The 72,089-nt window shown below is 46.0% G+C and overlaps 1 protein-coding gene across 1 annotated transcript; it reads left to right on the top strand.

The window, feature by feature from the left end:
• The first annotated feature begins 33,942 nt into the window (after positions 1-33,942).
• LOC123075110 (root-specific lectin) lies at positions 33,943-34,776 on the top strand. Its single transcript, XM_044497786.1, has one exon. The coding sequence runs from the start codon at positions 34,027-34,029 to the stop codon at positions 34,525-34,527; it is 501 nt and encodes a 166-aa protein (XP_044353721.1). The 5' UTR covers positions 33,943-34,026; the 3' UTR covers positions 34,528-34,776.
• The last annotated feature ends 37,313 nt before the right edge of the window (positions 34,777-72,089 follow it).

The following is a 72,089-nucleotide window of genomic DNA, read 5'->3' as shown; positions in this document are numbered from 1 at the left end:
CGCCGGCGTCGAACCACGGTGAGTTAGGAGAAACGGAGGGTACCAAGAGCTTCAGTGTCTTCTTCCGCGTCGGTGGGTGGTGGACTCGTCCAACGGGGAGCACCACGTCGACGGCGACACTATCTCCGGCGGACGGCGGTTCGGGTGAGGTTGGGGAACTCCGGTGGAGGGCTGCAAGCTTCAAATTGAAGTGCGGGTCAGAACGAGGGATGCAAGGTGAAGCTACTGGCAAGAGAATGGAGGCGGAGGAGCACACACGGGGTGAATCGGGCTGGATCCCGTGGCGGGTCGCGGCGGCCGGAGTCGAGGAAGGAGACCTCCTCGGGGCTCTTCCAGTGGCTAGGCGTGCTCTAGAGGAAGTGCAGGGCTGGTGGGTGCTCGAGTTGAAGCTCGGGACCTCTATTTATAGGCAGATCGACGGGGTGGCCGTGAACGGAGAATCTCCGGCCAGCGATTACGGCGGAGCAGTGGGTTGGCAGAGGGTTTGAGCGGTCGGGCAGCATCGGTGGATGTTACGGGACTCGTTTTGCAGCTAAACGGAGCTGGCCCTGGCGTAATGGCGTCTGCCCATGGTGAGGTGACCGCACGGGCTCAACGGCGGCAGAGAGCGCGCTCCGCGCCCTGCGGTTCACGACGAGAGCGGCAGCGCATTCGGGGGAGTGGACGGCCACGCGGCGGTCTCCGGTGGTTTGGGCGGTGCTGGGTGGAGTCGGCGGCGCCGTGTCTCCCGCTGGCGCCCGCAAAGCCGCCGCCGGCGTCGGTCACGGGGCGGCGCACCTTCTGCTGCTCGTCGCCGACGCCCGCAAGATGCCAGGCACTCGTGCGGTGCAGGAACAAGTGGGCGAGGACGAGGAGCAAGGCGACGCGATGGCACTGGCGAGATCGATGCCCGTTTCTGAAGAAAACGACAGCCGCCACTTGACTGAATATCTGAACTTACTGAATTTGACAAAGACCATGCACTGCAGGTGTTCGACAGTAGGTTTTGGTAAAGAGATGAATTTTGCTGGAGCTGTAACTTGGTGAGCTGGTCACTCAATGCACCCAGAGGCTGCATGAATTTACTTGGAATTTTTGGAGAAGGTTTTGAATGAATTTCACCAAATTTGGCAAATCTGGTCCAAACTTGCAGTTGATGTAGTTTGAAATTTTTGAACTGGAGACCAGTGGATCTTCATGGTTCTAGGTTGAGGGTTCAAAGGACTAGAAGGGGAAAGAAGTTTGGGGCCAAAAATCAAAACAGACAATGGGGTTCCTTTGTAAATCTCCAAGTGGTAGAATAGAAGACAGAAAATATTTGAATAGAATTTGAATGGAAGATAAATACATGGGGGGGTTCAACTTGCTGGATTTGATGCAAATCATGATCCAGAGGTGAGGGAAAGGTTAGGAGAGAGGATTTGCACTTATGCCATGGCAAGAAGGAATAGTTGAAAGTGGCAAAGGACTTTCCAAAAGCCATAGTGCATTCTCAAAAATATTTCAAAGGTTATTTTCTCAAATGAAAAACATTTTGTCTTGAGTCCAAATGAAGAGCAAGAACTCCCAAGGTCAAAGGCAGATCTTGGGTGAATCCAAATAAAATTTTTGCCATAAAGAAAATATATGAGAGGGAGAGTTCTCTTGAAGAAAAATTTTAAATCACTCCCCTCAAGTCAAATAAAATCTTTTCAAAAAAATCCAAATAAAAACTTGGGTGCCACAACACCTACCCCCTTAGGAAAAATCTCGTCCTCGAGATTTCTGCTGATCCTCAAATAGATATGGATACTCTACTCGAAGGAAATCCTCCCTTTCCCATGTAGCTTCATCCTCAGTGTGGTTGCTCCACTGAACCCTGAAAAACTTTGTCGTTTTCTGACGGGTCCTCCGTTCAGACTCTTCTAAAATCTTTACTGGCCTTTCTCTGTAGGTGAGATCTGGTTGTATATCAGTGTCCTCATGAGGTACATGTTTTTCTGGGTTGCTCACACATTTCCTCAACTGCGAGACGTGGAATACGTCATGGACGTCTGACAGCTCCTTGGGTAGGTCTAGCTGGTAGGCTACCGTGCCTCTTCGTGCCTTCACACAAAATGGTCCAATAAATCTTGGGGCTAGTTTCCCCTTTATTTTGAACCGTTGCAGACCCCTCATAGGTGATACTCGGAGGTATACGGAATCACCAGGTTCAAAGCTGACCTCACGATGCTTCTGATCATAGTAGCTCTTTTGTCGGCTCTGTGCTGTCTTGAGTCTGTCCCTGATTTGTTTAACTTTTTCCTCGGCCTCCTTAAGCATATCTGGGCCGAAGATACGGCTGTCACCGGTTTCTGACCAATTCAATGGGGTATGACACCTCCGTCCGTACAATGCTTCAAAGGGTGCCATTTGCAAGCTGGCTTGGTAACTGTTGTTGTACGCAAATTCGCCATAGGGCAAACTCTCTTCCCAACTGGATCCATAGGTGAGTACACAGGCTCTTAGCATATCCTCTAGGATTTGGTTTACACGCTCTGTTTTTCCATCTGTCTGAGGGTGGTATGCTGTACTGAAAGCCAGTTGTGTGCCCAGAGCTTGTTGTAGGTGTTCCCAAAATTTGGAGACGAATTGGGTGCCTTGGTCAGATATTATAGTCTTTGGGACTCCGTGCAAGCAAACTATACGGGAGAGATAGAGTTTTGCCAGTCTTTGTGTGGAGTTGGTAGTCTTCACGGGAATGAAGTGTGCAACCTTGGTTAGTCGGTCTGTGATGACCCATATGGCGTCATTTCCGCGTTGCGATCGGGGTAATCCGACAATGAAGTCCATTCCGATTTCATCCCATTTCCACTCCGGTATCCTGTTAGGCTGGAGTAGCCCTACTGGCTTTTGGTGCTCGGCCTTGATGCGCTGACATGAATCGCAACAAGCAATGAATGTGGCTATATCTCTTTTCATACCGTGCCACCAAAATCTTTCCTGGATGTCCTTGTACATTTTGGTTCCTCCAGGATGGATCGAGTATGGGGCGGTGTGGCTTTCCGTCAAGATCTGTTGCTTGAGTTCCTCAATGTTGGGTACGCAAAGCCTGTCCCGGTACCATAATGTTCCTTCACTGTCCGTGACGAATTCTGAAGTCTTACTACGGTTCATTTTCTTCTTTATGCCTTCGATACTGGGGTGTCCCTGTTGGGCCTTCTTGATTTGTTCCACTAGGGTGGGTTGTATCTCCAGGTTCGATATGGTGCCCTCAGAGACTAACATCATGTTGAGCCGAGTGAACTCTCGCTGAAACTCAGGCCTCAAACTTTGCTGACCGTCACTGTCCGGGCTGGGGTTTCGACTAAGGGCATCGGCCACTACATTTGCCTTCCCTGGGTGGTAGTGAATACCGACGTCATAGTCCTTGACCAGTTCCAACCAGCGTCGTTGGCGTAAATTCAGCTCTGGCTGTGTGAAAATATATTTGAGGCTCTTATGGTCTGTATATATTTCACAGCGATTTCCCAACAGAAAGTGCCTCCACTCCTTGAGTGCATGTATAACTGCTGCTAGTTCCAGGTCATGTGTTGGGTAATTTTCCTCATGTTTTCGCAGCTGTCTGGAGGCATATGCGACAACTTTGCCATCCTGCATTAGCACACATCCGAGACCTTTTCGGGACGCGTCACAATACACCTCAAAGCTCTTGTGTATGTCTGGTACGGTTAAGACTGGTGCGGTTGTTAGCTTCTTCTTGAGTTCTTGGAAGCTCTGCTCACATGCTTCCGTCCATACGAATTTCTTGTCCTTCTTGAGTAACTGTGTTATAGGTTTTGCCACAGTGGAGAATCCTTCAATAAATCTCCTGTAATATCCGGCCATTCCTAGGAAACTCCGCACATCTGTAACATTCGCGGGTGGCTTCCAGTCCAGTATGGCCTTGACCTTTTCTGGGTCTACGGCCACGCCCTTTTGGTTCAATATATGGCCCAAGAAACCAACTTTTCTTAGCCAAAATTCGCATTTGCTAAATTTGGCGTACAACTGATGTTTCCTCAATTCTCCCAAAACAATTCTGAGGTGCTCAGCATGTTCTTCTGGTGTCCTTGAGTAAACCAGAATGTCGTCAATGAATACCACCACAAATTTGTCCATGAATTTCATGAATACTTTGTTCATGAGGTGGACGAAATATGCGGGGGCGTTTGTTAGTCCAAACGGCATCACCGTAAACTCGTATAACCCATATCTGGAAGTGAAAGCTGTCTTGGGAATATCTTCCGTCCGTACCTTCAATTGGTGATATCCCGATCGCAAATCAATTTTCGAGAATACCTTGGCCTGTGCGAGCTGGTCAAACAAATCATTTATTCGTGGCATCGGATATTTGTTTTTGATGGTGACCATATTGAGGGCTCGATAGTCTATGCACAGCCTTAAAGTCCCATCCTTTTTTTTGGCGAACAACACAGGCGAACCCCAAGGTGAGGAGCTGGCTCGAATAAATCCTTTGTCCAATAATTCCTTTATCTGCTTCTTCAACTCCACCAATTCGGAGGGTGCCATTCTATACGGCTTCTTATAAATGGGAGCGGTGCCAGGTGCTAGTTCGATGCTGAATTCGATCTCTCGGTCTGGTGGCATGCCTGGTAGTTCTTCCGGGAACACATCAGGGAACTCGCATACCACTGGCACTTTTCTTGATTCTGCGATGTCCATTTTGTTTAGTTTTGGCTTCTGTGATCGTGGCCTTTCTTGGGCGGAAACTCTTATAGTCTTGCCGTGATGGTGAGTGAGAATTACTGTCCGATTGAAACAGTCGATGAATCCTTTGTTGGTGGTTAACCAGTCCATTCCTAAAATGACATCCAGTCCTTTACTTTCCAACACGATGAGATTTGCGTGGAATGGTAGTCCTTCGAACTCAATGACCACTCCTTGGCAGTAACCCTGAGCAATTTGCTTATTTCCGGGGGACTTGATGATCATAGATTTTTCCAAGGGGAGTATCGGAAAACCATGTTGCGAAACAAAACTCTTCGAAACGAACGAATGGGAAGCTCCAGAATCAAACAAAACCGTGGCAGGTACTGTGTTGACAGGGAACGTACCGAGCACGATGTCTGGGGCATTCTGCGCTTCTTCCCTGGTCACGTGGTTCAAGTGACCCTTCCTGTGGTTGTTGCTGGGATTGAAGTTGTTGCGCTTGGGGGCTGGATTGTTTCCACCATTGTTCGGCTTGGGTGCCGAGTCTCTTGGCTTCGGGCACTGTTTAGCATAATGCCCTTGTTGACCACAAGCATAGCAGGTGACTCCTGGACGGTATGTGAACTCCTTGTCTCTGGCATGAAATTGTCCGACGGGTCTTGGCTCAGTAGTCGTGGATCTCCTCGTGTCTGTCCTTGGGACCTCAGTCTTGCCTCGGTTGCTGCGGGCAAGAGTCGTCTTGTCCCTCTTCCGCTTGCGGATATCTTCCAGACTACGGCGCTCATTCTCCAGGGTGATGGCCTTGTCCACCAGCGTCTTAAAATCCGGAAAGGTGTGTACAATCAGTTGGCATCTTAATGCTGGTGCCAGGCCGTCCAGGAATTTTTCCATCTTCTTGTTTTCTGTCATTTGCTCGTCGTAGGCATAACGAGACAGTTGGGTAAACTGGCCGTTGTATTCTGTGACGGTCATGCCTCTTTGCTTCAGGTCATCAAACTCTCTCTTCTTGATCTTTAGGATGCTCCTGGGAATGTGTGCCCCACGGAAGCCTTCCTTGAATTCTTCCCAGGTGATGTTGTGTTCCCTGGGGTGCATGTGTAGGAAGTTTTCCCACCATGCTGCGGCTGCTCCAGTAAGGTAGTGTGGTGCATAAAGCACCTTCTCATGATCTGAGCATTGAGCGATAATCAGTTTCCTTTCAATCTCGCGAAGCCAATCATCGGCTTCCAGTGGCCTGTCGGTGTGAGCAAAAGTTGAGGGGCAAGTCTTCTGTAGCTCAGATAACTTGGAATGTGGTTGATAGGGTTCACGGTGGTTTCCCATATTGATGACATGGTTCATCATCTCCTCGTGCTGTTGCTGGCTTTGCTCGAAGAGACGGCATACTTGAGATAGTGCCGCTTCGCTGTCCTGTTGGTTGGACTGACCCTGAGTGAAATTGTTGCTGGTCTGTGTTCCGTAAACCTCTTCTGGCTGATTGGGCATAGAGCGAGTCCAAGGGCGAGACATTTTTCCAGTCTGGGGTATCATTTGCAAAACCCATGAGAAAAGTTGTGTAGCGCAGGAAAACCCTTGCAAAGGCAATAATCAAAAAGGCTTCAAGGTTTTCAAGAAACACAAATGATTTTCACGGAGAAGAAGTGCTTAACACAAATCTTACATGCGAAAGCAAACACAAGATACAGCACTCAGGTTGTGCGTACACAATCCTGACATGTTATTAAAAACTAGCGTACTACTCCGGAAGGCAGCAAACACACCAACACAAACTAGCGTACAGATAAAAACAACACATCAAACAAGCAGGCATAACACGCGGCTACTCGGTGCTCTCAGTCGGAGATGGTGAAGATCTCCTTCCCCTTGCTGAGGGCAAGGCTCAGCGGTCCAGGAGAATCAACCTCCTCCTCTCTAGCTGGCTCCTGGCGTGGACGCTGCGCTGCGGTGATGGTGCGGGGGCGACTGGCGGTAGAGCGCGTGCGGCAGGCGGTGTGGCTCTGACTGGAGTAGGAGCGATGACTCAGTCGAACTCCTCAGTGGTAGGCAGACGGCGAGCAGTGGCCAAAACGGCCGGTGCATACGAGGCTGAAGACGAGACGAATGTCAGAGGCGGCGCCGTGTGGAGAAGCTCCTTCCTGCTGGCAGGACCGCCCCAGACTAAGTCCATGCGGGCAGCCACAAGATCATCTACGAGGTTGTCGAAAGACTCCTCCAGAGCCTTGAGATACTCCACAACCATCTCGATGGCTTCATCTCGCTCTCCCCGATGGCAGGCGGACGCATAGTGGCTGGTGTAAGGCACATGGCATGGGAGGTAGCGGTAGCGACGAGTCTTCATCGTAGGAAGGATGTCCCGAAGGCGAGCTATCGCCTCCCGGGCAGCCATCTGCATGGCATGCCTCTCCGTAGGCATGGCCCTTCCCACAAAACGGAAGTGGCGTGCAGCTGAACGTCCTCCCTTGAACTGCACCACAGCCTGGTGCATAGACACGTCGTCACTGAGCTTGTGCTGATAGAGGGTGAACTCCGGGCGAGCTGCTGGCCTGATCGCGAGCTTGGTGATGGAGACGAGGAGCTTGACAAACCCCTCGGGCACGTTGGTGAACACTTGATTCTCACAGCTGCTGCCAGCCATCTACAAAAGTAGGCAAAAATTCTGAGTAGTCATGTCATAAATTTTATGATGACCAACAGAAAATAGCTACAATTGCAAAATGCTGAAGAAGCACAACAGACGCTAATAACCGATTAGCGGTCGCACCTAGTGGCTTCCTACAGTCAGCCTGGCTCTGATACCAAGCTTGTCACGACCGGTTTTTCAATAAAATAATTATTCAGAAACCAATCCCTGTTACGGACCAGCGAGGAAGAATTCCTTCTCACTGATAGACAATACATTGGTCACAGACGAAAAAATACCAGGAGTACTAAATATAATACAAAGTTGAGCAGAGACTGCCCAACAATTTATTACATGCACGCCGATAAAACAATACGGCGGATAGGGTGGCAAACTACTAACTCACGATAATAACGGTGGTGGAAATATCATCGCGAAGCGAGTGATATAATTCCAGACTACTACAACTCTTCGAGCGTCGGAGCGAGGCTCGAGAAGACTTATTGCGGGTGGCGGAAGCGCAAACGATACAAGTGACCAATATCCGGGATCGCGCAGGACTGACTTGGACTCCTCTAGGCGTCGGACGCGCTATCAAACTCTTCATCCAAGAGATCGCCTTCGTCAACATCTGGCCAAATCAACAAGCCAGGTGAGTACTATGAAAGTACTCGCAAGACAGTTCGGACATAAGGTATAACAAATGCAAACATGAAACACATGAATAAGTTAACCAGTGCGATCAGACATAGAGATAATAAATACTGGGTGCCAAGCGAGGGTCTGAATGACGCCTCGAGCGGAAACTGCCGAATAGTAATACGGGTGCCAAACGAGTGTCTGAAAGACTCCTCGAGCGGAAAATGCGGAATAATAATACAGGTGCCAAACGAGTGTCTGAAAGACTCCTCGAGCGGAAAATGCGGAATAATAATGCAGGTGCCAAACGAGTGTCTGAAAGACTCCTCGAGCGGAAAATACGGAATAATAATACAGGTGCCAAACGAGTGTCTGAAAGACTCCTCGAGCGGAAAATGCGGAATAATAATGCCACAGTCGGGCGTCGGGGCGACACCACATAAAGGGCTTATAACAGAAAGTAAAGACAGTGCATGCCGCAGTCGGACGTCTGAGCGACATCACATAAAGGGCTTATATCGAAAGTGAGAAACGAGTACACGCCACAGTCGGACGTCTGCGCGACGTCACCTAAAGGGCTTATATCACATTTCATTATTACAACAGCTCGGAGACATAAATTATCACAAGCATGAGACACAAAATAAAGCTTGTCCATCCACTGGAATAGCAATAAAACCTGAGATTTTACCACTTGAGCTTGTTCACCGGGGACAAGTTTTTCACATGGATAGATATGGATATAATGTTTACACTATTGATCATGGATACGATGATTTGGAAAGAATTGACTCTGCAGAGTTTGTACTTAACCACAGCCAACGGATTTCAGTAGTCACGGGGACTAGTTCCGTCTACGGTGTTCTGGAAGGAACACGTCTAACCAGTACACACCCAATTCAACCATCCGAAGCCAGGGATCACCCTCGGCAACATTCAAGAAAAACCTTGAGTCGGGGAGGCTACAACCTCGCGTAGCATGGGATCAAATTTCTATACGCGCGCTATAAGGGGGTGCCCCCCCTCTCGGTCCCAACCGGAAACACCCATGCCCCCTGACCGAATGACTGGCTTTAATCCTGGGCCAAGGTACCATCATCCCGGCCTCTCTGTTTGGTGTGTACACGGAAAGAGGTTACCAACTTACTAAACCGTATCCTGGCAATGAGACATGTGGTAGCACGGAAAGGGGAAGGGACGATAACACGGCTCCAACCATGTTAGCGTCGGAAAAGTCGGATGACACAAGGCAGGCATGCTACAACAGTACCACCTTGCTGCCCTTCATGTCACCACATGATTAGGCCACCTCTCATCAGAGGTCATCGCAACTTTGGAACATGCGGGAAAAGATCGATAACGTGGCTCCAACCACGTTAACATCGAAGAAAGTCGGATGACGCAAGGCTGGCATGCTACAACAGTACCACCTTGCTGCCCTTCATGTCACTACATGATCAGGCCACCTCTCATCAGAGGTCATCGCAACTTCGGAACAACCGGGTCGTTGCCTTACGAGCAACGAGATATTTACCGACACTCATATGCCACACACAAACTTTCACATGAACATGCAAAACTTCTGCCATATCAAATGTTCAAACATGCTTGCCTGGTTCGGAGAAGTCGGAATCTAGCTCGGCGAAGTTCGCGGCTCCGTCACCTCTCCCGGAACCTACGGCAATCACGAAACGGGTACTAACGTGAAAACCAACACACACTTAGAAACTTTGCCAAATATTTTCCAAATAAATCCCATAAAAAACTAGACAAAATTTTAAGAATGTCAGAAAAAGAATCACTCAAAAATACCTTTTTTATTAAAAAGTTATAAAGGTTTCTGTCCAGGGACCTTTTTGTAATGAAACAGAAAAGTTCCAGGGTTTTAACTGAGAAAACAGAAAACGGTTCGTTTGGAAATGCGCAAGCGCAAGAGAGAAGACGTATTTTGCCCGAAGGCGTCAACAGAAAACGGTTCGGGGAAATAGAACAGAGGCTGACACGCGGGGCCCGCATGCAGGTTTGAAAGCTCGCCGGCGCCCGAAGACGGCGATGGACGCCGGCGTCGAACCACGGTGAGTTAGGAGAAACGGAGGGTACCAAGAGCTTCAGTGTCTTCTTCCGCGTCGGTGGGTGGTGGACTCGTCCAACGGGGAGCACCACGTCGACGGCGACACTATCTCCGGCGGACGGCGGTTCGGGTGAAGTTGGGGAACTCCGGTGGAGGGCTGCAAGCTTCAAATTGAAGTGCGGGTCAGAACGAGGGATGCAAGGTGAAGCTACTGGCAAGAGAATGGAGGCGGAGGAGCACACACGGGGTGAATCGGGCTGGATCCCGTGGCGGGTCGCGGCGGCCGGAGTCGAGGAAGGAGACCTCCTCGGGGCTCTTCCAGTGGCTAGGCGTGCTCTAGAGGAAGTGCAGGGCTGGTGGGTGCTCGAGTTGAAGCTCGGGACCTCTATTTATAGGCAGATCGACGGGGTGGCCGTGAACGGAGAATCTCCGGCGAGCGATTACGGCGGAGCAGTGGGTTGGCAGAGGGTTTGAGCGGTCGGGCAGCATCGGTGGATGTTACGGGACTCGTTTTGCAGCTAAACGGAGCTGGCCCTGGCGTAATGGCGTCTGCCCATGGTGAGGTGACCGCACGGGCTCAACGGCGGCAGAGAGCGTGCTCCGCGCCCTGCGGTTCGCGACGAGAGCGGCAGCACATTCGGGGGAGTGGACGGCCACGCGGCGGTCTCCGGTGGTTTGGGCGGTGCTGGGTGGAGTCGGCGGCGCCGTGTCTCCCGCTGGCGCCCGCAAAGCCGCCGCCGGCGTCGGTCACGGGGCGGCGCACCTTCTGCTGCTCGTCGCCGACACCCGCAAGATGCCAGGCACTCGTGCGGTGCAGGAACAAGTGGGCGAGGACGAGGAGCAAGGCGACGCGATGGCACTGGCGAGATCGATGCCCGTTTCTGAAGAAAACGACAGCCGCCACTTGACTGAATATCTGAACTTACTGAATTTGACAAAGACCATGCACTGCAGGTGTTCGACAGTAGGTTTTGGTAAAGAGATGAATTTTGCTGGAGCTGTAACTTGGTGAGCTGGTCACTCAACGCACCCAGAGGCTGCATGAATTTACTTGGAATTTTTGGAGAAGGTTTTGAATGAATTTCACCAAATTTGGCAAATCTGGTCCAAACTTGCAGTTGATGTAGTTTGAAATTTTTGAACTGGAGACCAGTGGATCTTCATGGTTCTAGGTTGAGGGTTCAAAGGACTAGAAGGGGAAAGAAGTTTGGGGCCAAAAATCAAAACAGACAATGGGGTTCCTTTGTAAATCTCCAAGTGGTAGAATAGAAGACAGAAAATATTTGAATAGAATTTGAATGGAAGATAAATACATGGGGGGGTTCAACTTGCTGGATTTGATGCAAATCATGATCCAGAGGTGAGGGAAAGGTTAGGAGAGAGGATTTGCACTTATGCCATGGCAAGAAGGAATAGTTGAAAGTGGCAAAGGACTTTCCAAAAGCCATAGTGCATTCTCAAAAATATTTCAAAGGTTATTTTCTCAAATGAAAAACATTTTGTCTTGAGTCCAAATGAAGAGCAAGAACTCCCAAGGTCAAAGGCAGATCTTGGGTGAATCCAAATAAAATTTTTGCCATAAAGAAAATATATGAGAGGGAGAGTTCTCTTGAAGAAAATTTTTAAATCACTCCCCTCAAGTCAAATAAAATCTTTTCAAAAAAAAATCCAAATAAAAACTTGGGTGCCACATCTACTTTCCTCCTACTTACTTCTTTCGAGAGAAACTCCTTCTCTAGAATGGATCCATTCTTAGCAACAAAGATCTTGCCTTCGGATATATGATAGAAGGTGTACCCAACATTTTCTTTTTGGTATCCTATAAAGACGCACTTCTCCGATTTTTGTTCGAGCTTATCAGGTTGGAAATTTTTCACATAAGCATCGCAACCCGAAACTTTAAGAAACGACAGCTTAGGTTTCTTGCCAAAGCATAGTTCATACGGTGTCGTCTCAACGGATTTAGACGGTGCCCAATTTAACGTGAATGTAGCTGTCTCTAATGCATAACCCCAAAACGATAGTGGTAAATCGGTAAGAGACATCATAGATTGCACTATATCCAATAAAGTACGGTTATGACGTTTGGACACACCATTATGCTGTGGTGTTCCAGGTGGCATGAGTTTGTGAAACTATTCCACATTGTTTTAATTGAAGGCCAAACTCGTAACTCAAATATTTTCCTCTGCGATCAGATCGTAGAAACTTTATTTTCTTGTTACGATGATTCTCTGCTTCACTCTGAAATTCTTTGAACTTTTCAAATATTTCAGACTTGTGTTTCATCAAGTAGATATACCCATATCTGCTCAAATCATCTGTGAAGGTCAGAAAACAATGATACCTGTCGTGAGCCTCAACACTCATAGGACCGCATACATCGGTATGTATTATTTCCAATAAGTCAGTGGCTCGCTCCATTGTTCCGGAGAACGGAGTCTTAGTCATCTTAACCATGAGGCATGGTTCGCAAGCATCAAATGATTCATAATCAAGTGATTCCAAAAGTCCATCCACATGGAGTTTCTTCATGCGCTTTACACCAATATGACCTAAACGGCAGTGCCACAAGTATGTTGCACTATCATTATCAACTTTGCATCTTTTGACATCAATATTATGTGTATCACTACGATCGAGATTGAATAAACCATTTATATTAAGTGTATGACCATAGAAGGTTTTATTCATGTAAACAGAACAACAATTATTATTTGACTTAAATGAATAATTGTATTGCAATAAGCATGATCCAATCATATTCATGCTCAACGCAAACACCAAATAACATTTATTTTAGGTTCAACACTAATCCCGAAGGTAAAAGGAGTGTGCGATGGTGATCTTAGCAACCTTGGAATTATTTCCAACACACATCGTCACCTTGTCCTTAACTAGTCTCTGTTCATTTTGCAACTCCTGTTTCGAGTTACTACTCTTAGTAACTGAACCAGTATCAAATACCGAGGGGTTGCTATATACACTAGTAAAGTACACATCAATAACATGTATATCAATTATACCTTTGTTCATTTTGCCATCCTTCTTATCCGCCAAGTATCTAGGGTAGTTCCACTTCCAGTTATCGTTCCCTTTGAAGTAGAAGCACTCAGTTTCAGGCTTAGGTCTAGCTTTGGGCTTCTTCACGGGAGTGGCAACTTGCTTGCCATTCTTATTGAAGTTCCCTTTCTTTCCCTTGCCCTTTTACTTGAGACTAGTGGTCTTGTCAACCATCAACACTTGATGCTTTTTCTTGATTTCCACCTTCGCCGATTTCAGCCTCGCGAAGAGCTTGGGAATCGTTTCCGTTATCCCTTGCATATTATAGTTCATCACGAAGTTCTAGTAACTTGGTGATAGTGACTAGAGAACTATGTCAATCACTATCTTATCTGGAAGATTATCTCGCACTTGATTCAAGTGATTGTAGTACTCAGACATTCTGAGCACATGCTCACTGGTTGAGCTATTCTCCTCCATCTTGTAGGCAAAATACTTGTCAGAGGTCTCATACCTCTCTACTCGGGCATGAGTCCGAAATACCAATTTTAGCTCTTGGAACATCTTATACACTCTGTGTCATTAAAAATGTTTATGAAGTCCCGATTCTAAGCCGTAAAGCATGGCGCACTAAACTATCAAGTAGTCATCATAAAAGCTTGTCGAACGTTCATAACGTCTGCATCTGCTCTTGCAATAGGTCTATCACCTAGCGGTGCATCAAGGACATAATTCTTCTGTGCAGCAATGAGGATAATCCTCAGATCACTGACCTAGTCTGCATCATTGCTACTATCATCTTTCAACTTAGTTTTTGATACGCCTCCGTCGTATCTATAATTTTTGATTGTTCCATGCCAATGTTATTCAACTTTCATATACTTTTGGCAACTTTTTATACTATTTTTGGGACTAACATATTGATCCAGTGCCTAGTGCCAGTTCCTGTTTGTTGCATGTTTTATGTTTCGCAGAAACCCCATATCAAACGGAGTCCAAACGGGATAAAAACGGACAGAGAATTATTTTGGAATATTTGTGATTTTTGGGAAGTAAAATCAACGCGAGACGGTGCCCGAGGTGGCCACGAGGGTGGGGCCCACGCCCCCCACCCTCGTGGGCCCCTCGTAAGGCGGTTGATGCTCTACTTTGGCCGCAAGAAAGCTAATTTTTGGAAAAAGATCTGGGCGAAGGTTTCAATCCAATCGGAGTTACGGATCTCCATATATACACGAAACGGTGAAAGGGCAGCAGAGCAGAACGCAGAAGCAGAGAGAGACAGAGAGACAGATCCAATCTCGGAGGGGCTCTCGCCCCTCCCATGCCATGGAGACAAGGACCAGAGGGGAAACCCTTCTCCCATCTAGGGAGGAGGTCAAGGAAGAAGAAGAAGAAGAGGGGGGGACCTCTCCCCCTCTCTTCCGGAGGCGCCGGAACACCACCGGGGCCATCACCATCACCGCAATCTTCACCAACAACTTCACCGCCATCATCACCAACTCTTCCCCCCTCTATGCAGCGGTGTAACCTCTCTCTAACCCACTGTAATCTCTACTTAAACATGGTGCTCAACGCTATATATTATTTCCCAATGATGTATGGCTATCCTATGATGTTTGAGTAGATCCGTTTTGTCCGATGGGCTATTTTATGATCAAGATTGGTTTGAGTTGCATGTTTTATTGTTGGTGTTGTCCTATGGTGCTCTCCATGTCGCGCAAGCGTGAGGGATTCCCGGTGTAGGGTTTGCAATATGTTCATGATTTGCTTATGGTGGGTGGCGTGAGTGACAGAAGCACAGACCCGAGTAAGTAGGTTGTTTGCGTATGGGATAAAGAGGACTTGATACTTTAATGCTATGGTTGGGTTTTACCTTAATGATCTTTAGTAGTTGCGGATGCTTGCTAGAGTTCCAATCATAAGTGCATATGATCCAAGTAAAGAAAGTATGTTAGCTTATGCCTCTCCCTCAAATAAAATTGCAATAATGATTACCGGTCTAGTTATCGATTGCCTAGGGACAAATAACTTTCTCGTAACAAAAAGCTCTCTACTAAAACTAATTTAGTTGTGTTTTCATCTAAACAGACCCTAGATTTTATTTACTCGCTCTTTATTATCTTGCAAACCTATCCAAAAACACCTACAAAGTACTTCTAGTTTCATACTTGTTTCCGGTAAAGCGAACGTTAAGCGTGCGTAGAGTTGTATCGGTGGTCGATAGAACTTGAGGGAATATCTGTTCTACCTTTAGCTCCTCGTTGGGTTCGACACTCTTACTTATCGAAAGAGGCTACAATTGATCCCCTATACTTGTGGGTTATCAAGACCTTTTTCTGGCGCTGTTGCCGGGGAGCAATAGCGTGGGGTGAATATTCTCGTGTGTGCTTGTTTGCTTTATCACTAAGTAATTTTTATTTGCTGTTCTTAGTTGTTCTTTATCTTTAGTTATGGATATGGAACACGAAATACCAAAAAAAAAGGTGTACTTGCTGCTCATGGAGATGGGGAACCTCCTAAAACCCTCGATGCTCGTTATGTGACAGATATTATGTACTACTTTGACAATCCTGAGAAAACCTCATTCAACTTTATAATGAGAGTAACGTTGGATCAACGTGAATAATTTAAGGATTATCGCTTGACTCAAAAAGGGAAACTATTATGGGATCAAATTTATATGTTATATTGGTATGCTAGGCAACTATGCTTAAGATATGATTCTACTTGTTGCTCTAGGATGAAGGCTCCACACCTTCCCTTTTTCATGCAAATTTAATGATAATAAAACTTCAGCTTCTTATGCTAATGGTATATATGATTACTATGATGTGGAACAAATAGAAGAATTTGTTGCTTTTATGGGTGCTTATGAAATTGAATCTATGTTTAAAAAGTTTGAAGACTTTGATGATTCGGTTTATAGACCTGAAAATTTAGCTATCCTTAAATATTGTTATGAGAATTATGAATATAATTACGATATTAATGCACTTATTGAGAAAGTCTCCGCTGTCCAAGAAGAGACTAATATTTTGCAGGAATCTATGGAAGAAGAAGTTGATGAAACTATGAGCTCATTGGATGAAAAAATGAGGAGGAGAGCGAAGAACAAAAGGAGGAAGAGCGGATTGATCACCCATGCCCACCTTCTAATGAGAGTAACTCTTCAACTCATACATTGTTTAATTTCACTTCATGCTTACCGAAGGATGATTGCTATGATGACTGTTATGATCCCGTTGATTCTCTTGAAATATCCCTTTTTGATGATGCTTCCTATGCTTGTGGCCAAGATGCCAATATGAATTATGCTTATGGAGATGAACTTGCTATAGTTCCTTATGTTAAACATGAAATTTTCGCTATTGCACCCACGCATGATAGTCCTATTATCTTTTTGAATTCTCCCGACTACACTATATCGGAGAAGTTTGCACTTATTAAGGATTACATTGATGGGTTGCGTTTTACCATTGCACATGATGATTTTGAAAGATATAATATGCATGTGCTTTCTGCTCCTACTTGCAATTATTATGAGAGAGGAACTATATCTCCACCTCTCTATGTTTCCAATATGATAAAATTGCAAGAAACTGTTTATACTATGCATTGGCCTTTACTGTGTGTGCATGAATTGTTCTTTTATGACATGCCGATGCATAGGAAGAGAGTTAGACTTTGTCATTACTTGATATATGTTGCTTTGTGCTCACTACTAAATTACAAATCATTGCTAATTAAAATTGGCTTTGATATACCTTGGGATCCGGGTGGATTCACTACTTGAGCACTATATGCCTAGCTTAATGGCTTTAAAGAAAGCGCTGCTAGGGAGACAACCCGGACGTTTTAGAGAGTCATTTATTTCTGTTGAGTGCTTTTATATAGTTTAAAAACAAAAAAATAAAGAGGGGAACCCAAAACTTTTCAAAAAGAAAAGCGAAAGTGAGAAAGACGAGCATTGTTGAAGTGGGAGCTAGCCTTGAACTTTGTTCATGCTCACGGAAACTTTGTGAATCCTGATTACAGAAACTTTTCACCAAAAATAATTATCCCCTTATACAATTCCATTGTATTATAAAAATAATGTGCTAAGGTTTGCCTTTAGGATGTTTACAATGCTTGTTGGTTTGTGCGGTGCAGGACAGAAACTTTGGCTGTAGTGCACGATTTTTAATTTTTTACTGGAACGTCAAATGGTTCTGATGCTTTTTTCACTGTCTTTCTATACAAATTTTTTATTTTTCCTAATCTTGGAAGAAATTTTCAAGTATCATAAGTATGGTGAATGTTCAGATTATTACAGACTGTTCTGTTTTAGACAGATTCTGTTTTTGATGCATAGTTTGCTTGTTTTGATGAATCTATCAATTTATATCAGTGGATTAAGCCATGAAAAAGTTATATTACAGTAGACATAATGCAAAAACAAAATATGAATTGGTTTTCAACAGTACTTAGAGTAGTGATTTGCTTTATTATACTAACGGATCTTACCGAGTTTTCTGTCGAAGTTTTGTGTGGATGAAGTGTTCGATGATCGAGAAGGTTTCGATGTGAGAAGAAGGAAGAGAGGCAAGAGCTCAAGCTTGGGGATGCCCAAGGCACCCCAAGTAAATATTCAAGGAACTCAAGCGTCTAAGCTTGGGGATGCCCCGGAAGGCATCCCCTCTTTCTTCAACAAGTATCGGTATGTTTTCGGATTCGTTTCGTTCATGCAATATGTGCAAGTCTTGGAGCGTCTTTTGCATTTAGTTTCCACTTTTCTTTTATGCACCATGCTGGTATGAGATAGTCCTTGGTTGATTTATATAATTCTCTTTGCACTTCACTTATATCTTTTGAGTATGGCTTTATAGAATGCTTCATGTGCTTCACTTATATCATTTGAAGTTTGGATTGCCTGTTTCTCTTCACATAGAAAAGCGCCATTTGTAGAATGCTCTTTTGCTTCACTTATATTTGTTAGAGCGTGGGCATATATTTTGTAGAAAGAATTAAACTCTCTTGCTTCACTTATATCTATTTAGAGAGATGACAGGAACTGGTCATTCACATGGTTAGTCATAAAATCCTACATAAAACTTGTAGATCACTGAATATGATATGTTTGATTCCTTGCAATAGTTTTGCGATATAAAGATGGTGATATTAGAGTCATGCTAGTGGGTAGTTGTGGATTGTAGAAATACTTGTGTTGAAGTTTGTGATTCCCGTAGCATGCACGTATGGTGAACCGTTATGTGATGAAGTCGGAGCATGATTTATTCATTGATTGTCTTCCTTATGAGTGGCGGTCGGGGACGAGCGATGGTCTTTTCCTACCAATCTATACCCCTAGGAGCATGCGCGTAGTACTTTGTTTCGATGACTAATAGATTTTTGCAATAAGTATGTGAGTTCTTTATGACTAATGTTGAGTCCATGGATTATACGCACTCTCACCCTTCCATCATTGCTAGCCTCTTCGGTACCGTGCATTGCCCTTTCTCGCCTTGAGAGTTGGTGCAAACTTCGCCGGTGCATCCAAACCCCGTGATATGATACGCTCTGTCACACATAAGCCTTATTATATCTTCCTCAAAACAGCCACCATACCTACCTATCATGGCATTTCCATAGCCATTCCGAGATATATTGCCATGCAACTTCCATCATCATCATATACATGACTTGAGCATTCATTGTCATATTGCTTTGCATGATCGTAAGATAGCTAGCATGATGTTTTCATGGCTTGTCCGTTTTTTGATGTCATTGCTATGCTAGATCATTGGACATCCTGGTACACCGCCAGAGGCATTCATATAGAGTCATATCTTTGTCCTAGATATCGAGTTGTAATATTGAGTTGTAAGTAAATAAAAGTGTGATGATCATTATTATTAGAGCATTGCCCCAGTGAGGAAAGGATGATGGAGACTATGATTCCCCCACAAGTCGGGATGAGACTCCGGGCTTTATCAAAAAAATAAAAGAGGCCAAAGAAGCCCAAATATAAAAAAAGAGGCCAAAGAAGCCCACCAATTTAAAAAAAATAAAATAAGAAAATAAAAAAATGAGAGAAAAAGAGAGAAGGGGCAATGTTACTATCCTTTTACCACACTTGTGCTTCAGAGTAGCACCATGTTCTTCATATAGAGAGTCTCTTGAGTTATCACTTTCATATACTGTAGCGACCCGACCTCAGACGGTCAAGTCTCTGTGCTTAAGTGTCATCCCTGGATCAGTACGCTGACTCACACAGTACTCGAGGATTTATAACAGAGGTAAATCACATGTATAAAATAACGTAAATACTATTACCTCAATCCAAATCGCGGAAGTAACAACAAGGTTGTGGATTCCCATCAACACCAACGACAAAGTTGAGTGTAGAAATCGTAACCCTAACATATCACTTACTCGTCGTAGGAATCCTGCAACATGAGACGTTGCAGCCCGAAATGGGTCAGTACATTGAATGTACTGGCAAGATAACACAGTAGAGCAATGAGTAAAATAAATGCTATCACTACATGCATATATGGCTGGTGGAAAGCTCTACGGTTATAATGTTTTTGCGAAAAGCCAATTTTTCCCTACTTCAAAGGAATATATTTATTTAACTACAAAGTTGGTTGAAAATATTGAGAAGGTTCCTCCAACTCAATCCCAAATTAACATCAATAACCCAACAAATTATTTAAGTAACGTGATGAGATCAATATGAATATCCAAAGACCAGAGACTCAAAATTGTCCATAACCGGGGACACGGCTAACCATGATTAGTTTGTACACTCTGCAGAGGTTTGCGCACTTTTCCCCACAAGACTCGATCTCCTCCGTTTGATTTCTCGCACTACATGGTGTTTGAGAAACGGATGAGCAAGACACAGTCTTTCAGAAACAATAACTCTTTACTCCGGGTGGACAGTTACACCTACTTTCCCCTACATCTGCTAGCCCACCTCTTCAAGAGGTCATGTAACCTACTCAACTATGCTAGAGCCCATAATAGCTAGTGGCTGCACACAGAAGTTTCTAGCATGAATAATCTTATGATCCCTTTGCGCCTGGGTGGCATTCCATAGGGTGATCACACGGGTCCTCCGGGATCCCCTTGGGCAAGCACTGGGTTCTCCAGGTGCCCGGGCAAACCACTGGGTACTCCAGGGTGCCCCAACCAATCCACCCAGATGTGTATTAAAGTTGCCACCTTAAGTTAACCATTAATGATAACTCTCACATCTTTCATGAATACACTCAACCAATCCACGTCTACGAGCATAGCATAGCAGTATAAGCATAACGTAGTAACTCCCAGGGTTTGAATTCAGGGCAATAGGTTCCTACCTCATCAACTACTTCCCAATACCCACATGTTACCAATCCTACTCATGCAATGTTTTGAGGATGGAAACTAATGCATAAAAACTGGGTAATAATGGGGTATGATCAAAGTGTTACTTGCCTGCAATGTTGATGAAGATGTTTCGCACTCATAACTCTTGATAGTTCTACTCGTCACACTCCGTTCAATCTATCGCAAGCAAGCAATAGTAACCACACATAAGCAATCACTCAAAAGATCGGAGAAAACATCTCGGGAAACTTTGAAAACAAGCAAACAACTCTTGCAACATAAAACAATTTCTAACAGTACCAAAATTATGTCAATTTGGCCTTATCAGAAAGTTTAGGTCAAGATCTTTAATTTGCAAAAAGAATAAATTAAATCGGAGTTATAAAACTCAAGTTACGCTCAAACGAAGTTCAAATACAAATCTGTTTGAATTCAAATTTTAAAACTTTCAAAAATAAGTTTGAGTTGGATTACTGGATAGAGGGGATCATAAAGAAGAAGTGGGCGTTGGTTTCATTGGATTTCGATAAGCGAGTAAAAGGTAGTGATCGTTTGAAAATCAGGGACTAATCTATAAATAAAATCATCACAGATAGGTCCCTGGCCGAAATTAAAAGGAAAAAGAAAAATCCTATCGAACGAACGTTCGCTAAGGAGAACTAAAGAACGAACTCGTTCACTGCAGAAGCTAACATAGCGAACGTTTACTAATTAACTAGGTTAAAAGAAAAACCGGGTTTAAATTAAAAACTGAAACCCTAAAGAGAGAACCGGCGAACCGGGGACGGTTTATTGCCGGTCTGGATGAACCGGCGGTTCGACGGTGGCGGCAGCTTGGATCGGGGCGGCGGCTCCGGCGACGAGATGCGGCAGCGGCGGCGGCGCTCGGCGACGACGGCAGCAGAAGCTAGCGGCGCGGGCGGTGGCTACGCGGGTCGGCGGAGGCGGCGGCTAGGCGCGAGGGCAGCGCGGCGGCAAGGAGCAGCGCGGCGAGGGCGGCAACAGATGGCGGCGGCGGTGGATCGGGCGAGGCGAGGCGAGGCGAGGAAAGAGAGAGGGGGGGCCCGGGGCTGCGGCTTAAATAGGCGGGGAGGGGAGTCGTGAGACGTGGAGGAGGGGCAATGGAGAGGCGGCGGCGGAGTCCTGGTACAGGACGGCGGCGGCGGCGCCGTGCGGGTGCGGGAGTCCGCCCGAGCTCGGGGACGAGCGGGGCGTGGCGCAGGGCTGGGCCGGCTGGCTAGGCTTCGGCCCAGTTGGCCCGCGGGGAAAGAAGTTTTTTTAAAACATTTTCTCAGACAAACAAAAATAGGTAAATAAAAATAAACAAAAATATTATATAGGCATATAATATATCAAAATTTTCAGCAAAAGATTTCCTACAGGCTGAACATTTTTCTAGAGTCAAATAAAATCCACACAAATTTAAATAAAGCCAAGAGTGCTACTGCTCTAATAAAATCCAATATAAATCATTTTAAAAATACCAAAATGAATTCAAATTTATTTCTCTCCAATTTTCTATTGTAGGGAATCATGTTACCCTATTTTCCATGTATTTTATTTTTGGAGAGAAATAATTTGAATAAAATCCAAATAACTCCAAATTGAAAATAATAATTCCAAAAGGACTTTGAATTTGATCCTTTGAAACTCCCAACTCATATTTCATATGTTTTGAAGAAGTCGTTTTATCTTCTCTCATGAAAATCATTGAGTTGCTTAAAGTTTCTAAATTTGAAATATTTTCAAGTGAAATTCAAATATTTTAAGAAACCCTTTTCATTTAAATAAATGGAAGAAGCCATGTCATCTTCTCTCAAGGGTTTTGTGGTGAAAGAATTTGAATTCACGGAGATCATAAAATGAAAAATGAAAGTTTGGGAAAGTCCTTTTATTCCCTCTCATTTAACTTTCAAAAAGTTTATAATTTCACTCAATCAATCACACAACAATCAAACAATCAATCAAATCTATCTATTTATTATAACATTCCAAAATTTAGAATTTTGGGATGTTACATATACTAGTGGGAATTTTCATTATAAAACTTGGCTTGTATATTCCGATGATGGGCTTCCTCAAACGCCCGAGGTCTTCATGAGCAAGCAAGTTGGATGCACACCCACTTAGTTTTCAGTCTGAGCTTTCATATACTTATAGCTCTAGTGCATCCGTTGCATGGCAATCCCTACTCACTCACATTGATATCTATTGATGGGCATCTCCATAGCCCGTTGATACGCCTAGTTGATGTGAGACTATCTTCTCCTTTTTGTCTTCTCCACAACCACCATTCTATTCCACCTATAGTGCTATGTCCATGGCTAACGCTCATGTATTGCGTGAAAGTTGAAAATGTTTGAGAACATCAAAAGTATGAAACAATTGCTTGGCTTGTCATCGGGGTTGTGCATGATTTGAATATTTTGTGTGGTGAAGATGGAGCATAGCCAGACTATATGATTTTGTAGGGATAACTTTCTTTGGCCATGTTATTTTGAAAAGACATGATTGCTTTATTAGTAGGCTGGAAGTATTATTGCTTTTATGTCAAATGATAGACTATTGCTTTGAATCACTCGTGTCTTAATATTCATGCCATGATTAGATACATGATCAAGATTATGCTAGGTAGCATTCCACATCAAAAATTATCTTTTTTATCATTTACCTACTCGAGGACGAGCAGGAATTAAGCTTGGGGATGCTGATACGTCTCCGTCGTATCTATAATTTTTTATTGTTCCATGCCAATGTTATTCAACTTTCATATACTTTTGGCAACTTTTTATACTATTTTTGGGACTAACATATTGATCAGTGCCCAGTGCCAGTTCCTGTTTGTTGCATGTTTTATGTTTCGCAGAAACCCCATATCAGACGGAGTCCAAACTGGATAAAAATGGACGGAGAATTATTTTGGAATATTTGTAATTTTTGGGAAGTAAAATCAACGCGAGACGTTGCCCAAGGTCGCCACGAGGGTGGGGCCCACGCCCACTCCAGGTGGGCGCGCCCCCACCCTCGTGGGCCCCTCGTAAGGCGGTTGATATTCTACTTTGGCCGCAAGAAAGCTAATTTTTGGAAAAAGATCTGGGCGAAGGTTTCAATCCAATCGGAGTTACGGATCACCATATATACACGAAACGATGAAAGGGCAGCAGAGCAGAACGCAGAAGCAGAGAGAGACAAAGAGACAGATCCAATCTCGGAGGGGCTCTCGCCCCTCCCATGCCATGGAGACCAAGGACCAGAGGGGAAACCCTTCTCCCATCTAGGGAGGAGGTCAAGGAAGAAGAAGAAGAAGGGGGGCCCTCTCCCCCTCTCTTCCGGAGGCGCCGGAACACCGCCGGGGCCATCATCATCACCGCAATCTTCACCAACAACTTCACCGCCATCATCACCAACTCTTCCCCCCTCTATGCAGCGGTTGAAGGAAATATGCCCTAGAGGCAATATTAAAGTTATTATTTATTTCCTTATATCATCATAAATGTTTATTATTCATGCTAGAATTGTATTAACCGGAAACATAATACATGTGTGAATACATAGACAAACAGAGTGTCACTAGTATGCCTCTACTTGACTAGCTCGTTGATCAAAGATGGTTATGTTTCCTAGCCATAGACATGAGTTGTCATTTGATTAACGGGATCACATCATTAGGAGAATGATGTGATTGACTTGACCCATTCCGTTAGCTTAGCACTCGATCGTTTAGTATGTTGCTATTACTTTCTTCATGACTTATACATGTTCCTATGAGTATGAGATTATGCAACTCCCGTTTACCGGAGGAACACTTTGTGTGCTACCAAACGTCACAACGTAACTGGGTGATTATAAAGGTGCTCTACAGGTGTCTCCAAAGGTACTTGTTGGGTTGGCGTATTTCGAGATTAGGATTTGTCACTCCGATTGTCGGAGAGGTATCTCTGGGCCCACTCAGTAATACACATCACTATAAGCCTTGCAAGCATTGTGACTAATGAGTTAGTCGCAGGATGATGTATTACGGAACGAGTAAAGAGACTTACCGGTAACGAGATTGAACTAGGTATCGAGATACCGACGATCGAATCTCGGGCAAGTAACATACCGATGACAAAGGGAACAACGTATGTTGTTATGCGGTCTGACCGATAAAGATCTTCATAGAATATGTGGGAACCAATATGAGCATCCAGGTTCCGCTATTGGTTATTGACCGGAGAGGTGTCTCGGTCATGTCTACATAGTTCTCGAACCCGTAGGGTCCGCACGCTTAACGTTACGATGACAGTTATATTATGAGTTTATATATTTTGATGTACCGAAGGTTGTTCGGAGTCCCGGATGTGATCACGGACAAGATGAGGAGTCTAGAAATGGTCGAGACATAAAGATTGATATATTGGAAGCCTATGTTTGGACATCGGAAGTGTTCCGGGTGAAATCGGGATTTTTTCGGAGTACCGGGAGGTTACCGGAACCCCCCGGTAACTTAATGGGCCTTAGTGGGCCTAGGTGGAAGAGAGGAGAGGAGGCCAGGGCAGAGCCGCACGCCCCTCCCCCCCAATCCGAATAGGACAAGGAGAGGGGGGCCCCCCCTTTCCTTCCTCCCCTCCACCTCTTCCCCCTCTCTCTCCTAGTCCAACATGGAAAAGGGGGGAGTCCTACTCCCGGTAGGAGTAGGACTCCTCCTGGCGCGCCTCTCCCCTTGGCCGACCGAACCCCCCCCCCCTTGCTCCTTTATATACGGGGGCAAGGGGGCACCTCTAGACACACAATTGATCATTGATCTCTTAGCCGTGTGCGTTGCCCCCCTCCACCATATTACACCTCGATAATATCATAGCAGTGCTTAGGCGAAGCCCTGCGTCGGTAGAACATCAACATTGTCACCACGCCGTCGTGCTAACGAAACTCTCCCTCAACACTCGGCTGGATCGGAGTTCGAGGGACGTCATCGAGCTGAACGTGTGCTGAACTCGGAGGTGCCGTACGTTCGGTACTTGATCGGTCGGATCGTGAAGACGTACGACTACATCAACCGCGTTGTGTTAACGCTTCCGCTTACGGTCTACGAGGGTACGTGGACAACTCTCTCCCCTCTCGTTGCTATGCATCACCATGATCTTGCGTGTGCGTAGGAATTTTTTTGAAATTACTACGTTCCCCAACAGCGGTGTAACCTCTCTCTTACCCGCTGTAATCTCTACTTAAACATGGTGCTCAACGCTATATATTATTTCCCAATGATGTATGGCTATCCTATGATGTTTGAGTAGATCCGTTTTGTCCTATGGGCTATTTTATGATCAAGATTGGTTTGAGTTGCATGTTTTATTATTGGTGATGTCCTATGGTGCTCTCCGTGTCGCGCAAGCGTGAGGGATTCCCGCTGTAGGGTTTGCAATATGTTCATGATTTGCTTATGGTGGGTGGCGTGAGTGACAGAAGCACAGACCCGAGTAAGTAGGTTGTTTGCATATGGGATAAAGGGGACTTGATACATTAAAGCTATGGTTGGGTTTTACCTTAATGATTTTTAGTAGTTGCGGATGCTTGCTAGAGTTCCAATCATAAGTGCATATGATCCAAGTAGAGAAAGTATGTTAGCTTATGCTTCTCCCTCAAATAAAATTGCAATAATGATTACCGGTCTAGTTATCGATTGCCTAGGGACAAATAACTTTCTCGTAACAAAAAGCTCTCTACTAAAACTAATTTAGTTGTGTTTTCATCTAAACAGCCCCTAGATTTTATTTACTCGCTTTTTATTATCTTGCAAACCTATCCAAAAACACCTACAAAGTACTTCTAGTTTCATACTTGTTTCCGGTAAAGCGAACGTTAAGCGTGCGTAGAGTTGTATCGGTGGTCGATAGAACTTGAGGGAATATTTGTTCTACCTTTAGCTCCTCGTTGGGTTCGACACTCTTACTTATCGAAAGAGGCTACAATTGATCCCCTATACTTGTGGGTTATCACTTTTCTCTAGGAACATATCAAAAAATAAATGGGGAGCTACGTCGCAAGCTATTGATCTACAACATAGTTTGCAAATACTATCAAGACTAAGCTCGTGATAAATTAAAGTTCAATTAATCATATTACTTAAGAACTCTCACTTAGATAGACATCCCTCGAGTCATCTAAATGATCACGTGATCCAAATCAACTAAACCATGTCCGATCATCACATGAGATGGAGTAGTTTTCAATGGTGAACATCTCTATGTTGATCATATCTTCTATATGATTCACGCTCGACCTTTCGGTCTCCAGTCCTCCGAGGCCATATCTGCATATGCTAGGCTCGTCAAGTTAAACCCGAGTATTCTGCGTGTGCAAAACTGGCTTGCACCCGTTGTATGTGAACGTAGAGCTTATCACACCCAATCATCACGTGGTGTCTCGGCACGACGAACTGTAGCAACAGTGCATACTCAGGGAGAACACTTATACCTTGAAATTTAACGAGGGATCATTTTATAATGCTACCGCCGTACTAAGCTAAATAAGATACATGAAGGATACACATCATATGCAATCAAAATATGTGACGTGAAATGGCCATCATCATCTTGTGCCTTTGATCTCCATCTCCAAAGCACCGTCATGATCTCCATCGTCACCGGCTTGACACCTTGATCTCCATCATAGCATCATTGTCGTCTTGCCAACTATTGCTTCTACGACTATCGCTATCGCTTAGTGATAAAGTAAAGCAATTACATGGCGATTGCATTTCATACAATAAAGCGACAACCATAAGGCTCCTGCCAGTTGCCGATAACGGTTACAAAACATGATCATCTCATACAACAATTTATATCTCATCACGTCTTGACCATATCACATCACAACATGCCCTGCAAAAACAAGTTAGACGCCCTCTACTTTGTTGTTGCAACTTTTACGTGGCTGCTACGGGCTTCTAACAAGAACCGTTCTTACCTATGCATCAAAACCACAACGATTTTGTCTCAAGTGTGCTGTTTTACCCTTCAACGAGGACCGGGCGTAGTCAAACTCGATTCAACTAAAGTTGGAGAAACTGACACCCGCTAGGCACCTGTGTGCGAAGCACGTCGGTAGAACCAGTCTCATGAACGCGGCCATGTAATGTCGGTCCGGGCCGCTTCATCCAACAATACCACCGAATCAAAGTAAGACGTTGCAGGTAAGCAGTATGACTATAATCGCCCACAACTCTTTGTGTTCTACTCGTGCATATAACATCTATGTATAGACCTGGCTCTGATACCACTGTTGGGGAACGTAGTATTTAAATTTTTTCCTACGATCACGCAAGATCTATCTAGGATAAGTACAGCAACGAGTGGGGGGAGTGTGTCTACGTACCGTTGTAGACCGAAAGCGGAAGCGTTTAGTAACGTGGTTGATGTAGTCGAATGTCTTCACGATCCAACCGATCCAAGCACCGAATGTGTGGCACCTTCATGTTCAGCACACATTCAGCTCGATGACGTCCCTCGAGCTCTTGATCCAGCAGAGGGTCAAGGGAGAGTTCCGTCAGCACGACGGCGTGGTGATAGTGTTGGTGATGTGACCCGTGCAGGGCTTCGCCTAAGCACTACGACAATATGACCGGAGGAGCAAACTGTGGAGGGGGCACCGCACACAGCTAGGAACAATTGATGTGTGTTCTATGGGTGCCCTCCCCATGTATATAAAGGTGGTAGAGGGAGGGAGGTAGCCTAGGGCGCACCCAAGTAGGAGGAATCCTACTTGGGCCCCTAGTCCAATTCGGCCCCCCTTACCATATTTGGACAAAGGGGGAAAGGAAGGAGGGGGGAGGGGAAGGATGTAGGAGTCCTACTTCATACTTTCATTTTCCTCCTCTCCTTTCCCTTTCTCCCCACGTGGCTGGCCCTATAGGGGGCGCACCAGCCCCTTGTGGGCTGGAGTGTTCCCTTACTTGGCCATTAAGCCATATCTTTGCCGGGGGTTGCCCGAAACCACTTCCGGTGACCCGGTATCACCCGGAACACTTCCGGTGTCCAAATACCATCGTCCTATATATGAGTCTTTACCTCTCGACCATTTCGAGACTCCTCGTCATGTCCGTGATCTCATCAGGGACTCCGAACAAACTCCGGTCACCAAAAACACATAACTCATAATACAAATCGCCATCGAACGTTAATCGTGCGGACCCTACGGGTTCGAGAACTATGTAGACATGACTGAGACACATATCCGGTCAATAACCAATAGCGGAACCTGGATGCTCATATTGGCTCCTACATATTCTACGAAGATCTTTATCGGTCAAACCGCATAACAACATACGTTGTTCCCTTTCTCACCGGTATGTTACTTGCCCGAGATTCGATCGTCGATATCATCATACCTAGTTCAATCTCGTTACCGGCAAGTCTCTTTACTCGTTCCGTAATGCATCATCCCGCAACTAACTCATTAGTCACAATGCTTGCAAGGCTTATAGTGATGTGCATTACCGAGAGGGCCCAGAGATACCTCTCCGATACACGAAGTGAGAAATCCTAATCTCGATCTATGCCAACTAAACAAACACCTTCAGAGACACCTGTAGAGCATCTTTATAGTCACCCAGTTATATTGTGACGTTTGATAGCACACAAGGTGTTCCTGCGGTATTCGGGAGTTGCATAATCTCATAGTCAGAGGAACATGTATAAGTCATGAAGAAAGCAATAGCAATAAAAACTGAACGATCAACATGCTAAGCTAACGGATGGGTCTTGTTCATCACATCATTCTCCTAATGATGTGATCCCGTTCATCAAATGACAACACATGTCTATGGTTAGGAAACTTAACCATCTTTGATTAACGAGCTAGTCAAGTACAGGCATACTAGGGACACTTTGTTTTGTCTATGTATTCACACATGTATCAAGTTTCCAGTTAATGCAATTCTAGCATGAATAATAAACATTTATCATGACATAAGGAAATAAAATAAAAACTTTATTATTGCCTCTAGGGCATATTTCCTTCAAAAGATACCACATTGAGTTAGTGCGTAGGTTTGGCAAAGTGATCATCCGTGTCTTTGGTCCTGAATATCTTCGGGCACCCAACGAGGATGACAAAAAAATTGATGGCATCTAATGACAGGAGAGGTTGGCCTAGCATGCTAGGCAGCATTGACTGGATGCATTGGAATTGGAAAAATTGCCCGAAGGCATGGCAGGGAATGTATTGCGGGAAGTCTCGTGATGCAAATTGTACCAGAGGCCGTAGCATCCGAGGATTTATGAATTTGGCATTGCTTTTTTGGTATGCCGGGCACTCTCAATGATATCAATGTGTTGCAACGGTCTCATTTGTTTGCTAGGCTTACTAGTGGTGATGCTCCTGCTTGAAACTACACTATCAATGGGCATGAATACACAAAGGGGTACTATCTTGCAGATGGTATATGCCCTCCTTGGTGCACATTTGTCAAGAGCATCAAAGAACCGAAAACTAGAAAACAATGTGAATTTGCAAGGGTGCAAGAGGCAGCCCAAAAATACATTGAAAGAGCATTCGGTGTTTTGCAATCTAGGTTTGCCATTGTTCGTGGTCCTGCTCATTTTTGGGACAAGCGGACCTTGAAAAACATCATGACATGTTGTGTTATCCTTCACAATATGATTCTCGAAAATGAGAGAGGCATGAACTTGGAGTTCTTCTACGACAATGTGGGTAGCCGTGTCAAACCAGCTAGAGACCCTAACTGAATTTGAGCTTTTTTCAGACATACAAGGAGATTGAAATGCAAACACCTACTTTCAGCTTCAGGAGAATCTCATTGAACAACATTGGCAAAGGGCTGGACAGTAACAAAACTCATTTTTCTATTCATTTTTATTTATTTCATGTGTTATTTATATTTGGGACAAGTTTTATATTGCATTATTTAGTTTGCTTCGGCGATTTAAATAATTATTTGTAACGTGGATGATTGTTGTATTGTGCTGTGGTATTGATATTTTTTAATAATTATTTTGTAGTGTAGATGATCGTTGTATTTTGTGGTGTGGTATTGATACTTGCGGACCGACGGCAGCGGCGCAAGAGCAGGCCCACAAAGCCGACCCGTAAAAGAGTATATTCCTCGAATATCCTTTTATATAGGTCCGTTTTGCGGGATCTGCCTCTGCAGCCGTCCGCGCCGGCTCGCAATGTCGTTTTTTCGCAAACTGCAAATACGTTTTGTGGCTCGACGTTATGCAAGGTCTGTTAGAGATGCTCTAATCACTTATGCACAAGCATTCCCCATTATACAAGGCCTAAGCGGCATTTCTTTAAGGGCCATCCGTTTACCGCATACTCCACGAGTGTTTTTTTTTTTCGTCTTCGCTAGCAACATGCTCCCACAAGCACAACGCTCTAATACCATCGTGGCCGTGATACCCGATGCACGCGAGATGCCACTGCTCCAGTGATCACTCCTCCCAACTAGTTTTAAAAAAACTTCTGATCTATTCATCTCTAATCATGATAATACAATAAATAATAAGAAATAATAAAAATTACATCCAGATTCGTTGATCATCTAAGATGATTATAAGAACTGAAACGGGAAGAAGGCGTGCGGCTGTCATCGTTCTCGTTGGAGCTGGACAAAATTTGTTGTAGTAAATAGTCAGAGAGTCGTCGTGTAAGACATCATAGAATCACCTCACCAAAACAACAACCGTCACTGATAAAGAGTAACGTAGATCCAAGAATCCAACCTAAAAACACACAACATAAACGAACGAGGAATAGATCCTAACTAGCGTTACATGCATGCCTGCCACGCACACGCAAAAATAAACCGGTCACAAGTCTCAAAACTACATCTGGCATAATAGTACGCGCTCTCAGAAAAACAAAAGAGAAGATCTCCCGATCGTATCGTACGTACATTGACGCAAAGCACAACGTGCTCAGAATTCGGATCGATCACATGCCATGCATGCGACTGCGCGCCAGCTCTGTGGATGAGAACGATCAACCGACGTGGTCGATGGACACGTATACGTTATCGCACGCAGATGCGTTTATCAGCAGTACAGTACTGCCACATCTATCAAGAACGGAATTTTTTGGAATCACAGAAAAAACAAGTGCGTGCGCATCCATCCATGCATGCATTAACAATCTTTTTTTTTCAGGTTAACATACGCATGGCAATATTTTTAGAATGAAATAATAAAAGGAATCGATAAAAAGGGAAACGATTCAATAATTCTTCCCTGTCAATTTCGAATGAAAATATTAGTCCATGTGGTTTTTAAAATTCCTAACTCGGAATGAAGAGAGAAATTTAGGATGGAAACAATTCAAGAATTAGGAAGATATGTGTTACACGAGGAAGAACTTGGGACGCGGAATATCTACTCGTGAGCTTATATGCTCATGGATGAACAGTAGATTCAAATTTTTTATTTTTACAAACTTTAAGGAATGTTTGGGGTGCATGCAAAATTTCATCACGGAATCACACTAGCGTAAGGCGTGGCAAAAAAACATAACCGATGCTCTGAACTTTCAAACACATTTCGGAGCTCTGAATTATTATTTTTACCACGACTTCTACCAATATGATTTTTTGGATGAAACTTTGCACGAATTTCAAACATTCCTTCAAAATTTCCACAAAAAATTCAGATTTTTTAATTTCTTTCTAATTTTTCCGATTTTACTGTTCAGCAGGAGCATTTGAACTCGTCCCTACAATACACTCTTCGCTAGGATGGGCAAGCACACACCGCGCCCATCATCCCACATTTGTGTATATATGTGCTTATTTTTTTCAACTTAACCTCTAAGATCATATGGAAAATGTGTGTATCAGTATATTTTGCCTCTTGTTAATTGTTATCAATAGTTTGCCTCATTGTCACCTCAACCGATCTAAGATTCATGGCTCCACCACTGTGAGGGGCGAGCAGTGGCGGAGCTAGAAGGTGGCGGACCACCCTGTTTTTTCCCATAGCCTTTATATCATATAAAAGAGTTTTAAAACTATAAATAATTTAAATTTGTATGAACATTTTCATTGTTGGCCTACCCTCACCCATTGTGGTGAATTCGCTACTAGCGCTGAGGGACAACAATGAGAATATGAAGTGCTGAGAGCTCGGACCGGGACGCTTCCTGTGTGTCCTATCCAAACTGGAAACCCTGAGTTTTGTTTAGTTGGTGATAGAACCCATCATAAGGAATGGCTAAAGTTGAGGGGTTGTATTACGAACACACGAATCTTAGGTTGTTTGGTTACGTAGATTATAGAGAACTAGTTTCCTTTAAACTCGATTTCAGTTGTAACAACCAAAAATCTTGTTTGGATTGTCTAACAGAATCGTGGATATGCAAAACTAAGTTTTACAAAAGCCCAAAAACCGAATTTATGGAAAAACGACTAATCGACGTTTTTCTATATACTCGTTTTGGCTGAACACGGAGTCGGCCACGAACACTGCAACGTTCTGCCAGGTACAACCATGGCGACGCTGAAAGTCCACTGGAGGGTGAAACGAGCTATGCCAGGACATCAATGAAGCGCTCGCACCACTGGCGAGCTCGCCGCTAGGGGTCCGGACGTGGCCGCCGTCGTGTTGGGACGGCGAGATGGGAGCGGCCGCCGAGGGCAGGGTGAGCATGGCCGACAAACTCCTCTCCTGTACACCGGCGACAGCTACAACCTGATCTCTCCCGTCGCTACACTCCAGGCGGAGGTTCATGGGAACTAAGTACTGAGTATAAGTTAATCAACCAGCAAGGAAGTAATTCAACAAGCACTTGAACAACACGGAGATGTAGTTGAAGGCCCATTCCAATCCTTCTTTTTGTGAAATTTGTAGCAACAACAGAGCTCAGTAGAGCAGCGAATGCAGCAACGTCACACCAACTGCACTGCTCTCTGCCCTGACATAGCAGGGCGTGCATCCCGTCGCCGGGCGGTAGTGCCTCTGCACCCTAGACCCTAGTTCCTCTCCGGCTGCGGTTGAGGCGGGGTCGCGCGGCAAGCCGCCTGTTGCACGCCCTGCGTAGCCGACTAGCCCGCAGGAACTGGTCCTCGACAACGCCGTTGTCACGTGGTTCGCTTTGTCCATGGCGACGCCGTCCTCGAGGAACTGGCCCAAGAAGAGAGATTAATCGTGTTTTCTTTTTGTTTTCTATTCAAACAAAGAATTGTATACACTTACCTAACAGAAAAACTAACTAAAACTGGTTTTCCTAAAAATCCTCTGAAAACTGGTTTTCAAAACTCACGTCTAATTCTTGGCATCCAAACAACCAAAGCCACATGGAGAGCTAGGGAAGCAGGTTTGGACTTGCATTTTTTTCCGGTCATGTTAACTGGTTGATGTTCAGTGGGATGAGATCCAAATCCAAAGGATGACAGTTATTGACGAAAATTGCACCAAAAATAAAGAACTGCCATGCTTTTTTCTGAAAACTGCCATCACCCCTAATAATACCATACGTGTTCGCAAATGCCAAGCTAGGCAGCGAACGTTCGCTGGTGATTAGTATCTTTTTTTGCAAGAGGTGCTTCTCCTACATTAATAAACTGAACTGAACCAGAACGCCTATATAAAGAGAGGAGAGCACCACCAGTTTACACACACACACAACACACACACACACACACACACACACACACACACACAACCAGTACTAGATCCACAAGCCAGCAGAAAGGAAGAAGATGATGAGCACCAAGGCCCTCACACTCGGCGCGGCCGTCGTCCTCGCCATCGCCGTGGCGGGCGCGCACGCCGAGCAGTGCGGCCACGCGGCCGACGGCATGGAGTGCCCCAACAACCTCTGCTGCAGCGCGTGGGGGTACTGCGGCATGGACGCCAACTACTGCGGCGACGGCTGCCAGAGCGGCGCCTGCTACGAGCCCAAACGCTGCGGCGCCCAGGCCGGGGGCAACGCCGTGACGTGCCCCAACAACCACTGCTGCAGCGGCCACGGGTTCTGCGGCTACGGCCAGGAGTACTGCGGCGCCGGCTGCCAGAACGGGCCTTGCCGCGCCAACATCAAGTGCAGCGCCGACAAGCCGTGCCTGAGCAACTTCTGCTGCAGCCAGTACGGATACTGCGGGCTCGGCGTCGAGTTCTGCGGCCAGGGCTGCCAGAGCGGCGCCTGCCATGACGCCGTTGGCGCCGCCGCCCTGCCGCTCAGCTCCATAGTGCAGGGGTGATCTTGAACTGCACATGGCTACTAGTATTGCGACGGGATCAGGTGAGGAGATGAGTTGTGGCAATGTCGATCGTTGCCACGTCTTCTTCACTGGCTAGTTTGCGTTTTCTTCGTCTTTACAATCGTTCCCATCATGCATGCACGCATGCATGATTAGCGTTCGGGAACCTCAAATAATGCGTGTCGCGCCATGCATGCCCCGTCCTTGTAATCTTTGTAATCCAATAAATCTGAATCTCGTTGCAATTAACGGAGGGCGTACTGTAGTGTTATCTTTAGGCTAATCTCTGTTCGAGAGGCGGAGGTTAACCAAAGCACCTCACAACCTCAAAGTCTCGGCCATTTTTTTAGCCTCAGCCAACGAAGCATGAGCTCAATCACTAAGTGGTTTTCCTTAAGGTGTCCCGGAGCATAAATCCACACCTTTTAAGGTCCTTGATAAGGGCATGGGTGTCCCAATCTTACAATGAGAAATATTTTGTCGATTTGGATGGAGAACGGCTTTGACGCCAGTCTCATGAATATTACCGTCAATGTTGGATGCATGGTTAGCATGACCAAGAAGGTCTACCTGCAAGTAATAAAAGACAATCAAGAATGTGGTGGAAACAATCTGGATATTGCGAGTATAGATGAAATGTTGATTATCTCAAACGGAGTACACAAAGGTGCAACAACGACTAACTTTTTGGCTAAATAAAATCAAAAGAAAACACTATGAGGTTGATCTATCTATATAGGACTAAGGGGTGGCGGCCAATGGGGTTGATGCCCATCCAATGACAGCAAACAACCCTAAGTTATACAAGGCCCATAGGGTTCGATTGTTATTTGTGTGCATATTAAATTCCCTCTTAAGTAATGAAATTCGGGCACTTCTGCCATATTTTCAGAAAACATGGAAAATAAAAAAAATTCTCAAGCAAACGCACAGTAGTTAGGCGTTTTCATATGTTAGAGCAACTCTAGCAGACCCCGCAAAACACGCAGACCCGCAAAATTCCGGCGAGTATGCGGGCTCGGCCCAATTTTCCGGCCAGAACAGAGCCCGCATACTCGCCCGGCCCGCAAAATTTTTTGCCGCGGCCCGCAAACCGCACGCCCTGACCGCTATAACTGCGGTTTCGCGACTCGTTTGCGGGTTCAAACCCTATCCCTCGCCGTCGCCGAGCCACGCGATTCCCCTTCCCCCTCTCCACATTTCTCGCCGTCGGTGACCACCTGCCCCGCCTCCAGCCGCCATGTGGGGCCGAATGTGGAGCTCCGGACGCGGCTCCGGCAGCAGATCCGGCGGCGGAAGGGACCCGGAGCGCGAGCGGCGCGTACGGTCCGACGGCGCGAGGAAGCGCAGGGCCCGGAAGTGGACCAACCGCGGCCTGTCGACGCCGGCGAGCTTCCAGCGGAGTGAGACAGAGGAGTACGACCGCCGGCGCGCGTCCTTCTCCTCCGCGAGGTCCTTGTACGCCGGGAGCTCCTCCTCCTCCGGCGCGGGCCTTCTCCCCATGAAGAGGGAGTGGTCGGAGGACGAGGAGGAGCCGGACGCGTTCGCCTTCGTCCCCGTGAAGGAGGAGCCCGAGGAGCCCGCTCCGCTCGGCCGTCGCGTGGTCATCGGGCCAGAAGACTACGTCGACACCGTTGCGGCCGCCATCGCCGAGCGGAGCGTGCGCGAGGAGGCGGAGCGCCGGCGCCACGTCGAGGAGCTCGAAGACCTCAAGTGGCGACAGGCGGTCGCCGACAACCTCACCGCCAAGGAGAAGGCCGAGGAGTGGCGCCGCATCCGCGAGGAGCAGGCGGCAAAGTACGTCGACCTGTGCAGCTCCGGCGAGGAGGATTGAGCGTTCTACTCCTCCACGACGTCGTCCATATGCCGCGACCTCTCCGCCGTTAGATCCGACGCCCCTCTAGTACTAGTTTAACATAGTATGTAGTATAACTATGCTTGTAGCTTGTTGATCATGTGATGAACTATGTAGTATGTGATGAACTATGTTTGTGCAATTTCTTCCGCGAAAGTGGTTTTTCAAATTATGCAGGTTTAGATACGGTTTCTGTTCGGCCGCGCTAGTTTTCGACCCGCAAACGCGTTTTGCGGGTCAAATTTTTGCGGGGTCTGCTAGAATTGCTCTTAGGCAACTATTATTAGGTAGATTGTTGTTTAAGAAGAATTGAAGTTCACTCATAAAATCAGCAAAACCGATCATGCTGGAAATTTACCTTGGCTCCAGAATAAAGTTCACTCTGTTCAGTAAGAAAATACGCTGCGCCATCGTGTCCTTCACTTGACTATTCTTGACTGTTGTAGCCCCAGAAACGTGGACTGAAGACACCCCGTAAAAACGAAAAGGACATCATCACTAGTAGAAAAAGGCCCATTTGTCCCGGTTCATAAGGCCCATCTGTCCCGGTTGGGGAACCGGGACTAAAGGGTCGTTACTAATTGTGACGCCCGGATAATCAAGCTACAGTAAAACTCTGCTAACGATGCCATGTCACCATGATCACTTTAGTTAACCTCGGGTTAGTTCAAATTCAAATTCAAGCAAACAATAAAACTTTTCAAATGTCAAAACTAAAATGTTCTAAAAGTGACAAATAAATCATATGTAATATTGGTGGAGGAACCAAGTCTTTATAAAATGTTTAAATGCACCAAACTAATTAAATCAGTAGCTAAAACCATTAATTAAATGCCTTTTGTATTTTGTAAAATATTAAACTATATTATTTTGGGATGAAACTTTTTGTGGTTGTGACATAATTGGTAACAACAAATTAGGTGCCATTTTGGTATTTTGCTAAAACAAAATAAAAGAGAAACTAGAAATAAAACAGAAAAGAAAAATAAATAAAAGGTAAAAAGAAAGCAAAAGGAAAGAAAACCCCCCCGGCTCCCCAAGGGCCTTGGCCCACTGGCCCAGCCGGCCGAATCGGTCCAGCGGCCCAGCACCTCCCCCCTCCCCTTGTCGTCTTCCCCCCTCCTCGTCTGTTCAACCGACCGAGGGCGCACGCCCCTCGCCGTCCCCGCCGGACCTGCTCGCCGCCCCACGCCGCCACATCGCCGAGGGGATAAGGACGCCAGCGACGGCCCCCCTGCCTCCTCCGAGAGATCTTTCCCCCCCTTCCCCACGAGCTGCTGCTTGCCCTCGCCGCCTCTCCCATTCCCCACCGCATCCGAGCGCTGCCGTGGCCATGCCGGCGTAACACACGCGGTCCCCGACACCGCCTCGCCTCTCCTCCGCGCCAAGAAGGACCGCCTCGACCTCCTCTTCCTCCCCGACGAATCACCCGAGCAGGAGCGCCTCTGCATCATCCCCTACGTTGCCGTCTTCCTCCTCTTCTCCGACGAGCTTCGCCGTCGATTCCGCCGCACCGAGCCCTCCTCGAGCAGGCTTGAGCACATCTGCAGGAGCACTGTGAGCCTGCGCTTCTTTCCCCTCTCTCTCCCGAGCTTTCCGACGCCCGTAGCCCCGTTCCCGTAGCTCGCCCGAAGAACCTCGCCGCCGACGAGCTCGGCGCCGTGGCCATGGTCGCCTTCACCTGCGGCCGAGCGCCGCATCGTGCTCCTGGGGTTCCTAGTGGCCCAACGCGCGCGTCTGCTGCTCTCGCCGTGCCCCGTAGCCCCCTGTTCGCCACTCACCGGAAACCCACCACCACCTGCCTCGCCGCCGGCGACGTTACCGGCCGTCCCCAGCCACGCCACCACCTCCATTCGACGCGGTGTGGACTGGCCGTTCGAATGGGCCAAACCACAGCCCCGGGGATGCCCTGTGGGCGAAACCCGAAGCTCACCCGCGCCGCGCCGCCGCATTGGAGCTCGCCGGAGCCCCTCTCCGGTGCCCTGCCGACGTGGCCGGCCGGGCCCCACCCCTGGCTCACTGCCAGTGGCCCCCACGGGCCCCAGTTGACTGGGTTGACCCAGTCAACTGCTGACTGGGCAGCCCAGTGCCACTGACATGCGGGCCCCGCCGCAAAAATTAAAAAAAGAAAGAAAGAAAAAAGAAAAGTGTTTTATAAATAAAAATAATTAGATTAACTAATCTCTCACTGACATATGGGGCCCACCCCTCTAATTAGACTGTTAGTTTAGTTTAAATAAATATTAGACTAACAGAGGCTGACATGTGGGTCCCACTGGACCCACCTGTCTGGTTTGACTGGTCAGCTGACCTGTTGACCTGCTGACGTCAGCATTGCCTCATGCTGACGTCATAATTCATTTTTGCTTAATATAAATAATTCCAGAAATTCAAATAAACTTTGAAAATTCATATCTTTTAAACCGTAACTCGGATGAAAATGTTTTCTATATGAAAGTTGCTCAGAACGACGAGACGAATCCAAATACGCAGTCCGTTCGTCCACCACACCTCCCTAACCTATCGAACTAGCAACTTTCCCCCTCCGGCCCGTCTGTCCGAAAACGCGAAACATCGGGAATACCTCCCGGATGTTCCCCCCCTTCACCGGTACCACCTACTGTCGCGTTAGGACACCCCTAGCACCGCTCATTGTCATGTCACGCATCGTCGTGCTTATGTTTGCATTGTATTTACTGTTTCTTCCCCCTCTTCTCTCCGGTAGACTACGAGACCGACACTGCTGCTGCCCAGTTCGACTACGGAGTCGACGACCCCTCCTACTTGCCAGAGCAACCAGGCAAGCCCCCCCCTTGATCACCAGATATCGCCTACTCTACTCTCTACTACTTGCATTAGAGTAGTGTAGCATGTTACTGCTTTCGATTAATCCTATTCTGTTGCATAGCCTGTCATTGTTGCTACAGCTGTTACCCTTACCTGCTATCCTACTGCTTAGTATAGGATGCTAGTGTCCATCAGTGGCCCTACACTCTTGTCCGTCTGCCATGCTATACTACTGGGCCGTGATCACTTTGGGAGGTGATCACGGGTATATGCTATATACATTTATACATGACACATGTGGTGACTAAAGCCGGGTCGGCTCGTTGAGTACCCGCAGGTGATTCTGATGAGGGGGCTGAAAGGACAGGTGGCTCCACCCCGGTAGAGGTGGGCCTGGGTTCCTGACGGCCCCCGACTGTTACTTTGTGGCGGAGCGACAGGGCAGGTTGAGACCACCCAGGAGAGAGGTGGGCCTGGCCCTGGTCGGCGTTCGCGGATAAACAACACGCTTAACGAGTTCTGGGTATTTGATCTGAGTCTGGCCATTTGGTCTATACGCACTAACCATCTACGTGGGAGTAGTTATGGGTATCCCGACGTCGTGGTATCAGCCGAAGCTCTTTTGACGTCAGCAACTGAGTGGCGCGCGCCGGATTGGACTGGAACGCCTCTAGGCTAGGTCTGCTTCCGGCCGCGTACGCAACGTGCAGGTGTGCATAGGGCGATGGGCCCAGACCCCTGCGCGCATAGGTTTAGACCGGCGTGCTGACCTCTCTGTTGAGCCTAGGTGGGGCTGCGACGTGTTGATCTTACGAGGCCGGGCATGACCCAGAAAAGTGTGTCCGGCCAAATGGGATCGAGCGTGTTGGGTTATGTGGTGCACCCCTGCAGGGAAGTTTATCTATTCGAATAGCCGTGTCCCTCGGTAAAAGGACGACCCGGAGTTGTACCTTGACCTTATGACAACTAGAACTGGATACTGAATAAAATACACCCTTCCAAGTGCCAGATACAACCCGGTGATCGCTCTCTAACAGGGCGACGAGGAGGGGATCGCCGGGTAGGATTATGCTATGCGATGCTACTTGGAGGACTTCAATCTACTCTCTTCTACATGCTGCAAGATGGAGATGTCCAGAAGCGTAGCCTTCGACAGGACTAGCTATCCCCCTTTTATTCTGGCATTCTGCAGTTCAGTCCACTGATATGGCCCTTTACACATATACCCATGCATATGTAGTGTAGCTCCTTGCTTGCGAGTACTTTGGATGAGTACTCACGGTTGCTTTTCTCCCTCTTTTCCCCTTTCTTCTATCTGGTTGTCGCAACCAGATGTTGGAGTCCAGGAGCCAGACGCCACCGTCGACGACGACACCTACGACACTGGAGGTGCCTACTACTACGTGCAGGCCGCTGACGACGACCAGGAGTAGTTAGGAGGTCCCAGGCAGGAGGCCTTGCCTCTTCGATCGTGCTATCCTTTTGTGCTAGCCTTCTTAAGGCAAACTTGTTTAACTTATGTCTGTACTCAGATATTGTTGCTTCCGCTGACTCGTCTATGATCGAGCACTTGTATTCGAGCCCTCGAGGCCCCTGGCTTGTATTATAATGCTTGTATGACTTATTTATGTTGTAGAGTTGTGTTGTGATATCTTCCCGTGAGTCCCTGATCGTGATCGTACACATTTGCGTGCATGATTAGTGTACGGTCAAATCGGGGGTGTCACAAGTTGGTATCAGAGCCAACTGCCTGTAGGAATCCCCCTATCCACACTCCTTGGCCGAAGTCGAGTCTAGACATTACAAAACATTTTACTAACATGGCTGTGTGTCTTACGGGCCCACGTCGCCATTGGGTGGTACCAGGATCTTTTACTCCTCGACCTTTACTCTGGGACTCTGACATCTCTTCTATTCGGGTTAAGTGAATTTTGCTAAATCTAACATTAGGATCTCGTTATCACTTTCACCCGGAGAGCCCCTTATTACTGATGATCGTCTGCTGCACGTGAAGACCCTGAAGATACTCTCCGCTGATAACCCGAGAACTTGTGTTCATCGCTTTTGCAATTCCCTTTCATCGATAAACTCCTATGGATAACCGCGTATACTCGCCATTCATACAATGTTCCCAGTTGATCTTGTTATTACAAGATACCCCGAAATTATCTCTGTTGTTCCGAGAATCCTTGAGCTTACTGCCTTGCTGTCCTTTGTCACCTGAATACCCCTACGGATAATCCTCGCACTTACCGAGTATCCGCTCATCCCCAGTTGATTCAAGTATTTCACAAAGTGTTCAAAATATCATTCGATCTTCCGAAAATCTTCAGGAGCCTTTTTGCTCTTGAAATTCTTGCTTACTAGCATTATGATTAATCCATAAGTCTCGAAATCTTATTGGCACCCTTTATCATTATCTTTTGAGTCCGTTGATTCAATATGTTGCGAATGCTCGCAATCCTCAATCAGATCCTAGAATTCATCCTTCCGGCTCAGACCCATTCTTAACGTGAGCTGGATCTCGACCTATCAAATTGCCATCGATGGTACCCCTAAGCCTACTCAACTTATCCATCCTTGCTCAGAGCGTTGCTTCTGACCCCTGATTTGGAAATCATAATTCCTTTGCATTTGAACTTTGAGTTAGTCAGTTGTTTCTATAATCAGATCTCCTTACATTCTTCTTCCTCTGGTTGAGTACTGATGCTCACATCAGATCCCTTGTGGACCACCAGACCCTTTTGTCGGATTTTATCCGACAATGTCCTCCATATTAAATAAGCTTGTGAGCTTTTCCTCGGATACATGATGCCTTTGGTAAATTGTATCCTCTGCTTATGTCGACCATGCTCTACTTCTGAGCTTGTATTATTTACTCCGAAGTTTGTGGTATATGTTCCTAAGATGCCCTGATGGGTTGAACCTATGCCTTCCTTAATATGTGTGAACTCAGAAGTTTTCACGAGTCAAACTCTCCTAGTATTTTGCCAGTTAAAATTTCAACACTACAACTTCTTGAAAAATGAGAAGTGAATGAAAGGTTATGCATTGGAGAAGTGGGAGTCGACCTTGAACCTTTGTGTTCATGCCTGTGGACACGATGTAGATCCTATCATGGAAGCTCCTTATAATAATAACTATTTCCCTGTTATAATATCATCTGGTATCGGTGAATTGATCCTTTGCGATCGTGGTTTCGACCATGTTCTCCTTTAAATACCATTTCCTATGCAAGTTTAAAGTAATTGTCTTCTATAGAGCCATACCCCAATCCATCCTCTACTTTGACCTGTCGTCGAGTATTACCCCCTGGTATCTCGAGATTATCATGGAACTGCATAACTTCTTATGAGTTTTCATCAAGTGCTACATTCTCACTGATTCCAATTTTCCACGGGCTCTGAGTTATTAGTCACTCGAGAACACCGATAAGTGAATCGATTCCGCACTCCGATTCAATAACTCTAAGTAATTCTTGTTGCTTACGAGTTTAATAATCCTTCAAGTCATTCCTAGCCTTATCGGCTATATCATTATCGTGCAAACTTTTTAACTGTGCTACCCGGTCCTTCCCGGAACACAACTTTCGATGATGAGCTAAGCTTACGTCGATCTTCCTCGTCATATTAGTTTGCCTTGAACAACAAGCTTGATTTCAAGTTTGTGCCGTACCCTGGGTTCCATTAACCTATCGCTTTCATCATTCCCCTGACTTGATGTCATCGCCGATAGATTACATCTTCATGAAATCTCTCGACAAATGGGTCGTGATCAGCACCAACATTTTGAGCTCTTCCAGGATATCAGTCGAAATTCAGGATGAGAAATACCATCCTTGCCCCTCGATGATTTGTGTTATCATCGGCAACGTTATTGCCCCCCCCCCACTCCAATTCCGACTTGATCATGATGAGCTCTTTCCTATCTAGCTTATGTTATGTTCTACATTGAAGTATTACTGTCCTTCATGTCAAGGATATTGTGAGAATTTCTCCACCTCTTGAGAATTCTTGATATAGTAATACTTCTCGCCATCTCCATTTGTTTTATGATCCCCGTGTTGTTACTAACCTGAATACCGACAATTGAACTATGATGTGCGACTTCAAAACTTCTAGCAACCCTATTGCTTTGAAGTTAATGGTCGATATTTCATTCTTAGACCATTGGTTATCGAATCACCGTTCTAACATTGATCATTCTACCTAAGCCCATATTCGGGTGCACCTTTCAACCAATGTTTAACTGTGTATGTTTTCCTCAAGCATACATCATTAAGTCATTCGATCTAGCTAATGTTATCTCCTTGTTCACATAGTGGTGGAAATCCATCGTTTGGAAATCTCAATGGATTGTCGCTGAGTCAATCAGTCACCTCCTCACCTCTCCTTGATGAAATGAACCCTTGTTCGGAACTCGCTTCCATAGTTCATCTCCCGAGAATCTTCGATGTCGTTTCGACAATTTGTGTTGCACCTTCTTCTCAGGCATCCTGAGTCCGAGTTATCCTGACACCAATCAGATCTGAATCTCGGTCAGATATGATGGTTGGAACATATTTCCAAGAATTATAACATTGGCCTATTTATGACCCGGTAAGGTGATGATACCCAGCACACCTGGCGGGAGGACCTATTGTTATAAGTTTTCCCTTTTAGCAAGGTTAGCTGTTCTTCCATGAGGAAATTGTAAGACTTATTCTATAAGTTGTTCCTGATGGATCCTTTTTGTTTCCAAAGTCGGATCTTCACCTGTTGACCATGTCAATGCTATCTCGAAGCATGTCTATGGTACTCCGATTTTCAACAGGAACATTTGAAGCCCAATGCTAAATGTTTCCTGCTCAATTATCCAGACACCGTTGTATGGGTAATGCCATGAAATTTCTCTCCCCTACCTAAAGAGTTTTCTACATTATATCCTGTCATGAATATCATGCTCAGCTTGTCCTTGGGAAGGATATACCCTAGAAATATGTGTTTAAACACATTTTCCTTTCCATTCTTTTGTTTAATCTGATAATCGTATTTTCCTTTCCATTGTTTGGTTTAACCTTTCTGGTGATCTATATGATCTTAGCAGTAATATTCTCCTGCTTATGTAAACACCTCGGTGTACAACTCTGTCAGTAAGACCCTGTTACTATTGTTGGTGACATTTCGGTAACCACCGATGGACGAGAACTTTGCCTAATGGTCCGCCTCGTTTCAACGAGCAGGAAAATGGTTCTCTTCGTCCCTCGCCCTTGGTACCGACGATGTTGCTGACATATAATCGACAGGCTACCCTCTGCCATGCCTTGCTATCATGATCGTGCAAGATGTCACCGCCCTTCCTACTTTTAACCCACATGGTGGGCCCATAACCCACAGTTCCATAGGATCGAAACCTGACTCTTATGTACACCCCCTGTTTCCAAGGTTGTTCCTCGCACCTGGCCTCGTATGTAATTCACGAGCCACCTTCAGGTCTGATATCGGACACAATACTTATTCCCGTTGCTTTGACCCTTTCACGCCCTATAACAGGCATCGAACGATTGCCTGCCCGCTCGAAACTTCCCAGGTTACCTCCTTACTTTGCTCTCGATATTTTCTTAAGTTTCGATTCGAGGGTTACCTTTCGCCACCTTCCTCGATGCTGTCGACCCGATAGACAACCTTGTCGAGGCCCGTTCTCCCAGAATGCCCACCCCTTATTCTTTCGTAAGTACGATGGAGTTCCTGAAGAAAGGACGCCGACTTCATCATGATGACCGAAGCAGAGAAATGAAGACATCAATGTATTGGGCCAGCCTCTTCCAGAAGTGCAAGCCAGGATGAGGAGAACCGCTAGATTCGTTACCAAACCTTCCCCCCTTACTCCCCTCTTAAATCTCGGGACGAGATTTCTTGTAGTGGAGGAGAATTGTGACGCCCGGATAATCAAGCTACAGTAAAACTCTGCTAACGATGCCATGTCACCATGATCACTTTAGTTAACCTCGGGTTAGTTCAAATTCAAATTCAAGCAAACAATAAAACTTTTCAAATGTCAAAACTAAAATGTTCTAAAAGTGACAAATAAATCATATGTAATATTGGTGGAGGAACCAAGTCTTTATAAAATGTTTAAATGCACCAAACTAATTAAATCAGTAGCTAAAACCATTAATTAAATGCCTTTTGTATTTTGTAAAATATTAAACTATATTATTTTGGGATGAAACTTTTTGTGGTTGTGACATAATTGGTAACAACAAATTAGGTGCCATTTTGGTATTTTGCTAAAACAAAATAAAAGAGAAACTAGAAATAAAACAGAAAAGAAAAATAAATAAAAGGTAAAAAGAAAGCAAAAGGAAAGAAAACCCCCCGGCTCCCCAAGGGCCTAGGCCCACTGGCCCAGCCGGCCGAATCGGTCCAGCGGCCCAGCACCTCCCCCCTCCCCTTGTCGTCTTCCCCCCTCCTCGTCTGTTCAACCGACCGAGGGCGCACGCCCCTCGCCGTCCCCGCCGGACCTGCTCGCCGCCCCACGCCGCCACATCGCCGAGGGGATAAGGACGCCAGCGACGGCCCCCCTGCCTCCTCCGAGAGATCTTTCCCCCCCCTTCCCCACGAGCTGCTGCTTGCCCTCGCCGCCTCTCCCATTCCCCACCCCATCCGAGCGCTGCCGTGGCCATGCCGGCGTAACACACGCGGTCCCCGACACCGCCTCGCCTCTCCTCCGCGCCAAGAAGGACCGCCTCGACCTCCTCTTCCTCCCCGACGAATCACCCGAGCAGGAGCGCCTCTGCATCATCCCCTACGTTGCCGTCTTCCTCCTCTTCTCCGACGAGCTTCGCCGTCGATTCCGCCGCACCGAGCCCTCCTCGAGCAGGCTTGAGCACATCTGCAGGAGCACTGTGAGCCTGCGCTTCTTTCCCCTCTCTCTCCCGAGCTTTCCGACGCCCGTAGCCCCGTTCCCGTAGCTCGCCCGAAGAACCTCGCCGCCGACGAGCTCGGCGCCGTGGCCATGGTCGCCTTCACCTGCGGCCGAGCGCCGCATCGTGCTCCTGGGGTTCCTAGTGGCCCAACGCGCGCGTCTGCTGCTCTCGCCGTGCCCCGTAGCCCCTTGTTCGCCACTCACCGGAAACCCACCACCACCTGCCTCGCCGCCGGCGACGTTACCGGACGTCCCCAGCCACGCCACCACCTCCATTCGACGCGGTGTGGACTGGCTGTTCGAATGGGCCAAACCACAGCCCCGGGGATGCCCTGTGGGCGAAACCCGAAGCTCACCCGCGCCGCGCCGCCGCATTGGAGCTCGCCGGAGCCCCTCTCCGGTGCCCTGCCGACGTGGCCGGCCGGGCCCCACCCCTGGCTCACTGCCAGTGGCCCCCACGGGCCCCAGTTGACTGGGTTGACCCAGTCAACTGCTGACTGGGCAGCCCAGTGCCACTGACATGCGGGCCCCGCCGCAAAAATTAAAAAAAAAGAAGAAAAGAAAAAAAAGAAAAGTGTTTTATAAATAAAAATAATTAGATTAACTAATCTCTCACTGACATATGGGGCCCACCCCTCTAATTAGACTGTTAGTTTAGTTTAAATAAATATTAGACTAACAGAGGCTGACATGTGGGTCCCACTGGACCCACCTGTCTGGTTTGACTGGTCAGCTGACCTGTTGACCTGCTGACGTCAGCATTGCCTCATGCTGACGTCATAATTCATTTTTGCTTAATATAAATAATTCCAGAAATTCAAATAAACTTTGAAAATTCATATCTTTTAAACCGTAACTCGGATGAAAATGTTTTCTATATGAAAGTTGCTCAGAACGACGAGACGAATCCAAATACGCAGTCCGTTCGTCCACCACACCTCCCTAACCTATCGAACTAGCAACTTTCCCCCTCCGGCCCGTCTGTCCGAAAACGCGAAACATCGGGAATACCTCCCGGATGTTCCCCCCCCTTCACCGGTACCACCTACTGTCGCGTTAGGACACCCCTAGCACCGCTCATTGTCATGTCACGCATCGTCGTGCTTATGTTTGCATTGTATTTACTGTTTCTTCCCCCTCTTCTCTCCGGTAGACTACGAGACCGACACTGCTGCTGCCCAGTTCGACTACGGAGTCGACGACCCCTCCTACTTGCCAGGGCAACCAGGCAAGCCCCCCCCCTTGATCACCAGATATCGCCTACTCTACTCTCTACTACTTGCATTAGAGTAGTGTAGCATGTTACTGCTTTCGATTAATCCTATTCTGTTGCATAGCCTGTCATTGTTGCTACAGCTGTTACCCTTACCTGCTATCCTACTGCTTAGTATAGGATGCTAGTGTCCATCAGTGGCCCTACACTCTTGTCCGTCTGCCATGCTATACTACTGGGCCGTGATCACTTTGGGAGGTGATCACGGGTATATGCTATATACATTTATACATGACACATGTGGTGACTAAAGCCGGGTCGGCTCGTTGAGTACCCGCAGGTGATTCTGATGAGGGGGCTGAAAGGACAGGTGGCTCCACCCCGGTAGAGGTGGGCCTGGGTTCCTGACGGCCCCCGACTGTTACTTTGTGGCGGAGCGACAGGGCAGGTTGAGACCACCCAGGAGAGAGGTGGGCCTGGCCCTGGTCGGCGTTCGCGGATAAACAACACGCTTAACGAGTTCTGGGTATTTGATCTGAGTCTGGCCATTTGGTCTATACGCACTAACCATCTACGTGGGAGTAGTTATGGGTATCCCGACGTCGTGGTATCAGCCGAAGCTCTTTTGACGTCAGCAACTGAGTGGCGCGCGCCGGATTGGACTGGAACGCCTCTAGGCTAGGTCTGCTTCCGGCCGCGTACGCAACGTGCAGGTGTGCATAGGGCGATGGGCCCAGACCCCTGCGCGCATAGGTTTAGACCGGCGTGCTGACCTCTCTGTTGAGCCTAGGTGGGGCTGCGACGTGTTGATCTTACGAGGCCGGGCATGACCCAGAAAAGTGTGTCCGGCCAAATGGGATCGAGCGTGTTGGGTTATGTGGTGCACCCCTGCAGGGAAGTTTATCTATTCGAATAGCCGTGTCCCTCGGTAAAAGGACGACCCGGAGTTGTACCTTGACCTTATGACAACTAGAACTGGATACTGAATAAAATACACCCTTCCAAGTGCCAGATACAACCCGGTGATCGCTCTCTAACAGGGCGACGAGGAGGGGATCGCCGGGTAGGATTATGCTATGCGATGCTACTTGGAGGACTTCAATCTACTCTCTTCTACATGCTGCAAGATGGAGATGTCCAGAAGCGTAGCCTTCGACAGGACTAGCTATCCCCCTTTTATTCTGGCATTCTGCAGTTCAGTCCACTGATATGGCCCTTTACACATATACCCATGCATATGTAGTGTAGCTCCTTGCTTGCGAGTACTTTGGATGAGTACTCACGGTTGCTTCTCTCCCTCTTTTCCCCCTTTTCCTTTCTATCTGGTTGTCGCAACCAGATGCTGGAGTCCAGGAGCCAGACGCCACCGTCGACGACGACACCTACGACACTGGGGGTGCCTACTACTACGTGCAGGCCGCTGACGACGACCAGGAGTAGTTAGGAGGATCCCAGGCAGGAGGCCTGTGCCTCGTTCGATCTGTATCCCTGTTTGTGCTAGCCTTCTTAAGGCAAACTTGTTTAACTTATGTCTGTACTCAGATATTGTTGCTTCCGCTGACTCGTCTGTGATCGAGCAGTTGTATTCGAGCCCTCGAGGCCCCTGGCTTGTATTATGATGCTTGTATGACTTATTTATGTTTTAGAGTTGTGTTGTGATATCTTCCCGTGAGTCCCTGGTCTTGATCGTACACATTTGCATGCATGATTAGTGTACGGTCAAATCGGGGGCGTCACACTAATGCCCTAGGCCTTTAGTCCCGGTTCTTATACAAACCGGGACAGATGGGCCTCCACGTGGCCGCTCCGGCGAGCCCAGGCAGGAGGGCCTTTGGTCCCGGTTGGTAGCACCAACCGGGACCAATAAGCTTCCACGAGTCAGCATTTCAGCGGCTGGTTTTTTTTTGAAAGGAGGTGGTTTAGGGTTTTGGGGGTTAATTTAGGTTGGTATAGGTAGCTAATAGAGAGATGTGTCCTCTCTTATCTCCGTGCTACTGCTACTGCTATGCCTAAACATGACTTAGATTGAAGTGAGGCAACATGTGGTGCATGTCGAAAGTAATACTAATCCTAACTTGATCAAGTTTGGATTGTACTACTTTCGACATGCACCACATGCATGTTGCCTTCACTTCAATCCAAGCCATGTTCATTTCATCCACAGATATATAATAACTCTTAATGCTCGCATCATGCATCATCATAATAACAAGTCCTACTAATCATCATCATACAACTTCTATTCGTTATTAATAACAAGTCATACGATCATCATCCTGATAGTCATTGAACCAACCCTACTTTGTTCTTAGCACATGATCATCAGTATTAGGTAGGACCTAAATACCCTTTTTAAGGTGAAATAGCATAAAACAATATAGACCCTGACTCTCCATTATGGAGAATAGAGATCATCCTGTCTCCAATTCTTGCGCTTCGCTTTCTTTTGCTTCCAAGAACCTCCTTATGACCGTTCATACATTTTTTCCATTCTCTGATTAGCATGTCTCCACTTTTTTTAGAAATCCGGTATGGACAGTTGAGATTCGTAGGATGACTTGGATATATGTTCAAAACACGAAGGCTGCCATTCTGATACATCAAATGAGGCACACAATCCTCTGGGATTCTCTGTTGAAAAACATAGTAATAACTTCATAGTTAGCAATGATGTACAAGTTTTAGAAGTATGCAAAGATGCACGGATGTTGTAATAGTAAAATATCTTACCAGGGTATCTCCATGGTAGTTACCATGGTTCAACACGTGCACCAGTGGCACGTATTGACCATAATGTTGAGGAGTTTGATTGTAGATATTCTAATTCTCAAGATCAGTGCAAAATCCGACCAGATGATTTTTCTCCTGATAAGTTAATTTGGAGCCATCGGTGTAGTGGGTTTTGTCTACCATGTTCCGCACATTGTTTGAACAATCAAAATAAGCTGTCAACTATTTTGAAATAAACAATATAAATTAGCTAATAACTATGTTTGAGAAACTCACATACTGGTAGAACTGGAGGCGTATCAACAAGGACCCAGATGTCCATATTGTCTTGCTCGATATCAGGATCACCAAGATCCATGGTGACAAGCATACCCTCATCAAAACCATACATCTTGCAAAATGCTTCCCAATTTTTGCAACCAAAATGGGTTACGCTCTCAGCATTATACAGATTTACTTCAAAATCCACATCATGATGGGTCCTTAGGTGAATTTTCTTTGTTTCAAAATTTTCATGGTCTTCAAAATCCATCCTCTCCAAGACATAGCGTCTTGCATGGCATGGGATAAGCTATACTCGAATTGTAAAAGATGAAAATTACACGTTGAAATAGTTGAAGTCATGCTTAATTACGAAAAAACACTTGTCGCCGTTGCGTACCGTTTCAACATCGAAGGTCTCCTCGAGCTTAATACTGAAGCGCCGATCATCGTCCAGGTGAGGCCTGTCGCACAAACCTCGATCGTCATGGCACCACCACACTCCCCCGGGAGACTTTCGTCGTCCAATGATGACATTTCCTACGTTCATAATTCAAAGATTAAATTTGTACAATTAAATATATGTACTACAAAAACTAAATTAGATCATTATTATTCATCACGGGTTGACTATCGGTTTGTCGAGTCTTTTCTTGAAAACTCTCAGCTCACGTGGTGTATACATTCGACCGTTGGTGATGGTCGCTCCTCCATTTGTCCCCGAGTGCATTACACCAAAATGTCTAGCACACGGGAACATAGGAGAAGCGACCCCCACGACAACAGTCGGGATTCTTCGTCCTCTCATATATATATGGTGGAACTCTCCCTCACTGATTCCTCTCTGACATTTGCGACCGTCGATGATGGTAGCTCCTCTTTTCGTTCCCGAGTGCATTACACCAAATTGTCTAGCACACGGGAACGAAGGAGAAGCTACCCCCACGACAAGAGTCGGGATTCTTCGTCCTCTCATATATGGTGGAGACTCGACAGACTTAAAGTCAACCCGAAATATCGTTTAATTATCTTTCTAAAAAAGGATTTGGCTGGTCTCACCTCGATGTCGGAGGGGGCGGTGACGGGGAGGACGGCGGGGATGATGGAGGGGCCGGGGGCTCCTAGATTTCTGCGAAAACAAAAACCCTATAAGCTATCAACTAATCATATGCACATGCCTTGCATAGTGCTCTCCAATTTTAGCATTCAAAGTAGGAGTAGTTTTCCAATTTGAGCATTCAATAAGCAAAATAAAAACACAAAATAAAGTAGTATTCAAATTAGGATGCATTCAATTATAAGCAAAACTACATCATCTCCATGCGTCCGTACATCGTCGAATATTATCACTAATACACCTCGAATACTATCACACATATCGCCAGTACAGCTAGAACCGTAGCGCCCGACGGGTATCGGCGCGGGCGGTGGACACCCAAAGGGAAGGAACCATCACAGGATCATAGCTCCAGTGAGATCCCTGAAGAACCTGCCAGGTATTGTCGAACCTGCCCTCCAACGCAACCATGTAGCGACGGACGTGCTGGTCCTCCTCGCTGACACGGTGACGTACCACCTCCGCGGTGTCCGGAAGCCTCGGCACCGTCACTGGCCCACGCGGCCGCCACCAAACAAGGATCGGGTCAACGACGGGCTGGCTCCTCACCAACCTACGCTCCCCGGAAGGTAGCACCTCCCAAAACCAGCCCGACGGAGCCCAGTCCCGGACATGGCCTCTCTGATCAAGCTGGCCTCCTCCGCCGAGTCGACGACGAGGATGCGGGATAGGCATCCTCGATGTCGATGCGGGAATAATTGCTTTAACTAAAAAACAAACTAGTTCTATTAATTTCCTTACTATAAATAGAATAAAGTAGTACTTACTAAAAATAAACTAGCTAGTTTAACTAGTTCTATTATTTTTCTAACTAATTATATTAAACACTTTCTAAGTAGTACTTACTAAAAGTTATCGGGGAGGGGGGTACGTATATCGACAACGAATAAGAAGAGGAAGAAGAAGAAAAAAGAGGAGAAGAAGAAAGGAATAGAGGAGGAGATCGAAGAAAAAAAGAAAAAAAAATCCGCTTTGCTAATCTTCCCCTCTAATGCGGGCCGGGCTTAGGCGGGCGCGGGACGAAGAAATAGAATAATATATTATTCTATTTTCTCTTCTTCTCCTCTATTCCTTCTTCTTCTCCTCTATTTCTTCTTCTTCTTCTACTCTTTTTTTTTCTTCTTTTTCATCTTCTTATTTATTTCTCCTCTTCTTCCTCTCCTCTTCTTCTTATTCTTCTTCTTCTTCTCCTTCTTCCTCTTCTTATTTTCATTTTTTCTCTCCTTCTTTTTCTTCTAAATATGAACATACATAAATGACTTTGATCATACACAATTTTCAGATTCCTACACAATATGAACATATACATAAATAGACAAAGAAAATTCTATGAACAAAAAAAATCATAAAAATTCTATGAACAAAATTACAACAGAAAAAAATCATAAACATTCTATGAAAAAATTGATATATTCTTTGCATATATATGAACATACAAACATTTGCATATTCAATAATAATATCACCAAAAAAATCTAAACTACACATCTAAATTAATACATCTAAATTACAACAACTAAATTAACTACACATCCAAATTAATACAACTAAATTACAAATCTAAACTACACATATATAATAGCTAGCTAGGGGCGCGGCGGCGCGGCAGCGGCGGGGCCATTACAGGGAGGAGGAAGAGGGGATCGGGGCGGCGCTCACAGGGTGCGCGGCGACGGCGACGAGGAGGCAGCGTCGGGGCAGGGGCGGCGCGGGGCGGCGAAGGCGTCGGGGCGGGACGGCGTCGGGGCGTGGCGCAGGGGCGCGGCCGGCGACGGCGTGGGCTCGAGGGCGGCGGACGGCGTCGGCGTGGGCTCGGGGGCACGGGCGACGGCGGCGGGGGCAGCCTGGCGGCGTCGAGGAGGGTCGGCGTCGTCGGGCGGCAACTGGCGATGAAATCTGAAAAAATGCTAAGTGCTGGCTTATATAGGAAAAGCTTTAGTCCCGGTTCGTGGCACGAACCGGTACCAAAGCCCACCTTCAGTCCCGGTTGGTGCCACCAACCGGGACCAAAGGCCTCTTTTCAGCAGCCCAAAGGGCGGGAAGCAGAGGCCTTTGGTCCCGGTTGGTAGCACAAACCGGGACTAAAGGGGGGGCATTGGTACCGGTTGGTGCCACGAACCGGTACCAATGTATGCCTTTAGTACCGGTTGGTGGCACCAACCGGGACTAAAGGCCTTGTGCTGCCCGCATCGCGGCACGAAAGTTTAGTCCCACCTCGCTAGCTGAGGGAGCTCGAGAGTGGTTTATAAGCCCCACTCCCGCTGCCCTCTCGAGCTCCTCTCAAATGCAGGCTTTTGGGCCTAAACACACTATATCTGCATGTGGGCCTATTGGGCCTTCTACGGGCCTGAATCCTGGCCCATGGGTGGGTTTCTAGTCGTATTCAGGCCGTGGTGGCCCAGTAGGTGGCGTTTTTTATTTTTCCCAGTTTATTTCTTTTCTTTTTGCTTTATTTATTTTATTTTGTTTCTACTTACAACAAAATACTTATTTATTTTATTTTATTTTGTTTCTAATTACTTATTTATTTTATTTTATGATAATTCTTTTTGCTATTAAAGTTTCTAACAAAAAAAGTTCTTTATGAAAATTCTTTTTGCTTTTAATGATTTTGAACAGAAAAAACTTTGATAATTTTAGTTGCATCAATTTTATATAATTTTAGTTTCAGTAATACTAGAGGTTGCTTATAATGTTTTGAACAGAAAATACGTTGATAATTTTAGTTTCATAAATTTTATTTATGTTATTAAAGTTTATTTTATTTTGTTTCTACTTATATATTTTATTAAAGTTTATTTTATTCTGTTTCTAATTACTTATTTATTTTTTATGATATTTGTTATTTTCCATGCATTTACTGTTTATTTTGAGCTATAAGACCCTGAAATTGAAAAGCACTAGAAATGAACTCTGAAAAGGTTGAAAGTTGGCATGGTATCATCATTTCACCCACATAGCATGTGCAAGAAAGTAGAGAGGGTTACGGCAAAAACTGGATGCACTTCGTGTACAAAACGGACAATCTCTTTCGAAGTATCAGGGTTTCATTCGGAAACTCGTCTGTTACAAAGGGATTTCATTTTTTTGAACTTACTTGAACTCCATAGTTTTTCTGTGTTCAAAATGCACCATTCAAAGCCACATCATCAATTTTCAACCCTTTCTGACTTCATTTGTTATTTTTCATGCATTTACTGATTATTTTGAGCTATAAAACCCTGAAATTGAAAAGCATTTCAAATCAACTCTGAAAAGGTTAAAAGTTGGCATGGTATCATCATTTCACCCACATAGCATGTGCAAGAACGTAGAGAGGGTTACGGCAAAAACTGGATGCACTTCGTGTACAAAACGGACAATCTCTTTCGAAGTATCAGGGTTTCATACGGAAACTCGTCTGCTACAAAGGGATTTCATTTTTTTGAACTTACTTGAACTCCATAGTTTTTCTGTGTTCAAAATGCACCATTCAAAGCCACATCAACAATTTTCAACCCTTTCTGACTTCATTTGTTATTTTTCATGCATTTACTGATTATTTTGAGCTATAAGACCCTGAAATTGAAGGCAACATATAGCTCTCATGAATAGATAAGTGACCAAATTAATAGAAGTTCATCATCACATTAAAACCAAAGTACATACATAGTTCTCATTGAACAACATATATATAGCTCTCCAGAGCATCTAATTAAACCATACATTGAAATTATGTAAAACATTTCAATGCAACAACAAATGCGATCATAATCGCAACCAAGGTAACAATTGATCCAACTGCATAATGATACCAAGCCTCGGTATGAATGGCATATTTTCTAATCTTTCTAATCTTCAACCGCATTGCATCCATCTTGATCTTGTGATCATCGACGACATCCGCAACATGCAACTCCAATATCATCTTCTCCTCCTCAATTTTTTTATTTTTTCCTTCAAGTAATTGTTTTCTTCTTCAACTAAATTTAACCTCTCGACAATAGGGTCGGTTGGAATTTCCGGTTCAACCACCTCCTAGATAAATAAAATCTATGTCACGTTGGTCGGCATAATTGTCATAAACAATAAATGAACCAAATAGTTATAAAAAGATAATATATACCACATCCGAATCATAGACAGGACGAGGGCCGACGGGGGCGGATACCAAAACCATCGCACTATATAATAAGAAGGAATAATAAAAGTAACAAAATTAGACAAGTATCTATCTGAAGTAAGAATTTTTTTCTTTCAGAAAGAAGATAAGAACAAGAGGCTCACCACGGTGGTGCTGGCGACGAGATCGGCGCGGGCGATCGACGGCGGTGAAGACGGGGACGGGACGTGACGGACCGCTAAACCTAGACAAATCTCGGGGAAAATGGAGCTCGGAGGTCGAGTTTCGAGAGGAGAAAGATTAAGTAGTGTGGCTCAGACATTTCATCGAACACCTCATGTGCATAGGAGGTGAGCTAGAGCACCCAAATGCCCTCCCCTCGACGGCCAGAAAAAATAAAGCACTGTGGAGTGCTCTGCTGCGGCGATGGGGTATATATAGGCAGCTCATTTGTCCCGGTTCGTGGCTAGAACCAGTACTAAATCCGGGCCTTCTGTCCCGGTTCAAGCCAAGAACCGGGACCAATGGTTGTGGGCCAGGAGCGAGGCCCATTAGTCCCGGTTCGTGCCTCGAACCGGGACAAATGGTTCCATACGAACCGGGACCAATGCCCACGAGGCCCCGGCCGGCCCCCTGGGCTCACGAATCGGGACGAATGCCCCATGGGTCCCGGTTCGTAACTGAACCGGGACTAATGAGCTTGCCATGCCCAAACGAAAGCCCTGTTTTCTACTAATGCATCGATCAAATGTATCTGTAAATTAGACAAGTCTCCTCTGTTGATATGAGACACCCATGATGTTTAATCGAGTGAATAATAACTGCTGTATTAAATCACTAATTGCATAATCAGAAGGGGGAATTGCACTCGCACTAACAAAAAAAACTGCCAGCGATTCAGTAGATTAGGGCTAACCGAGCCTGTAATCACCCACACCTGTATGGTCAGACTAATTAATCAAGCTTAACTTACTTCTTCGACCGAATCGATCCTCTGCACCGAGATGGATCCATGGCCTCACTTGAACACGTCCCAGAAATCAATGAAAGGGTCGTTGAACTCCACCGTCTGAACCATCTGCTCCCGCTCCCGGCGGGCCTCAGCCCTCCGTCGCTCCATCTCGCGCCGGTGGATGGCCTCGGCCTCGGCATCAACAGCGGCAATACGAGCCTTGGCGAGACGGGCTTTCTCGAGGAGCTCGCGCATGCTGCAGGAGGCTAGGGGCCTCGGCGACGAGGTGCTGCTCTGGTTCTCGGCAAGGCGAGCCTTCCCGAGGAGCTCGCGCATGCTGGAAGCTGGCGGCTTGGGTGGCGCCGTGATCTCGGGAGGCTGAGTCGGCGAGGCGCTGGTCTGGTTCTTTGTCACGCGGAGGGGTTCGACTTCGACGCCGCTGACTGGACTGGGACCCGGGCGATTCTTGTTCCTGGCTGCGGCAGCGGCAGCGGACGCGACCTCGCCGGAAGCTCCACGCACGCTCTTCGCCGGCCGATCCCCGTGGTCGAGCGATCCTGCAGGCCGCTTCGGCTTCTTGGCAGCGGCGGTGGGCTTGGCGACGCAGGCGGGGTTGATCCGGACGCGGGAGGACGCGCAGGCTCCGGGGAGGGCAGCGGCGGGTCCGCCCGAGGCCAGGGAGCGGGGGTGGGCGGTGGCGTCCATGGCCGGAGCAGATCGGGGCGCACGAGACGAGATCATGGAGGGGAACCGATCGATCGGGAGACCGGGAGGAGCAAGAAAGAGATAGCGCGGGGGTCAAGTTTAGGGCGGAAGTAGCCGCAAGAAGACGCGCCGGAGAGGATTCAAGTCCGAGTTCGAAATGAAGAGGGTTTACGTTGTAGCGGTGGGCCCAGTTGTCGGTGAGCCAGGCCTGGACTTCGGTTTTTTTTTAGGTGAACCTGGATTTATTTTTTTTTGAAGTGTGAACCTGGACTTTGGTAAGTTCCGGTACGGCTGGTTTGGCTTAGCTGTGATATTTGTACAACGTGAAAACTCTCTATCTATGATGAATCGTAGTACTATCTATCTGTGATAAAATTCATTTTTGTGAACTCTCTACTACTATGGACGCGGTCTTAGGGTGGAGCCAGAAACTTTAGCCAACGGAATTCACTCATTGACTCATTGCAAAAATTTGTCCAGTGGGTTCACTCGTTGCGCGGATTTAGCACAAAATAATCAAGTGCAAAGTTCAATTTCACACTATTTGTGCATCTTATAACAAGAGTACATCACTCAACTCATAGACAGTGCACATGTACCATGTAGTTGTTACATTATCTCTACTATTAAATCAGAATCAAACGTCGTGATGGTTCAACCTCTGTTCCAGTCTCGTACATAACTTCTGCCCGCGAACTAAAAAATCAGACCTCCTCGCAACCCCTCCGCGCATGATAGAAAAAAGAAAATAAAAAACCCACACGTACGCACGCCCCAACTCCCACCTCCCGCGAACCAACCTGTGGTTGGATGGTTAGAGGGACTGTGGTATCTCCAGCCCACCAGGGTTCAAATCCTGGTGCTCGCATTTATTCCTGGATTTATTTCAGAATTTCCGGCGATGCGCATTCAGTGGGAGGAGACGTTCCCGTCGACGACGAGGTGCCTACGGTGACTTCGTAAATTTCAAGAAGATATGCCGGCTCAGTCTTTCAGAGGTCCTCATAGGGGTAGGGTGTGCGTGTATGCGTTCATAGGGATGAATGTATGCGCGTGTATATGAGCGCTTGTGTCTGTATTGATGTTAAAAAAACTCCCACCTCCCACTTCCCACCCCTTCCGCCAGATCCCTCGCTCTCGATCCCGTGTCTATGCAGAGACGAATCGCCGCCGCCGGCCTCCTCCCGCCTACGTCGACCTTGAGCGGCAACACACTGCAGCCAGACTTCTATACTAGATTGGAACGGTGGATCTACATCTCATCTCTTCTTCACCGAGTCCACGAGGTACTCAACGTGGCAGGGGCGACGAACAGGAGCGCCGCATCGACAGCAGCGACGAACGACGGCCCAGGTATTGCCATCTCCTTATCCTCGATCCAACCCATCTTCTCCCCGTATCCTGTACTTCCGCACCCCCTCATTCTTCTCTCGCGTGGCAGAGACCGACGAGTTGCAACGGACGGGCGGCAGTCCGGCTGCTGGCTTAAAGGACGCACTAGAAAATTACAGGTAGACGGAGAAGGTTGCCTATGGAAATCTGGCAAGTGGCAGCGGCATACAGGTATTACGGTTAGATGTTTGCTTTTTACCTAGATGAATACTTATAGCACTGAATTTATGAATGTAGACTTATAGTATTGTGTTTTTGATGTTTACTTATTGTCGTAATCTCATGTATAGGCTGTGCTGATTCTTAAATTGCCAAAAGACACCTTAATAAAAATCACTCAAGTCTCTTTTTATTGTGGAAACTCGTTGTATGTGTAAATTTATTTATACTCTCGGTCTCGGCGCATGGAGCCTACAAGACGCCGAATGTTCTTGCTGCTGCTGTAAGCATTTCATTTGATTATGTTTTCACTTGTGGAGTTCATGATCAATTGGTCATGAACATCAATTATCTTTACTGTTGAATATATCTTATTTTGGTTATGTTGATGGCAAGACCAAGTGGGAAAACACCAGAAATAAATTCAACTTGGGGAAGAGAATCAAGAGGATGAACTCGCTCAGCGGCTTGTACCGTGTTTTTGTTGGGGAACGTAGTAATTTCAAAAAAAATCCTACGAACACGCAAGATCATGGTGATGCATAGCAACGAGAGGGGAGAGTGTTGTCCACGTACCCTCGTAGACCGAAAGCGGAAGCGTTAACACAACGCGGTTGATGTAGTCGTACGTCTTCACGATCCGACCGATCAAGTACCGAACGCACGGCACCTCCGAGTTCAGCACACGTTCAGCTCGATGACGTCCCTCGAACTCCGATCCAGCCGAGTGTTGAGGGAGAGTTTCGTCAGCACGACGGCGTGGTGACGATGATGATGTTCTACCGACACAGGGCTTCGCCTAAGCACCGCTACGATATTATCGAGGTGTAATATGGTGGAGGGGGGCACCGCACACGGCTAAGAGATCAATGATCAATTGTTGTGTCTATGGGGTGCCCCCCTGCCCCCGTATATAAAGGAGCAAGGGGGGAGGCGGCCGGCCTAGGAGGAGGGCGCGCCAAGGGGGGAGTCCTACTCCCACCGGGAGTAGGACTCCTCCTTTCCTTGTTGGAGTAGGAAAAGGGAAGGGAGAAGGAGAAAGAAGGAAGGGGGCGCCCCCTCCCTAGTCCAATTTGGACTAGTCCATGGGGAGGGGTGCGGCCACCCTTTGGGGCCTTTCTCTCCTTTCCCGTATGGCCCATTAAGGCCCAATACGAATTCCCGTAACTCTCCGGTACTCCGAAAAATACCCGAATCACTCGGAACCTTTCCGATGTCGGAATTGTTGGAAATATGCCCAAGAGGCAATAATAAATTGGTTATTATTACATTTCCTTGTTCATGATAATCGTTTATTATCCTTGCTAGAATTGTATTGATAGGAAACTCAGATTCATGTGTGGATACATAGACAACACCATGTCCCTAGTAAGCCTCTAGTTGACTAGCTCGTTGATCAATAGATGGTTACGGTTTCCTGACCATGGACATTGGATGTCGTTGATAACGGGATCACATCATTAGGAGAATGATGTGATGGACAAGACCCAATCCTAAGCCTAGCACAAGATCGTTTAGTTCGTTTGCTAAGAGCTTTTCTAATGTCAAGTATCATTTCCTTAGACCATGAGATTGTGCAACTCCCGGATACCGTAGAATGCTTTGGGTGTACCAAACGTCACAACGTAACTGGGTGGCTATAAAGGTGCACTACAGGTATCTCCGAAAGTGTCTGTTGGGTTGGCACGAATCGAGACTGGGATTTGTCACTCCGTGTAAACGGAGAGGTATCTCTGGGCCCACTCGGTAGGACATCATCATAATGTGCACAATCAGACCAAGGAGTTGATCACGGGATGATGTGTTACGGAACGAGTAAAGAGACTTGCCGGTAACGAGATTGAACAAGGTATCGGGATACCGACGATCGAATCTCGGGCAAGTAACATACCGATAGACAAAGGGAATTGTATACGGAATTGATTGAATCCCCGACATCGTGGTTCATCCGACGAGATCATCGTGGAATATGTGGGAGCCAAGATGGGTATCCAGATCCCGTTGTTGGTTATTGGCCGGAGAACGTCTCGGTCATGTCTGCATGGTTCCCGAACCCGTAGGGTCTACACACTTAAGGTTCGATGACGCTAGGGTTATAGGGAATAGATATACGTGGTTACCGAATGTTGTTCGGAGTCCCGGATGAGATCCCGGACGTCACGAGGAGTTCCGGAATGGTCCGGAGGTAAAGATTTATATATGGGAAGTCCTGTTTTGGTCACCGGAAAAGTTTCGGGTGCTATCGGTAACGTACCGGGACCACCGGGAGGGTCCCGGGGGTCCACCAGGTGGGGCCACCGGCACCAGAGGGCTGCGTGGGCCAAGTGTGGGAGGGGAACAGCCCCAGGTGAGCTGGTGCACCCCCCCACAAGAGGCCCAAGGCGCAGGGAAAGGGGAAGGGGGAAACCCTAGGCTCAGATGGGCCTAAGGCCCACCTAGTGGTGCGCCCCCCTCTCTCCCCCTCTGGCCGCCCCCCTAGATGCATCTAGGGCTGGCCGCACCCCTTGGGGGGGGAAACCCTAGATGGGGGCGCACCCCCTCCCCCTCCCCTATATATAGTGGGGGTTTGGGGCTGCCATACACAAGAGAACATCTCCCTCATAGCGCAGCCCTACCCCTATCCCTCCTCGTCTCTCGCAGTGCTTGGCGAAGCCCTGCTGGAGTGCCACGCTCCTCCATCACCACCATGTCGTTGTGCTGCTGCTGGATGGAGTCTTCCCCAACCTCTCCCTCTCTCCTTGCTAGATCAAGGCATGGGAGACGTCACCGGGCTGCACGTGTGTTGAACGCGGAGGCGCCGTGGTTCGACGCTTAGATCGGAATCAACCGCGATCTGAATCGCTACGAGTACGACACCTTCATCCGCGTTCTTGCAACGCTTCCGCATCGCCATCTACAATGGTATGTAGATGCACTCCCCTTCCCCTCGTTGCTAGATTACTCCATAGATTGATCTTGGTGATGCGTAGAAAATTTTGAATTTCTGCTACGTTGCCCTACAGTGGCATCATGAGCTAGGTCTATGCGTAGTTTCTATGCACGAGTAGAACACAAAGTAGTTGTGGGCGTCGATTTGGTCAATTTACTTGCTGTTACTAGTCTTATCTTGATTCGGCGGCATCGTGGGATGAAGCGGCCCGGACCGACCTTACACGTACTCTTACGTGAGACAGGTTCCACCGACTGACATGCACTATTTGCATAAGGTGGCTAGCGGGTGTCTGTCTCTCCCACTTTAGTCGGATCGGATTCGATGAAAAGGGTCCTTATGAAGGGTAAATAGAAATTGGCATATCACGTTGTGGCTTTTGCGTAGGTAAGAAATGTTCTTGCTAGAAACCCATAGCAGCCACGTAAAACATGCAACAACAATTAGAGGACGTCTAACTTGTTTTTGCAGGGTATGCTATGTGATGTGATATGGCCAAAAGGATGTGATGAATGATATATGTGATGTATGAGATTGATCATGTTCTTGTAATAGGAATCATGACTTGCATGTCGATGAGTATGACAACCAGCAGGAGCCATAGGAGTTGTCTTAATCTATTGTATGACCTGCGTGTCAATGAAAATGCCATGTAATTACTTTACTTTATTGCTAACCGTTAGCCATAGTAGTAGAAGTAATAGTTGGCGAGACAACTTCATGAAGACACGATGATGGAGATCATGGTGTCATGCCGGTGACGAAGGTGATCATGCCGCGCCTCGAAGATGGAGATCTAAGGCGCAAGATGATATTGGCCATATCACGTCACCTTATGATTTGCATGTGATGTTTATCATGTTTACATCTTATTTGCTTAGAACGACGGTAGCATAAATAAGATGATTCCTCACTAAAATTTCAAGAGACGTGTTCCCCCTAACTGTGCACCGTTGCGAAGGTTCGTTGTTTCGAAGCACCACGTGATGATCGGGTGTGATAGATTCTAACGTTCGAATACAACGGGTGTTGACGAGCCTAGCATGTACAGACATGGCCTCGGAACACATGCGAAACACTTAGGTTGACTTGACGAGCCTAGCATGTACAGACATGGCCTCGGAACACAAGAGATCGAAAGGTCGAACATGAGTCGTATAGTAGATGCGATCAACATGGAGATGTTCACCGATGATGACTAGTCCGTCTCACGTGATGATCGGGCACGGCCTAGTTTGACTCGGATCATGTATCACTTAGATGACTAGAGGGATGTCTATCTGAGTGGGAGTTCATTATATAATCAGATGAACTTAATTATCATGAACATAGTCAAAAGGTCTTTGCATATTATGTCATAGCTTATGCTTTAGTTCTACTGTTTAAGATATGTTCCTAGAGAAAATTTAGTTGAAAGTTAATAGTAGCAATTATGCGGACTGGGTCCGTAAACTGAGGATTGTCCTCATTGCTGCACAGAAGGCTTATGTCCTTAATGCACCACTTAGTGTGCTGAACCTCAGCATCGTCTGTAGATGTTGCAGAACATCTGACATACACGTTTTGATGACTACGTGATAGTTCAGTGCGTAATGCTAACGGTTCAAGATTGTGGCACCAAAGACGTTTTGAAACGTCGCAGAACATATGAGATGTTCCGAAGACTGAAATTGGGATTTCAGACTAGTGCCCACGTCAAGAGGTATGAGACCTCTGACAAGTTTCTTAAGCCTGCAAACTAAGGGAGAAAAGCTCAATCGTTGAGCATGTGGTCAGATTGTCTGAGTACCACAATCGCTTGAATCGAGTGAGAGTTAATCTTCCAGATGAGATAGTGATGGTTCTCCATAGTCACTGCCACCAAGCTGTTAGAGCTTCATGATGAACTATAACATATCAGGGATAGATATGATGATCCTTGAGCAACTCACGATATTTGACACCGCGAAAGTAGAAATCAAGAAGGAGCATCAATTGTTGATGGTTAGTAAAACCACTAGTTTCTAGAAGGGCAAGGGCAAAAGGGATACTTCATGAAACAGCAAATCATTTGCTGCTCTAGTGAAGAATCCCAAGGTTGAACCCAAACCCGAGACTAAGTGCTTCTGTAATGAGGGGAACGGTCACTGAAGCAGAACTACCCTAGATACTTGGTAGATGAGAAGGCAGGCAAGGTCGACAGAAGTATATTGGATATACATTATATGAATGTGTACTTTACTAGTACTCCTAGCAGCACCAGGGTATTAGATACCGGTTCGGTTGCTAAGTGTTAGTAACTCGAAATAAAAGCTGCGGAATAAACGGAGACTAGCTAAAGGTGAGATGACGATTTGTGTTGGAAGTGTTTCCAAGGTTGATGTGATCAAGCATCGCATGCTCCCTCTACCATCGAGATTGGTGTTAAACCTAAATAATTGTTATTTGGTGTTTGCGTTGAGCATAAACATGATTGGATTATGTTTATCGCAATACGATTATTCATTTAAGGAGAATAATGGTTACTCTGTTTATTTGAATAATACCTTCAATGTTCTTGCACCTAAAATGAATATCGATCGCAGTGATACACATGTTCGTGCCAAAAGATATAAAATAGTAATGATAGTACCACATACTTGTGGCACTGCCATTTGAGTCATATTGGTATAGAACGCATGAAGAAGCTCCATGTAGATGGATCTTTGGACTCACTCGTTTTTGAAAAGATTAGGACATGCGAACCATGTCTATTGGTATATATGCATGAAGAAACTCCATGCAGATGGATCGTTTGGACTCACTTGATTTTGAATCACTTGAGACATGCAAATCACACCACATGGGCAAGATGACTGAAAGGCCTCGTTTTTCAGTAAGATGGAACAAGAGAGCAACTTGTTGGAAGTAATACATTTGATGTGTGCAGTCCAATGAGTGCTGAGGCATGCAGTGGATATCGTTATGTTATTACTTCACAGATGATTTGAGTAGATGCTGAGTGTATTTACTTGATGAAACACAAGTCTGAATTATTGAAAGGTTCAAGTAATTTCAGAGTGAAGTTGAAGATCGTCATGACAAGAGGATAAAATGTCTGTGATATGATCATAGAGATGAGTATCTGAGTTACGAGTTTGGCACACAATTAAGAAATTGTGGAAATTGTTTCACGACTAATACCGCTTGGAGCACCATAGTGTGATGGTGTGTCCGAACATCATAACTGCACCCTATTGGATATGGTGCATACCATGATGTCTCTTAACACAACTATCGGTTATGGGTTAGGCATTAGAGACAACCGCATTCACTTTAAATAGGGCACCACGCAATTCCGTTGAGACGACACCGTTTAGAGAAACCTAAGTTGTCGTTTCTTAAAAGTTTGGGGCTGCGATGCTTATGTGAAAAAGTTTCAGGCTAATAAGCTCGAACCCAAAGCGGATAAATGCATCTTCATAGAATACCCAAAACAGTTGGGTATACCTCCTATTTCAGATCTGGAAGCAAAAGTAATTGCTTCTAGAAACGAGTCCTTTCTCGAGGAAAAGTTTCTCTCGAAAGAATTGAGTGGGAGGATGGTGGAGACTTGATAAGGTTATTGAACCGTCACTTCAACTAGTGTGTAGTAGGGCACAGGAAGTTGTTCCTGTGGCACCTACACCAATTGAAGTGGAAGCTTATGATAGTGATCATGAAACTTCGGATCAAGTCACTACCAAACCTCATAGGTCGACAAGGACATGTACTACTCCTGAGTGGTACGGTAATCCTGTCTTAGATATCATGTTGTTAGACAATACTGAACCTACGAGCTATGGAGAAGCGATGGTGGGCCCATATTCCGACAAATGGTTAGAAACCATAAAATCCGAGATAGGATCCATTCATCAGAACAAAGCATGGACTTTGGTGAACTTGCCCGATGATCGGCAAGCCATTGAGATAAATGGATCTTTAAGAAGAAGACGGACGTGGACGGTAATGTTACCGTCTATGAAGCTCGACTTGTGGCAAAGAGTATTTTCACAAGTTCAAGGAGTTGACTACGATGAGATTTTCTCATCCGTAGCGATGCTTAAGTCCGTCGGAATCATGTTAGCATTAGCTGCATTTATGAAATCTGGCAGATGGATGTCAAAACAAGTTTCCTTACCAGTTTTCGTAAGGAAAGGTTGTATGTGATACAATCAGAAAGGTTTTGTCGATCCTAAGGATGCTAAAAGGTATGCTAGCTCCAGCGATCCTTCCATGGACTAGAGCAAGCATCTCGGAGTCAGAATATACGCTTTGATGGAGTGATCAAAGTTTTTGGGTTTATACAAAGTTTGTTAGAAACTTGTATTTACAATAAAGTGAGTGGGAGCGCTACAACATTTCTGATAAGTATATGTGAATGACATATTGTTGATCCGAAATGATGTAAAATTTCTAGAAAGCATAAAGGATTGTTTGAAAGGAGTTTTTCAATGCAAAACCTGGATTAAGCTACTTGAACATTGAGCATCAAGATCTATAAGGATAGATCGAAAACGCTTAATAGTACTTTCAAATGAATACATACCGTGACAAGTTTTTGAAGGAGTTCAAAATAGATCAGCAAAGAAGGAGTTCTTGGCTGTGTTACAAGGTGTGAGTATTGAGTAAGACTCAAGACCTGACCACAGCAGAAGAGAGAGAAAGGACGAAGGTCGTCCCCTATGCTTTAGACGTAGGCTCTACAGTATGCTATGCTGTGTACCGCACATGAAGTGTGCCCTGCCATGAGTTAGTCAAGGGGTACAATAGTGATCCGGGAATGGATCACATGACAGCGGTCGAACTTATCCTTAGTATCTAGTGGACTAAGGAATTTTCTCGATTATGGAGGTGGACAAGGAGTTTGTCGTAAAGGGTTACGTCGATGCAAGCTTTGACACTAATCCGGATGACTCTGAGTAGTAAACCGGACTCGTATAGTAGAACAGTTATTTGGTATGGCTCCAAGTAAAGCGTGGTAGCTGCATCTACAAGATGACATAGATATTCGTAAAGCACACACGGATCTGAAAGGTTCAGACCCGCTGACTAATAACCTCTCTCACAAGCATAACATGATCAAACCAGAACTCATTGAGTGTTAATCACATAGTGATTTGAACTAGATTGTTGACTCTAGTAAACTCTTTGGATGTTGGTCACATGGTGACGTGACCTGTGAGTGTTAATCACATGGTGATGTGAACTAGATTATTGACTCTAGTGCAAGTGGGAGACTGTTGGAAATATGCCCTAGAGGCAATAATAAATTGGTTATTATTATATTTCCTTGTTCATGATAATCGTTTATTATCCATGCTAGAATTGTATTGATAGGAAACTCAGATACATGTGTGGATACATAGACAACACCATGTCCCTAGTAAGCCTCTAGTTGACTAGCTCGTTGATCAATAGATGGTTACGGTTTCCTGACCATGGACATTGGATGTCGTTGATAACGGGATCACATCATTAGGAGAATGATGTGATGGACAAGACCCAATCCTAAGCCTAGCACAAGATCGTGTAGTTCGTTTGCTAAGAGCTTTTCTAATGTCAAGTATCATTTCCTTAGACCATGAGATTGTGCAACTCCCGGATACCGTAGGAATGCTTTGGGTGTACCAAACGTCACAACGTAACTGGGTGGCTATAAAGGTGCACTACAGGTATCTCCGAAAGTGTCTATTGGGTTGGCACGAATCGAGACTGGGATTTGTCACTCTGTGTAAACGGAGAGGTATCTCTGGGCCCACTCGGTAGGACATCATCATAATGTGCACAATGTGACCAAGGAGTTGATCACGGGATGATGTGTCACGGAACGAGTAAAGAGACTTGCCGGTAACGAGATTGAACAAGGTATCGGGATACCGACGATCGAATCTCGGGCAAGTAACATACCCATAGACAAAGGGAATTGTATACGGGATTGATTGAATCCCCGACATCGTGGTTCATCCGACGAGATCATCGTGGAATATGTGGGAGCCAACATGGGTATCCAGATCCCGCTGTTGGTTATTGGCCGGAGAACGTCTCGGTCATGTCTGCATGGTTCCCGAACCCGTAGGGTCTACACACTTAAGGTTCGATGACGCTAGGGTTATAGGGAATAGATATACGTGGTTACCGAATGTTGTTCGGAGTCCCGGATGAGATCCCGGATGTCACGAGGAGTTCCGGAATGGTCCGGAGGTAAAGATTTATATATGGGAAGTCCTGTTTTGGTCACCGGAAAAGTTTCGGGTGCTATCGGTAACGTAGCGGGACCACCGGGAGGGTCCCGGGGGTCCACCAGGTGGGGCCACCGGCACCAGAGGGCTGCGTGGGCCAAGTGTGGGAGGGGACCAGCCCCAGGTGAGCTGGTGCACCCCCCCACAAGAGGCCCAAGGCGCAGGGAAAGGGGAAGGGGAAACCCTAGGCTCAGATGGGCCTAAGGCCCACCTAGTGGTGCGCCCCCCTCTCTCCCCCTCTGGCCGCCCCCCTAGATGCATCTAGGGCTGGCGGCACCCCTTGGGGGGGAAACCCTAGATGGGGGCGCACCCGCTCCCCCTCCCCTATATATAGTGGGGGTTTGGGGCTGCCATACACATGAGAACTTCTCCCTCATAGCGCAGCCCTACCCCTATCCCTCCTCGTCTCTCGCAGTGCTTGGCGAAGCCCTGCTGGAGTGCCACGCTCCTCCATCACCACCATGCCGTTGTGCTGCTGCTGGACGGAGTCTTCCCCAACCTCTCCGTCTCTCCTTGCTGGATCAAGGTGTGGGAGACGTTACCGGGCTGCACGTGTGTTGAACGCGGAGGCGCCGTGGTTCGGCGCTTAGATCGGAATCAACCGCGATCTGAATCGCTACGAGTACGACACCTTCATCCGCGTTCTTGCAACGCTTCCACATCGCCATCTACAATGGTATGTAGATGCACTCCCCTTCCCCTCGTTGCTAGATTACTCCATAGATTGATCTTGGTGATGCGTAGAAAATTTTGAATTTCTGCTACGTTACCCAACACGAATATAGTCGTCCAATATATCGATCTTTACGTCTCGACCATTTCGAGACTCCTCGTCAAGTCCCTGATCTCATCCGGGACTCCGAACTCCTTCGGTACATAAAAACACATAAACTCATAATATAACCGTCATCTAACTTTAAGCGTGCGGACCCTACGGGTTCGAGAACTATGTAGACATGACCGAGACACGTCTCTGGTCAATAACCAATAGCGGAACCTGGATGCTCATATTGGCTCCCACATATTCTACGAAGATCTTTATCGGTCAGACCGCATAACAACATACGTTGTTCCCTTTGTCATCGGTATGTTACTTGCCCGAGATTTGATCGTCGGTATCTCGATACCTAGTTCAATCTCGTTACCGGCAAGTCTCTTTACTCGTTCCGTAATACATCATCCCGCAACAAACTCATTAGTTGCAATGCTTGCAAGGCTTAAGTGATGTGCATTACCGAGAGGGCCCAGAGATACCTCTCCGACAATCGGAGTGACAAATCCTAATCTCGAAATACGCCAACCCAACAAGTACCTTCGGAGACACCTGTAGAGCACCTTTATAATCACCCAGTTACGTTGTGACGTTTGGTAGCACACAAAGTGTTCCTCCGGTAAACGGGAGTTGCATAATCTCATAGTCATAGGAATATGTATAAGTCATGAAGAAAGCAATAGCAACATACTAAAACGATCGAGTGCTAAGCTAACGGAATGGGTCAAGTCAATCACATCATTCTCCTAATGATGTGATCCCGTTAATCAAATGACAACTCATGTCTATGGCTAGGAAACATAACCATCTTTGATCAACGAGCTAGTCAAGTAGAGGCATACTAGTGACACTCTGTTTGTCTATGTATTCACACATGTATTATGTTTCCGGTTAATACAATTCTAGCATGAATAATAACATTTATCATGATATAAGGAAATAAATAATAACTTTATTATTGCCTCTAGGGTATATTTCCTTCAGTCTCCCACTTGCACTAGAGTCAATAATCTAGTTCACATCGCCATGTGATTTAACATCAATAGTTCACATCACCATGTGATTAACACCCATAGTTCACATCGTCATGTGACCAACACCCAAAGGGTTTACTAGAGTCAGTAATCTAGTTCACATCGCTTATGTGATTAACACCCAAAGAGTACTAAGGTGTGATCATGTTTTGCTTGTGAGATAATTTTAGTCAACGGGTCTGTCACATTCAGATCCGTAAGTATTTTGCAAATTTCTATGTCTACAATGCTCTGCCCGGAGCTACTCTAGCTAATTGCTCCCTCTTTCAATATGTATCTAGACCGAGACTTAGAGTCATCTAGATTAGTGTCAAAACTTGCATCGACATAACCCTTTACGACGAACCTTTTGTTACTTCCATAATCGAGAAACATATCCTTATTCCAGTAAGGATAATTTTGACCGCTGTCCTGTGATCTACTCCTAGATCACTATTGTACTCCCTTGCCAAAATCAGTGTAGGGTATACAATAGATCTGGTACACAGCATGGCATACTTTATAGAACTTATGGCCGAGGCATAGGGAATGACTTTCATTCTTTTTCTATCTTCTACCGTGGTCGGGCTTTGAGTCTTACTCAATTTCACACCTTGTATCACAGGCAAGAAACTCTTTCTTTGACTGTTCCATTTTGAACTACTTCAAAATTTTGTTAAGGTATGTACTCATTGAAAAACTTATCAAGCGTCTTGATCTATCTCTATAGATCTTGATGCTCAATATGTAAGCAGCTTCACCGAGGTCTTTCTTTGAAAAACTCCTTTCAAACACTCCTTTATGCTTTGCAGAATAATTCTACATTATTTCCGATCAACAATATGTCATTCACATATATTTATCAGAAATGTTGTAGTGCTCCCACTCACTTTCTTGTAAATACAGGCTTCACCGCAAGTCTGTATAAAACTATATGCTTTGATCAACTTATCAAAGCGTATATTCCAACTCCGAGATGCTTGCACCAGTCCATAGATGGATCGCTGGAGTTTGCATATTTGGTTAGCACCTTTAGGATTGACAATACCTTCTGGTTGCATCATATACAACTCTTCTTTAATGAATCCATTAAGGAATGCAGTTTTGTTTATCCATTTGCCAGATTTCATAAAATGCGGCAATTGCTAACATGATTCGGACAGACTTAAGCATCGCTGCGAGTGAGAAAATCTCATCGTATTCAACACTTTGAACTTTGTCAAAAACCTTTTTCCGACAAGTCTAGCTTTGTAGATAGTAACACTACTATCAGCATCCGTCTTCCTCTTGAAGATCCATTTATTTTTTATGGCTCGCCGATCATTGGGCAAGTCAATCAAAGTCCATACTTTGTTCTCATACATGGATCCCATCTCAGATTTCATGGCCTCAAGCCATTTTGCGGAATCTGGGCTCACCATCGCTTCTTCATAGTTCGTAGGTTCGTCATGGTCAAGTAACATGACCTCCAGAACAGGATTACCGTACCACTCTGGTGCGGATCTCATTCTGGTTGACCTACGAGGTTCGGTAGTAACTTGATCCGAAGCTTTCATGATCATCATCATTAATTTCTTCACTAATTGGTGTAAGCATCACTGGAACTGATTTCAGTGATGAACTACTTTCCAATTTGGGAGAAGGTACAGTTACCTCATCAAGTTCTACTTTCCTCCCACTCACTTCTTTTGAGAGAAACTCCTTCTCTAGAAAGGATCCATTCTTAGCACCGAATTTGCCTTCGGATCTGTGATAGAAGATATACCCAATAGTCACCTTTGGGTATCCTATGAAGACGCATTTCTCCGATTTGGGTTCAAGCTTATCATGTTGAAACTTTTTCACATAAGCATCGCAACCCCAAACTTTAAGAAACGACAACTTTGGTTTCTTGCCAAACCACAGTTCATATGGTGTCGTCTCAAACGGATTTAGATGGTGCCCCATTTTTTACGTGAATGAAGCTATCTCTAATGCATAACCCCAAAACTATAGTGGTAAATCGGTAAGAAACATCATAGATCGCACCATATCTAGTAAAGTACGATTACGACGTTCGGACACACCATTACGCTGTGGTGTTCCGGGTGGCGTGAGTTGCGAGACTATTCCGCATTGTTTCAAATGAAGACCAAACTCATAACTCAAATATTCTCCTCCACGATCAGATCGTAGAAATTTTATTTTCTTGTTACGATGATTTTCAACTTCATTCTGAAATTCTTTGAACTTTTCAAATGTTTCATACTTATGTTTCATTAAGTAGATATACCCATATCTGCTCAAATCATCTGTGAAGGTCAGAAAATAACGATACCCGCCGCGAGCCTCGACACTCATCGTATCGCATACATCAGTATGTATTATTTCCAATAAGTCAGTTGCTCGCTCCATTGTTCCGGAGAATGGAGTCTTAGTCATCTTGCCCAT

The sequence above is a fragment of the Triticum aestivum genome, chromosome 3D (genome assembly GCF_018294505.1).
Source record: "Triticum aestivum cultivar Chinese Spring chromosome 3D, IWGSC CS RefSeq v2.1, whole genome shotgun sequence".
Lineage (NCBI taxonomy): Eukaryota > Viridiplantae > Streptophyta > Magnoliopsida > Poales > Poaceae > Triticum > Triticum aestivum.
Note: the sequence above shows the minus strand (reverse complement) of the source record. Positions and strands in the feature narration are given on the sequence as shown.

Coding starts and splice junctions, on each gene's coding strand:
- LOC123075110 (XM_044497786.1), top strand. CDS start 34,027: ATGATGAGCACCAAGGCCCTCACACTCGGCGCGGCCGTCGTCCTCGCC.